At 41.2% G+C, this 60,948-nt stretch overlaps 7 protein-coding genes across 18 annotated transcripts; 5 read left to right on the top strand and 2 right to left on the bottom strand.

The window, feature by feature from the left end:
* Window positions 1–2,264: 2,264 nt before the first annotated feature.
* LOC115672653 (potassium transporter 2-like) lies at window positions 2,265–7,030 on the top strand. Of its 6 annotated transcripts, none has more exons than XM_056313236.1 (10): window positions 2,265–2,475; window positions 3,174–3,279; window positions 3,434–3,668; window positions 3,753–3,998; window positions 4,116–4,169; window positions 4,437–4,697; window positions 4,947–4,999; window positions 5,108–5,225; window positions 5,336–5,590; window positions 5,733–7,030. In XM_056313236.1, exons 2-10 carry the CDS (start codon window positions 3,241–3,243, stop codon window positions 6,875–6,877), a joined length of 2,406 nt encoding a protein of 801 aa, XP_056169211.1. In that variant the 5' UTR covers window positions 2,265–2,475; window positions 3,174–3,240; the 3' UTR covers window positions 6,878–7,030. The 6 variants fall into 6 exon arrangements, with proteins under 6 accessions (XP_056169211.1, XP_030450395.1, XP_056169210.1 ...); XM_030594535.2 differs by lacking the exon at window positions 2,265–2,475 and adding an exon at window positions 2,503–2,722 and having other exon boundaries at window positions 3,178–3,279; XM_056313235.1 differs by lacking the exon at window positions 2,265–2,475 and adding an exon at window positions 2,503–2,722.
* Window positions 7,031–7,539: 509 nt separating this feature from the next.
* On the top strand, window positions 7,540–8,667 carry LOC115672707 (uncharacterized). Its single transcript, XM_030594618.2, has 3 exons — window positions 7,540–7,911; window positions 8,107–8,170; window positions 8,292–8,667. The coding sequence occupies exons 1-3, from the start codon at window positions 7,627–7,629 to the stop codon at window positions 8,462–8,464; spliced, it is 522 nt and encodes a 173-aa protein (XP_030450478.1). The 5' UTR covers window positions 7,540–7,626; the 3' UTR covers window positions 8,465–8,667.
* Window positions 8,668–9,326: 659 nt separating this feature from the next.
* On the top strand, window positions 9,327–14,439 carry LOC115672665 (mini-chromosome maintenance complex-binding protein). 2 transcript variants are annotated; one of them, XM_030594547.2, is made up of 14 exons: window positions 9,327–9,560; window positions 10,104–10,217; window positions 10,311–10,418; window positions 10,668–10,799; window positions 10,882–10,926; window positions 11,244–11,363; window positions 11,490–11,639; window positions 11,965–12,036; window positions 12,184–12,297; window positions 12,453–12,655; window positions 12,752–12,887; window positions 13,093–13,320; window positions 13,810–13,877; window positions 13,964–14,439. In XM_030594547.2, the coding sequence occupies exons 1-14, from the start codon at window positions 9,393–9,395 to the stop codon at window positions 14,076–14,078; spliced, it is 1,773 nt and encodes a 590-aa protein (XP_030450407.1). In that variant the 5' UTR covers window positions 9,327–9,392; the 3' UTR covers window positions 14,079–14,439. The 2 variants fall into 2 exon arrangements, with proteins under 2 accessions (XP_030450407.1, XP_056168922.1); XM_056312947.1 differs by lacking the exon at window positions 11,965–12,036.
* Window positions 14,440–16,441: 2,002 nt separating this feature from the next.
* Window positions 16,442–22,182, top strand: LOC115672674 (uncharacterized). 4 transcript variants are annotated; one of them, XR_008816978.1, is made up of 15 exons: window positions 16,443–16,645; window positions 16,821–16,985; window positions 17,367–17,465; window positions 17,575–17,709; window positions 17,832–17,900; window positions 17,977–18,073; window positions 18,162–18,264; window positions 19,018–19,222; window positions 19,440–19,553; window positions 20,271–20,402; window positions 20,584–20,664; window positions 20,940–21,056; window positions 21,163–21,232; window positions 21,353–21,453; window positions 22,005–22,182. XR_008816978.1 is itself a non-coding variant. In XM_056313279.1 (14 exons), exons 1-14 carry the CDS (start codon window positions 16,544–16,546, stop codon window positions 21,379–21,381), a joined length of 1,518 nt encoding a protein of 505 aa, XP_056169254.1. In that variant the 5' UTR covers window positions 16,443–16,543; the 3' UTR covers window positions 21,382–21,573. The 4 variants fall into 4 exon arrangements, 2 of the variants coding, with proteins under 2 accessions (XP_030450427.1, XP_056169254.1); XR_008816979.1 differs by lacking the exon at window positions 22,005–22,182 and adding an exon at window positions 21,630–21,978; XM_056313279.1 differs by lacking the exon at window positions 22,005–22,182 and having other exon boundaries at window positions 21,353–21,573.
* A 168-nt stretch (window positions 22,183–22,350) lies between these two features.
* Window positions 22,351–25,441, bottom strand: LOC115672690 (phosphoglucan phosphatase LSF2, chloroplastic). 3 transcript variants are annotated; one of them, XM_030594597.2, is made up of 5 exons: window positions 25,072–25,440; window positions 24,401–24,606; window positions 23,940–24,110; window positions 23,247–23,458; window positions 22,351–22,684 (listed from the first exon to the last, which is right to left on the bottom strand). In XM_030594597.2, the coding sequence occupies exons 1-4, from the start codon at window positions 25,367–25,369 to the stop codon at window positions 23,255–23,257; spliced, it is 879 nt and encodes a 292-aa protein (XP_030450457.1). In that variant the 5' UTR covers window positions 25,370–25,440; the 3' UTR covers window positions 22,351–22,684; window positions 23,247–23,254. The 3 variants fall into 3 exon arrangements, with proteins under 3 accessions (XP_030450457.1, XP_056169256.1, XP_056169255.1); XM_056313281.1 differs by lacking the exon at window positions 22,351–22,684 and adding an exon at window positions 22,733–23,028 and having other exon boundaries at window positions 25,072–25,441; XM_056313280.1 differs by lacking the exon at window positions 22,351–22,684 and adding an exon at window positions 22,733–23,013.
* A 6,566-nt stretch (window positions 25,442–32,007) lies between these two features.
* Window positions 32,008–33,994, bottom strand: LOC115671348 (adenine/guanine permease AZG1). Its single transcript, XM_030592898.2, has one exon. It carries the CDS (start codon window positions 33,991–33,993, stop codon window positions 32,236–32,238), a length of 1,758 nt encoding a protein of 585 aa, XP_030448758.1. The 5' UTR covers window position 33,994; the 3' UTR covers window positions 32,008–32,235.
* A 22,794-nt stretch (window positions 33,995–56,788) lies between these two features.
* Window positions 56,789–58,021, top strand: LOC115677808 (uncharacterized). Its single transcript, XM_030601058.2, has one exon. It carries the CDS (start codon window positions 57,011–57,013, stop codon window positions 57,788–57,790), a length of 780 nt encoding a protein of 259 aa, XP_030456918.1. The 5' UTR covers window positions 56,789–57,010; the 3' UTR covers window positions 57,791–58,021.
* Window positions 58,022–60,948: the final 2,927 nt, after the last annotated feature.

Below are 60,948 nucleotides of genomic sequence, written 5' to 3'. Positions count from 1 at the left end.
ATATTTAAAAAATTTAATAAAAATTTTGAAAAAAATATTAAAATTATTATTAAAAATTGTTTAAATTAGCACCGACCATGTCACTAGGATAGCCAGCGTCCACATCGGTAATTGCCGGCCAAAATTGGTTGGATGGTCTCAATTGGCAAAACGTGAAAATGTTTAAGACTCAATTTTGACACAATTAAAATGTTTAGGATTGAATTGGTAAAAGTGCAATGAGATTAAGACTTTTTAGACAAGTTTCCTATCTAACTAAACACGACTTAAATGAACCCCAATATCGTAACTGCAAATATATGATTCTTTTAAATGGCATTAATATAAATATATCGATGAACGGAACGAAATCCTACCCAATGCAATGTGGGAATCATGATGAAATCATATGAATCGACATAACACGTTATACCCTGATAAGTACATACACATCTAATGAAATCCCGTATGCTTATGATTGATTTAACCTAATATACGCCGCGTGGCATGGTATGATAGGCTCGCCCCATGCATGTCAGTGTTCGATTTCAGCAGGGGCAAGATCGCACTCCCGCTTTCACTGCTGAGTGCTACTGCCTTCCTAATCGAAAAAACATTAAGAAAACGCCTTAAATTGTCAGAATCTCTTCATCCCATCTTTCTATTTTATTCTATATCAATTTGAGAAGAACGAGTTCTCTCAGGTTCATTGATTCCGTTTTATGTTTCATTCTCTCCCAGATTCTCTGGTACGTAGGTTTTTATATGATAACGCAATAGTTTTCTCGAAAACCCTCCTCCAACTCCGAGGAATCAGCTTCACCATCTTCTTCCCCCTCAAGATATTTTAATCTCTCTCTGTCTGAACTCAGGACCAGGACGGGGGACAAACATCCGCCATTGTCGGTGGCTGCTAACGCTTTCTTATCAGTACAATGTGGATTAATTTAACCTCGAAAGTTGTTGGGCCAAAATCACCGCCAGGCCATTGTCTTGAGCTCTCTCTCGAACCACTCTCCAAAACTACAGTCCTGGTCTATACTGTCCTTCCCTTGTCTCCTTTTGCTTTCTCGTGCTTTTCTTTGTTTACCCCACCTCCAATGAACCAGATCAGCATCCCAAGAAACGTTTGTCTTCTCGCTGGTACTTGATCTTGGGTGTTTCTCTAAGCTGTCATCACTAGGTTTCACATCCGTTTTAGAGTGTTGGAGAGATTCGCCACTCGGAATAACTCGTGAGTGCTTAAAGGTCTGTAACACATTCACTTGGGCGAGACGCGCGCACTACCGTGGTTCAAGCCCGTGATTTCGCATTTGAAAAATATCCACTCGTACCATTGAATAACCGCCTTCCACGATATTGCGTCCCTCTGTCTTGATATTTCAATGAAATGGCCATCACTAGCTGCGAACGCACCACGTCCAAGAAATGATTTCTGGCAAGATGGACGGAAGTGGAAGGGACCCCTTTGCTTAATGCTCACCCACATTGTAGATATCCCCTCTGGCCTTGAGCTCAACCCAATGTGATGGACCATGATGCAATGGGGGAAAAAGGTGTCTGGCTGAATCTCGAAAAAAGGACAAGAGTGGGCCAAGAGGGTGTTCATTAGGAATTAGGCACTACGGGTCTTGGAAAAATGGGCAAAAAGGGCGATGAAAGCAATAGGGGCTAGGGAAAAGGCTGGTGTGCCTAAGTGCCCCTTTGAAGGGGAATAATATTATCTTAAAAGAATCAGCATGTTCAGGCCTCATTCCCGTATGAAACTGCTGTGTGAGGATCACATGTTTCTGCCCACACATTTCAACACTGTTTTCTTTTGCGTGCAGATCTGCTGTGTCATTTACTATATCCATTCTCGCTTTTAAGGTAGATCACACTTCTTGGCCAGATACAATCTTGGGAGTTCACTTTTCTCATTTCATAATCTGCACAAACCATTCTAAAGGAACGCTTAATGTACTTTCCAATTTGAAAAGGTCCGATGCTACCTACGGAATTAATTTTTAGTAAACATTTGATACTTATCTAGATTGATCGGTCGGTACATTAAAGTTTTCTCGATAGTTTTGATTTGGTATGTTCTCGAACCAATGGACATAAACTATTGATTTCTTTCATTTTTATCATTATTGGTAAGAAAGTTAAATGTTTCTTTGGCGTTTTTCTAACCTACATGAATGCTAATTAGGTGATGAGTAACAACGAAACCATGACCCATAGTGTTAAATTTTTCACTTTTCTTTTTTTTACTCTCCCTCAGATTAGTTAAGTTCCGGCTCTGGTTGCAAACAAGAGGATTCCAAGGAGGGGTTGGTGGGATTTTAGGTGACCGTGGCTTGCTTTGCATGAGAAGATGGACATTTGATTTCGAACATGACAAGAAAACGCAAGCTTTAACAATCGTTTTATCTTTTTTATGAAGTGAGAGAAAGGAAAAAGTGGGTGGGATGTCCCCCAAAACCGGCTTAATTTTCGTGGGCACTCACTAGTTGGGCAGTTACTTTCTTCTTTCTAATGTAACTGCTTCGTCGAATCACATGATTGTGCCCTTTCGATTTTCATTGCCATCACTTCCAACGTTCTGAGGATTGAAGAAACAAGAGAACTTAAGACACTGTCAAAATCCAGTCTTCTGTGCTGTAATTTCCATCTCCTCGTCCGTTGTCCCCTTTGGGTTGTTTTCTTGATGGCTCTGTCATTTTGGGTTGGCGTTCTAGCTCAATGAGACAGCAACCGAACGGTGAGAAACGGGTTCTACTCTTTTGCAAGAAAAGGGTGCCATATAAAAAAAACACAGAAAATGAAAAGCCATGTAGCGAATATTGTCATTATGAAGTCCTTCATAGTAGTTAAAAGAGGGCCCTCTTACATTTATGGAGACTTCAGTCGAGTGATTTTAAGCCGCAGTTTCTCAAGCGCTCCAGCCAAAATCGTCGGGTTGCTCTGCTTTTGATTTCGTTCTTCTTCTGGGCTCCGGAGGTAAGAAACCATGGCTTGCTTGCTGAAATAATTTATAGGGATGTGACTCTGACAGAGCGAATGTGCCCTGCTTTTACTTTGCCTTCATCTGTTTCTTTCTTTTGTGGTGAATGTGAGCATAAGTGTGTCCTCATTTTTGGTCTGATGCTTCATTTATCTCTTGAGTTGCAAAGTTCCAGTCTTGCTTGCTGAGAAATTCTGCTTATTTGAAGGCAGATTTGGCAGCTTCATTTCTTCACCAGCAGAAACTCATAAGGAAGGTGGGGGCATCTGAGAGTTATGGATCTTGATTGTGGCAAGTGCTGGGACTCTTCAAAGGTTAGTGCATTTCTCTCGTCTCAAATTTACACGAATATTTACTTCAAATTCTTGTGCAATTTCAAGCCTATTTCAGCTTGTGGAGTTACACAGATTACTATTCTTCTAGAGAGATGCTGATTTGTTTTCGGGTTGCCTGCTAATGGCTTTTCAGAAAGAGTCTTGGAAGACAATTTGGATTCTAGCTTATCAAAGCCTCGGTGTGGTGTATGGAGACTTGAGCATATCTCCTCTTTATGTCTATAAAAGCACATTTGCTGAAGATATTCAACATTCAGATACCAATGAAGAGATATTTGGAGTCCTCTCTTTCGTTTTCTGGACCCTCACTTTGCTTCCCCTTTTCAAGTATGTCTTTATTGTTCTTCGGGCAGACGATAATGGGGAGGGTAAGCGCCGAAACAGCTAAGTGATGCTTGTTCATATTCGCTTTTTTCCGTCTCCAAATAAACTTTTGGCTCATGATGTTGAAGGTGGAACATTTGCCCTCTATTCATTGATATGCCGGCATGTGAGAGTGAGCCTTCTACCGAACCGGCAGGCTGCCGATGAAGCGGTCTCTACCTATAAATTGGAGCACCATCCCGGGACCAGAAACAGCTTGAAGATGAAATCGTTGCTTGAGAAGCACAAGGCCTTACACACTGCTTTGTTGATACTGGTCCTTTTGGGAACTTGCATGGTAATTGGAGATGGAGTGCTCACTCCTGCAATTTCTGGTATATTTTTTCATTCCCCAATTGAAAATTGTTGAGTATATGGAAGAATGCAGGTTCTTATTGGAAGCTTCAATCTCTCTGGTCTTTGACTAATTGCTTTATTGTGGTTTAATGTAGTTTTCTCTGCCGTTTCTGGCCTTGAGTTTTCCATGTCTAAGGCACATCACGAATGTAAGTTTTCGTCCAAAGTCTTAGCAGTAAGATCATTTATCTCAACCTATGCCTCTTTGATGCACCATGTCGATTGAACTGGAACTTCTAGTGTAATATATGCAGACAAAAATATTTCGAGCTCCATTTTGTTCTACCTCATTTTGAACAGTTACAAGGTAGAAGGAGTAGGAATTTGGCATTCTCATAAGGCTACTTTGAAGTAGCCATAAAGAAAATATTACAATTTTACTCGCATCGCCTATAATGAAATTCTCCTTTTTGCAGATGCAGTGATCCCGATCACTTGCGTCATACTTCTGTGCCTATTTGCCCTGCAACATTATGGCACGCATCGGATCGGATTCTTCTTTGCGCCAATTGTTTTGATTTGGCTACTATGCATCAGTGCCCTCGGCTTGTATAACATTTTTCATTGGAACCCACATGTCTACAAGGCACTTTCACCTTATTACATGTTCAGTTTCTTGAGGAAGACGAGAATGGGTGGATGGATGTCTTTGGGAGGCATCTTATTATGCATAACTGGTAAGATCTAGAGGCTTGTTGCAAGGGTCATTCTCAAGTTTTTCAATAGCACTTTTGGCGGGGAGTTTTTAATCAAGATGCAGTCTGTTTCTATTTAGTCCTTATTTTTCCGATTGTATCTTTTTACTGGTCATGAATAAAGACAAAGACCCGTCATTTGTCAAGAGACTTGGTCGACTAGTGAGGGTTTAGGGAAATTCCATACTTTAATAAAAACTGAATCTAATTAATCATTTATCCTTTCTGCAGGTTCAGAGGCAATGTTCGCTGATCTTGGACACTTCTCCTATACAGCAATTCAGGTCTTACTTTGCCTCAGAACTTTGCGTGAAATAGGGTGCTAGAGTTATTAACCTTTGCATTGAAAAGCACTCTTGGTTAATGGTAAGCATTTTGTATGTCGTTTGCAGATGGCTTTCACATTTCTAGTTTATCCAGCTCTCATATTGGCCTATATGGGTCAAGCTGCTTACCTGTCAAAGAATTACCATAACAGCGACCAAATTAGCTTCTATATTGCAGTTCCAGGTAAAGTTTCCTTGACCCTTGACAAATCTAGATCGGCAATTCGTTCCACATGTAGGACCTATGAATGACTAATTGCAATAGCTATAGCTGACTAAATTATTCGGGTGCAGAAAGTGTCAGATGGCCAGTGCTTATAGTTGCTATTCTTGCTTCTGTTGTTGGAAGCCAAGCCATCATCAGCGGAACATTCTCCATCATAAACCAGAGTCAATCACTCAGTTGCTTCCCGAGAGTTAAGGTGGTTCATACATCAGATAAGATTCACGGGCAGATCTACATTCCAGAGATCAACTGGATGCTCATGATTCTCTGCATCGCTGTGACTATCGGCTTTAGAGATATAAAACACATGGGAAATGCCTCAGGTAAACTCTGCCTTCAGTATGTCTGTAAGACTAAGATCCATATAGTACAACTCATCTGTTACTTCCAATTGTCTCACTGTCTGAATTGATGCTTATCTGTTGATTGAGTTTCTGATATCATACTTGTTTCCACCTTTTGCAGGCCTGGCAGTTATGGCAGTGATGCTAGTGACCACATGCCTCACTTCCTTGGTCATCATCCTATGCTGGCACAAACCTCCGATTGTTGCTTTGTCCTTCTTACTGTTTTTCGGCTCCATCGAATTACTCTACTTCTCAGCATCACTCACCAAGTTCACCGAAGGCGCTTGGCTTCCCATTCTTCTAGCCCTTTTCTTGATGACCATCATGTTAGTCTGGCATTATGCCACTGTCAAGAAATATGAATATGACCTCCACAACAAAGTCTCTTTGGAATGGCTCTTAGCCTTGGGTCCGAGCTTGGGAATCGCTCGAGTCCCGGGCATCGGCATTGTCTTCACTGATCTCACTTCAGGAATCCCGGCTAACTTCTCCCGATTCGTCACCAATCTCCCTGCATTCCACCGCATCCTTGTATTCGTCTGCGTAAAATCAGTCCCTGTCCCACATGTGCCCCCAGCTGAGCGCTATCTAGTTGGCCGTGTGGGCCCCGCAGCTCATCGGTCTTACAGGTGCATCGTCCGGTATGGATATCGCGATGTCCACCAGGACGTGGATTCCTTCGAGTCCGAGCTCGTTGACCGGCTGGCGGATTTCATCCGCTATGATTGGAATCGCGCTTCCGAGGGTACTAATTCGTGTGGTGAGGATGACGTGCTTCACTCGAATGCTTCATCGAGCGAGTGCAGATTGACAGTGATCGGAATGGCAGCAGCGCTCTCCAGCACGCCACTTTACAAGCTCGATGGGATCTTGGAACCAGCAAGCGTGTCTGTTGAGTTTCCGAGCACGGGGAGCGGTGGAGTGGCTGACGAAGTCGAAATGGAGCCCATCAATGTCAGACAAAGAAGAGTGAGGTTCGCAGTCGACAACGACAATGCATCAGAAAACGATGCTCGACCCGATATGGGACATGATTCGCCCATGCGGGGAGAGCTAGGGGACTTGGCAGAGGCTCAACAGGCGGGGACGGCGTTCATACTCGGGCATTCCCACGTCCGGGCAAAGCAAGGATCGTCGATCCTGAAGAGGCTGGCCATCAACATCGGGTACAACTTCCTCAGGAGCAACTCTAGAGGCACGGACGTGGTACTTAGAGTGCCTCCAGCGTCACTTCTGGAGGTTGGCATGGTTTATGTAGTATAGAAACCTCTCAAGTTGGTATGGTATAGTTTTTGTCTCCTCATTTTACTACAGAGGAAGACAGGGTGAGCGTACTGATTAACTCTGCAGAATTGTAATTACTTCCATTGACAGAAGGTTCAGATGGAATATTAAGAGAGAAAAATTGTTCAGTAATTGTAAGTATGAATTGGGAAGCCCCTCCATCTCTCTCTGATATTAGATCTAATCGATTTCATTAGGTTCGAACGTCCGCAGAATCACACGACATTTCTTATGATTTAGGGTCGAACAATTTGGACATTGACCTGTTTTGGGATGTGCATGACATTTTCTATTTAACATTAGCACATGACATTAAATTCCATTATCTGGTCATGCAAGGTCAAATAAATTTATATAAATTTAAACAAATTTCAATAGAAATCCCCGAAAATATGGCTCGTGTGATTTTCTCAAGCAATTATGGGCCATCCGTTTCTGGGCCAAAGATATTATTGCTGACACGCTAGACTTTGAAGCTCCCAAAAAAGGGCAAAATCCTCTGCTTTTTCTAACTTCAATTTTTTGGCTTTTTCAAAGTATGACGGAGAGCCACGTAGTTCGTCAGGAACCATGGAAATCCCCTGTTCTCTTGTCCAGTGATTCTCCCACTCAAACCGACACAGTACATACGCAAACTCATAGCGAGCAACATATAAAAGGCCGAAGCAGAGCAAAAGTAGAGAGACGCAGCTATTCAGGGTACCCGAGAGAAACAGGGGGAAAGAAACATGGGACTGAGAGCTCTTCCATTGCCATCTTCACACGCCGCTGTGAGCTATCTTCCGCATGTTGCAGGAGGTGTGAGGGTTAGCAATTATAAGTTCAGGGTTTTGGCTCAATCGGAGAAGGGGAAGAAGGAAGAGGGCGAGAAGAAGAAGCAGAGCAAGCAGTCTCTGTTCGGGAGTGTGACCGACGCTCTTGACTTTGCTCAAGTGAGGTCTGCGGAAGATGCTGAGCTCCTCGAAGATGCCAGAGGGGCCACTCGGTCCGGTGGCAGGATGTCCAGGGAGCAGGTCCGATTTGACTCTCCAAGTTCAAATCTTTCATTTTTGTCTTCTACGTATACAAACATGTGCATGGATATGTGTATATATTCAATCTTTATTAGTTCAGAAAATACAGTGTTGCTTCCACTGTGCTCTCACTAATGTTCTGCCTTGAGAAGTATATGCTGTTATTGGTAATGGGCAATGGATGAATTTGTGCAGTATGGGGCTCTCAGAAGGAAGATTGGAGGGACATACAAGGACTTCTTCAAATCGTACGTCGAAGGTGAACATTCGACTCTTCTCTCTTCGAGACTCTCATCAGTTTTTGTGTTTTTTTCCGGGCCAGTAGAGCATCGTTTCCTGAATCTCAAAAACCTGTTTTCTTTTGCAATGGTGGGGATTAGTGGATGGGCAATATGTGGAAGAAGGATGGGTGGACAAGACATGCAGGATATGCAAGAAGGACACCAAGGGTGAGGCAAGGCAGGTGGACAAGCTTGGGAGATACGCGCATGTTGCTTGCCTAGAGAACTCCAAGTCATCAGGCAACTTCTTCACCAGGCTCTTCTTCAGATGACAGAACAGAACATGGAAGCTGCTTCTTAATCTCCTTCTCTAGTTGCATGTCACACATAGTTTGGTAGACCAATTGGTACCCAAGTTTATATAAATGTATGTTCTGTTCAGGCATTTCACCAACATGGTTGCTCCTATCAAGTCTTCCAATTGCTGTGAGAGATAGGCTGTTCCCTTTGAATGGATACAGGTTGTTTTGCTCTTTCAATTCAGATGAAATGTCACTTCGTTTAGTTTCTCGAACCGCGTTGTTTTATAAGGATGACTAAACTGTAAGCTCCGATTCGTTGTTCTATGACGGACAAGCTTCTATCATGTCAATACACATTAAAAGCAACTAATCACATTGATAGACACGATCATAGCTCTGACGGTTCGACAGACAATCCATCGTTCGATTCCGTGTGGGAAAAAAGAAGAAGCAATTCATGCCCTTGGGGACCCGACCGTCGAAAATACTTAACTATTTGGGTGGGCTCGGATAAGTAACCTCCGGTGAAGCGCCGGGCCCAAAACGACTAGGCTTGCCTAGGGTCGCCAACACCCCAATGTCACCGATGTGAAGTCTGTATCATAAAATCGGCAAAGCTTGGGGGTATGATCCTTTGGACCGACCGTCGGCCTGTTCATCGATCAGGGCTAACGCGCAAACGCCACCGTCGGGAGCAATGACCACAATCGAAGATCCCGTAAATGGGCCGAAAAATGGAGGCCCAGGTCCTCTGGATTGGGCCCAGGCCCGTCAGGCGATGGGCCTCGAAGGGCAAGGGCCGAGGGAGATGGCGGGAACCGAAGCTCCCGCGATTTGGCGGGAAAATCGCGCCCTTATTTTACCCGCCTGCGCGGCCTCGGAAACCGGCGTCGCGCTCATTCGCTCACTCGCACGCAGTCGCTCAGACAGAGTCTCGGAGAGAGAGAGAGAGAGAGCGATGGTGGGGCTGCCGTACGATTGCTTGGCGAACCCGCTGGGAGCCGTCCGGTTCACGTTCGAGAAGGCGGTGGCCGCCGGCGCCGATCCGGCGGCCCTCAACGGCAAGGACTGGGGAGCCGGCGATCTCTTCCGCGACGTGCTCTTCGACCGAGGCGCTCTCTCTCAGGTAAAGGATGCGGCACCGTCGTCGATTTCCAATCGCCGTGTTGTCGCGCCCCTCTAAGTCTTGCTGTCTAGGCTCTGATCCGCCTTGCCGGCGTTCGGAATCGCGTGCGATTCGTGGATTCGAGTTGTTGTTTCTCTGCTTGGCTTCGTTTTTGGGCTTGATCGATCTCGAGTTTACTCAAATGGAATGAACTTGAGGAGATTCTCGACGCGTCGAAGGAGTTGCTTGCCCTGCCCTGCCCCTGTGATTGCAAAAAATTCTAGCTTCTAGCCCACGACTTTTAAGCTTCTTGGACGTATGCTGAATTGATTGATCAGCAATTTTAGTCGAAAGCGTAAGTTGTAATGGAGTGCCGCAGTTTGTGTTTTTACATGCTTGATAAAGATGGCCTGTTGAACGTAGTGCGTATGTTTATATAGTGGAAGCAGTTCTGGAGCGCACCCAATTGCATAGGGAAGGACACGAAAATCTTATTTAGCTGATAATGAACTTTAAGTTGTTTCGGCGTTAATGTTATGATCCAATCGGTTTGTTCCACTGTAGGTTCCGGTCCTTAATGCAAAAAATATCGGACATGTTCAGCCCAACACACTCGTGCGCTTTCGTGGTATGATACAAGACATGTTGGGGAATGAATTTTATGCTGGTGCTTACAAGGTATCTATGCTGGACCTTGCGAGGATGTGATCGCTTGCATACTTTGCATGCATGGTACAATGCAACTAATATAATGTGTTGCACTTTTCCCAGGATGGCTCATTATGGAGAACAAACAAATACAGGGATGTTTCTCAGTACCCTATGGGTTCTTCACCTGATATGCATATCTGGGAACGCCACTTGCTTTACTGTGTCCAGGTGAGTTTCATTAGAAACATCCCAATACTTCTGTCTCTTCTTCCAAGCCTTGACCTGAAGCATTGTTTACCTGTGGGTTTGGCTGCTTTCACCCAGTTATTTCATTTCCAGCTTCTGAGAAACATCTTATCATTAGAGAATGACAATGAGCAAGCTAGTTTGGTTCTTTTACTTTGGGAAAGATTTAGAGTCAAGTTCTTCTTTTGTCGATAAGCTGATTTTTCTCTTCTTTTTTCTTTGTGCCTTAAGGTTCCAGGATTGAATCCCTGGGCTGACACTTCCTCGGGAACTGTTGTTGCACGACCTGGGGACCAGACATCCCAACACGGGGAAAAGCGCAGGAGAGCAGATAATGAAGATATTGATCAAATGGATATGGAGGTAGAATTGGCCGCTTCCCCTTTTTCTTTTTCTCATCTTGTAGTTTTTATTTTCATACATCTGATGTGTTCTGCATTGACAGACCTCAGAAGATGGCATTCAAAGATCTTCTGGTGTCAAAAAATTGGTAAGCATTCATTATTTGTCTGATTCATGATCAGTTTATTCTAGCCTATAAGTCTGCAAGGAAGCTTAGCATCATTCCTTTTAAATAAAGTAATCAGCAGCAATCTAATTTAGTTTACTCGTTTCATGACTTAAGTTTGAGTCGATATCTGGTTTATGATGAGAAGAATAAGATATTTCTTGTCAAAGCAAAGATGGGTTAACTGTAGGGTACATATGGTTTGTTGGTCTATATCTATTCCAGCTCTGTGAACTTCAGCAGCAAATTAGGCTGTAGAGAAGAGTAGTTTAATTGTTGAATATTTTCTGAATTGATAGAGGGAGGATGGACACCCTTCTCAGAACTTACAGTTGCCAGAACCTGTAGCCGAGAGTACTGGTTTCGGTGCTTGTTCCATGCCCAGAGAAGAGGGAGATTCACTTTCTTGTCTTATTAAGGTGAGTGAATATTACATTTATGGTTCTAAGCTGATCATTAATCTTACCAGTGCAAATCCTTACCTTGGTGAAGTCTTGTATTTTCTCCTCAATCTGATTAAATCCTATAAAATATCGTTCATACAGGTATATGATTCTTCAGACTCTGAATTGAAGCTAAACGACGTCTTCGAGTTTGTTGGAGTGCTAACTTTTGATTCTGATTACCAAGTGGATAATGATGAGTTCTTGGATGGCTTTTCTGAAGATACGTTGGCTTCTTTGCCCCTAAATAAGGTATTGAATACCGATTCACCTTTCATTCTCACTTAATGCATAAAAATCTTACCTCTTCTACATGTCTGCATTCTTGCATAGCAACTAGCAGTTCATTTAGTGGAAATTTTGTGATTGAATTTTCCTAGTTCTGTTAAAACAACGCCATCAACCGAATTTTGAGTGAAATCAGATGCTTCGACTGTATTGCTCCAGAATATCCTGTGGTGTCCATTTGAATTTTGCCTAATGTGCTTGTAAATTGACCAAACAATTTCGTTGTGCTTGTCATGTTGAATGAGTAAAAATAAAAGGTAGCACTGTGACATGCCTTGTCTTGGTTCAGGTACCACGTCTCCATTGTCTTGTTCACACAAAGCTCGCAGCTCATGACTTTCTTCACAGCACCCCTTTGGAGGTAATTTTTTGCCAAGACCAATATTTTATATCCTTGTGTACCTCTTTATGATCACGTGCATACACTAAACTCGAATGAATTAATCTCTATGTTCAAGCATCTTCATTTTGCTTTTGCTCAACTGTTGATTTATGCTGAATGCTGCAGCTGAAGCCCCAATTGGTCAAAGAGGTGAGGGAAACTCTCCTGTCACATCTTACGGCCGTTCTTGGCAATGATGGTTTAGCAGCTCATTTGGTATTGTTGCATCTTCTATCCAGGGTGTGTATTCTTTTCTTTGCCAACTTTGCATATTTTTCTCTTGTTTTGAAGTATTTCTCTCCTTGTTGTAGTCTGATGCTCAAATCTTTAGCTTCTTTGTTTTCCTTTCTCAAGTCCGATATGGAAAAGGCAATAACAAGATTCTCCAAAAGCAGGTACATGCCCGAATCGACAATTTTGCAGTTGGAAAGCTCTCTGTGAATCTCACTTGCTTTAACAAAGAAAGTGTATCTATCTTCGGCAATCACCTTATGCTGGCAATCAAGGACCTCTTACCTTTCTCACACATTGTTCCCCTGACGGTTGATTATCTTAATGCTGCTTCACTTGCACCCAAAAAGGATTATGAAACAAATAGGTATCAGATGCCTACCGTGTTGCTCATGAGTTCTCATGGTTAGTAACCATGGATCTTGGGAATCGGTTTTTACTTTTGACATGGTTGACACTGCAGATTGGTGACCGGGTTGATGCAGCTACCTGAGGGCACGCATTTAACAATTGATGAGACCCAGTTGGAAGTCGGAACTCTCAATTCTGTGGGTGTTGAAAATGCTAGGTTGTTAAAATATTTAAGCGAGTATCAAAAGGTGATTTTTGTCTTCAACTATCTTCATGTTCTAGTCTTTTTAGTCTTACGCATGCCATTTTTCCAGAGCATCAGGATATATGCATTTGGCATTTAGATAGTACTCTATAGCAGAACACACTATCTTTTCATACTTGGTTTGTCAAGAGCGGATAGTGCCATTGTCTGTAAAGACTTACCAATGGTCTGAAGGTGTTGGTTTTTAGGTGGAGTATGACTTCAAGTACTACAAGATGGAGTTGGCAGCTGATTTTCAATTACTCATCCTTTCTGAGGGTAAATCAAATATTTTGCCCGCTGATTTGGTTATTCCTTTTCAACCTTCCTCGGTGGCTTCTGGCGGAGTAGTGGCTGCGGAAACACTAGAAGCTTGGCAATGGTACTTGGCTACTGTCAGATCACTATCGCATTCGATTGACTCAGACATGCAGAAGGTATGAGTTTGATTGGCTTGATCATTGGCAATTTTTTTTTCCGTTGGCATATGGTCGAGGATGTAATTTATTAGATTGATTTGATTTTCATGCATGCTCCGGCACCATAGATAAAGCCGGCATTTTGACTTGATTATAAGTTTGCTTTTCGAGAACCATATGGCAAGTATAGCAATGGAAATTATCATGGCTAGGTTAAATATCGTGATTGGTTTGATGGTTTTAGAACTGAAATCTACTGCATAATTCCTGGATAAGCTCTACGAGCAGTTTCCTTAGGTTCTAAAGTTACACCAGTGGTTTCTAACAACAGTGAGGTCGTTTCGGGGCCCTGATGTTCTGAGCATCTTTCTTGCCAGTAAAATGTCTAATGGACAGAAATTCTTGTGGAAGATTCTTCACACAATACATTGAGATCATTTTCTCTTTCTTCGGAGGGAAGTCACTGGAGTTTAATTGTCATGAGATAATGAGTGTTCATATGCACAGGTGGTGGAGAATGATCTGGTTGCAGCGAGGCAAGCCAATCGAAACCTAAGCAGCCAGGATTTTAGCAGGTGAAAGTTGGCTGAACTGCTATTTTTATTTCAGTTTGACTATTACATTTCCACTGCTACATCCGATTGACATGCCGGCCCTGCAGATTGTTGACGATGGGCCGTCTGATGTCGTTAAGTTTCGGCGAAACCTCCCTGTCGTTGGAACATTGGCAAATGGTCAAGGAACTCGAGAGGCTGCGATGGGAGAGGTTCGCATGAAGCGTGCAAATGACAGCTTTTTGCAAAAAAATGCTGACAAAGTATATACAAAGTGCAGCTTCCATGCTGCTGCAAGCTTTCTGCTGAAATGGCATTGTCTGTACATAACTCCTTCGCCGTCATGAGTCGGCTTTTTGCGGATTCATTCCCACCGAGACAAATTGTTGGATCTATCATCTTCCGAGTGCTTTGCTGTGGCTGAACGCATCGTTGCTATGCTTTTACCAATTTCCTCTACGCATTCAACACATGTATTGCGAAATGCAGTAGTGAAAACTCATTTACCTTAGAACTCGAGTAGGTATTCCATACCCGACCGGTTCTTCTTGGCTCAGCGATTTCCAAACTCTGATTTTTCACATATTCCGGCTCATTGCTCCGAAACTTCGCTGAGGAACTCCATCCGCTACCCAAGTTCCATTTACTTGACTAATCATGCATGTTAGTTTTAGAGACGTGATTGTTAGTTGTTAGGTCGATTAGATTATCCAGATGTGAATTTAAATTATGGGTTAATAAATGGTTGATAAGCCGAATCCGAAAAATTGAAAGTTTCTTTTATAAAAAGTGATACCCACCTGCGCATGGCCGAGTTGGTGGGCGCTTTTCTTTCTTCAGAGAGGTTCTGGGTACGAATCTCCGCTCGGTTCCGTAATTTAAGTGGGGGCTCTGGCGGTGGGTTGCTCGGCTAGTCTCCCCCGAGGTATAGGCGCCCTGATTACCTGTGCGGGCTTGTCCCCGGGGAATGGTGGCGATCCTCGGTTACAAAAAATAAAAAATAAAAATGGTGTTTGAGAAAAAGAGAGTGAAGAATCAGAGTAATTATCTACTTGATAGATGGCACTGATTCATGCATATAGATCTCAAAATCAATATATAAATATATATAAAAGGGTTAATACTACAAAAAACCCCAAACTGGTACGTGTATGACAATTTTACCCCGAACTTTTTTTTTTACCACAAAAAACTCCAAACTGGTACACTTGTGACAATTTTACCCGGAACATATCACAAAAAACCCCAAACTGGTACACTTGTGACAATTTTACCCTGAACATACTGCAAAAAATCCCAAACTAGTACACATGTGACAATTTTATCCTGAACTAAAATTTTAATTTTTTTGAATTTTTTCTTTTCTTTTCTTTTTCTTCATCTTCAACCTCCGGCGGGACCGGCGACCGGCAACGAGATGCAGCCGGCGAGGTCGGCCTGCCGGCCTTGGCGAGGCTCAACCCTCGCTGGCACTAGCGAGGGCCGCCCTCGCCGGCGTGGGGCGAGGGCGACCCTCGCCTGAGTCGGGCGAGGGCGGTCCTAACCCAACGCAGGCGAGGATAATCCTCGCCCGACTCTGGCGAGGGCTGCCCTCGCCGGATCTGGCGAGGGCGACCCTTGCCTGCGTCGGGCGAGGGCAACCCTCGCTTGACTCAAGCAAGGGTCGCCCTCGCCTGGGAGGGTGGCGAGGGCGACCCTCGCCAGACGCCGGCGAGGGCCGCCCTCGCCCGACGCTGGGCGAGGTCGAGCCTCGCTAGCGGCTGGCGGGGCCGACCTCGCCGGCTTCCACCTCTGGCCGGTCGCCGGTCCGGCGACCGGCCAGAGGTTGAAGATGAAGAAAAAGAAAAGAAAAGAAAAAAGAAAAAAGAAATAAAAAAATTCGAAAAAATAATATTAAAAAATTATTAGGTCGAGGTAAATTTGTCACAGGTGTACCAGTTTGGGATTTTTTGTGGTCAAAAAAATAGTTTTGGGTAAATTTGTCACGGGTTTACCAGTTTTGAGTAAAATTACCACAGGTGTACTAGTTTGGGGTTTTTGGTGGTAAAAAAAAAAGTTTGGGGTAAAATTATCATAGGTGTACCGGTTTGGGGTTTTTTGTGGTCAAAAAAAAGTTCGGAGTAAAATTGTCACACGCGTACCAATTTGGAGTTTTTGGTGGTATTAACCCTATATAAAATGATTAATCAAATTTGTTAATAGATAAAATAAATAGTTAATGGCTTCTTCTGTTTTTATGGTAAGTCTATTGTTTTTTTTTTAAAGAATAAAAATTATTTATCATTATCTTTTGTTGTCAAATTCGCACAAAATTATTAAAAAAAGCGAAAATGACGTAAACGGTCTATGAACTTTGGCTTAACATTTCATATAATTCATTAATTAAATTGAATGTGTACCAAAAATCCATGGAACACATTGAACAAATTAAAAATTTATGAATTATATTGAACATTAGGCTAAAGTTGAGAAACGATAGTAAACAAATTAAAAATTCAAATATTAAATTATACATTCAGCTAAAGTTTAGAGACTATTTACGTCATTTTTCCTCAAGAAAATAAAGAATTAATTAAACATGACCAAAAAAACTGAAGAACGAGGAGCTGGTCAAATCTCCAGTTCAGTTGGGCAATGGCGATGATGGCAATGGCTTGAAGCTCCGCGATACTCCTCCATAGCGAAAGATGAACAACCGGTCTCGATCGCACGCGATCGTCTCGAACTTCGTCTCGGTGCACCCTCACGAGACCTCTCCTCTGCTCCATGCCTCCTCCTGCTTCTTCTTCGTAAGTTTCCGGCCTCCTCCCCCCATCCCCCCAATCCCCCCCGGTCAACGGCGGCGGCGGCGGCGGCGACGATCGAGTTTTTCCGTCGTCCCGCGTCCTCCGTTCGACGCGCGTTATTGCTTGCGAGTGCGCTGATTATATACTGATCCCTCTGCCGGATCCCGAGGCGCTGCAGATTCTGAGCGCCTACTTCATGGTGCTCCCGCTGCGCGACGACGGCGCCATCTCCCTCGGGCTGTCGAACCTCCCCAGCCTTTTCGTCGGATCGTTGGCGCTCACTCTGGTCGCCGCCCCTGTCTCGACTCTCATCTTCTCTTCGCCCAACCTCTCTAAAGGCAAGGTGTTGTATATCCTTCTTCTGCCCGAGCCTTCCGTGTTCCTCCGTTCTCTGTGTGTTCGGCATTGGTAATTTGCGTTGGTTCGCACCGTTTGACGATGACGAAATGAACGGCGCGAGAGGGTCGTTAGATGAGATTATGCATGCTGCGTGTGTTGCAATGCTTGTTTTGTAGCTTCGTGGAGATGAGGATTCATGTCGAGGAAATGAGCTTGGACTCTTTTCTTTTTTTCGGTTGTTTCAGATGTCTATTCCTTCTAACTAGATTCGCCATACGTTCTTCTTTAGGTAGTTACGGCTTCGGAATATTTTCTGAAATGAATGTGTCCGAATCTTTTCGCTCTTTGATATGGTCGTATAATCAGGTTCTTTTTGAAATTTCAGGCTCTGGTTTTGATTCACAGGTTCTTCAGCATATCACTTGTCATATTCTTCACTCTATGGCAGTTTTCCTCGCCTGGGTTTTCACTATCCACATGGAAGGTACGAGAGAGAATTCGGAGTGGTAGTATTTTCGTCGACAGTAGATTCTGATGCAGCCTTCTGTTTGTTAAGTCTGATTTGAGGCTTGGTTTTTATTTTTGTTCTCTAGGGGCCTGTTGCTTTGTCCTCCACAACAGATGAGGAGGCAGGAGTTGTCATCAATCATGCCAGTCCTTCAACTCCCACGGGTGGGAAGGAATATGGATGGTTTTTCGTGTCAGTTAGAGTGGGATTGTTCCTCTGGGTATGATATAATCCAATTTATGTACCTACACATCCAGAAACGAACCAGCTATTGCTCATTTTGGACATTTTGGTCATTGACAGTCGAGTGGACTTCCAATTGACCGGTATTTGCCTTTGCAGGTTGCTTTGCTTAATCTTATCACCATTTCGTCAACTTGGGCTAGAGTGATTGATGTGATGGACAGTGAGGTTTGTGCGTTGCCGTGTGTTATGTCGTTAAGTATCTAGTATAAAGTTTATCATTCTCACTTGGTTCTGTATCCAGTCAGGTTCAAGACTCTTTGGTTTCATTGGTGCGGGTGCTACACTGGGCCAGCTGTTTGGCTCTCTGTTTGCCACGCTAATGGCCTGGTTGGGTCCGCGTATGTATCTACCTGCTTCACACTCTAAAATTTTGTCCTATTTCTCTTTCTCCCTTCAGTTGTGAATAGTGGACTGTTTCAACTTCAGTGTTGCTTCTCTTTGCTGCCCTTTTTCTGGAACTTGCTGCACAATCGTCAAAAGGGATCAACCAAGATTTATCTAATTTTCCTGAAGAGTTATCTCCCATCAGGTTAGGTGGATTTTATGTACTTGCATTTTTATATGAACTGCAGAAAACATTAAATGTGGAATGCTCACTGCCATGGGGTCAGTCTTTTTTAGACTAGTGGATCCTTAGAAACGGTGTGCTTGCATGTGGAGGATTGCTAGGCACAACTGCAGGCACAAAATGATTACATGTTTGGAATTGAGCAGCTGTCATTTCCTCAGAGCGATGAAGATAACTTAATGTTCAAGTAACATTTGGAAATCCTTTATAGTTTGTGAAGTGGATCATGGGGTCTCTAATGAATGGTTCATGAATGAGTTTAAGAGGCTGGGTTAACTTTCTCATTGAACTTATTGAGGCCTTGACTCATCATATGGGATTATTACCTTCCTCCTTAAATCTCAATTATCACTCTTCATCTGCCAAATTCAGATGATGAGTCTCTTTCTAAAATAAGTGAGATTAGAAAGGAAGATAGCTTTTGGCAAGACAAGTTTGAGTACATATAGGTGAATTTCCACTCGATAATCAGATTTGTACCTACCATGATTTGTTTGGTTTCAATTCACATACTTCAAGCCCATGTTTCAGTAATAGTGAGCTTATATTATGAGAGTCAAACCTTCTGAAACGTAACCCAACCATGTGGGCTTGATTTTCTGGCAATCACGAGCTTAGTTTTCTTAGGTTGGACTAACATGATTATGTGGCCTTTCTCTTTGCTTGTTAGAAAAACAAACTTTGTGGTAAACTTTGTTAATCCTTTTCTTTTAGACAAATTGATCCTGACCAACAAAAGGACTCTGATGGAAAGACCGAACCTGCTGTTTCTTCTCCTACATCAGCCACTTCAGCGGTGAAGCCTCAGCTTTGGGCTATCTTAGATGGACTCTGGCTTATTTTATCCTCCACATATCTATTATATGTCTCTTTATTTCTCTGGCTGAGTGCAGTTGTCTCGTCATTCTTCTATTTTCAGGTAAGATAAGCTTATGGCTTTAAATTTGAATGCGATGTTTTTAGAATAGTCTTATGACTGACTGCAGAGTTTATTCCTACTGAAGGTTTTCCTTTGAGCATTTTTTTAACCAAGGTTTTGTTTGAATGTCTATCAATTTGGCTTTTCTTCAAGACATTGAGCATTTGCTGGATGCTCTTGGGAATTTAACTGAATTTCCTTGTCTCTACAACTGCAGAAAGTTACTGTGATAGCAATGGCTGTTTCAAGCTCAACTGACCGGAGAAAATTGTTTGCCCAGATTAACAGCTTCATTGCCGTCTTCATACTTGCTGGCCAACTCACGTTGACGGTACTAAATTTTTCTAAAAATTTCTGCAGTTTGGATGGATGAACATTAGGTGGTCCCTTAAAACTCATGGATGTTATTAAATTTTTGGGAGGGATGTGCTTAGTGGATATCGGTTTGCTTCTCTGTTCTTTCACTTGAATGTTGAGCGGATTCATGGGGATATCCATTTACTTTCGCTATTCTTTGCTTGAGTGGGTTGTGATGAGCAATCTCTTTTGAAAAATAGGATGTGAACTTGTGAAACAAGGGAGAACTTATTTTGCCCTTATAAATAGACCAAAGTATTTTAAGCTCCTGAAGCAGTTTTTTCCTTTAATAAGACCTTGCATCCTTGTCTATATGTAATCGCCAAGCAATTAACTTCTTCATTTAATCTGGTCTGAGTTTAAGCTTTTCTCCAACTTAAAAGGAAATTGCTATTTGTACGTCAAAGCTTACACAACTCTGTATTGTAATTTTGATGCACCTTGATTTCATCTCAAAGAGATTTATGATTTGGGGTTCTCCTCATTAATATGTTGGTTTTGTCTAATTCGTGGGACATTGCAAATTGGATCGCCTTTTTTATTATAGTATATATACATTCCCTACCACTCTAATAGTTTGCAGCCTCAGGGGTGTCTGTTAAATGCTAGAGAAGCTCTATTTTGTATCTTTTTTGATAATAATCTATGCTGTCATTCTTGATTTTGAGTATAAAACTTGCTTTTATTGTAGGGTCGCATTCTTGCTGTTGCTGGGGTTACTGTTGCTATATGTTCTACTCCTTTGGTTGCCTTGTCAAATTTGGTCGTGGTTGCAGTTTGGCCTACTTGGGTAGCAGTTGCAATTTCTGAGACCTTGCGAAAGGTGTTAAACTATGCCCTACTTATTTATTCTCTATTTATCATCTAGAGATGTTGAATTTATCCAACTGTAATTTCTACATCTGCAATTCCTCATTTCATCCTCCTGAATTCACACTTATGCGTAGTCTTACATATAAAAGCATGAAACAAAAGAGGGGTGATGTTAGTATTTGCAATTCCAGGTTGTCACGTATGTTGTTACAAGGCCTGGAAGAGAACTTTTGTTTACTGTAGTCTCACAGGATGAGAAATACAAAGCTAAGGTATGAATATTCACTCATTGAGAAAGTTGTTTATCTCTCAAGTTTTTGATTTCAGTAAACATAATTGCAAATTGCTTAGGATGATTTTGTCAAATCATTTAGATCTTCTCTCATGCGCATGCTACAGTTGATTTGTGGCCAGACTGGGTTTGGCTTTCTGGATGATCAACGAGTCTCATATCATTTCATCTAATTACTGCTAGTGCTATGACATGATGATGATGAAGAAATGCAGGGAATTACGGGATTCTTATGCCTGATATGTATAAATGCAGCTATGCATAGATGTTATTGTCCAGAGATTAGGTGATGCCACAGCAGCTGGAATGTTTAAGTTGCTTTTTGGCTCTCTCAACGGGAAAATATCAACGGTCTCCCTATATGCCTTGCCTGTACGTAGAGAACTGATTTTAAGTTGGATGAGTGTTTTATTAGAAGCCAAATAGCTATGCTTATTGCTATTATATGTTCTTGACTCTTCTCTGTGGGCTACCTTAGGTTTGTGTACTATGGATTTTCACGGCATTCCACTTAGGGCGGCGCCAGGCACAGCTTGCACTACACAAGAGTATCGTTACTTCCTAAAGCATATTTACTTCGCAGCCATATCTGTACATTATGAGGAATTTTTTCATATATAAGAAAGTTCATGATTCTTAGCCGAACCCTTTTAACTTCTTTTGAATAGAATTTGATAGTGGTGATCATATCTCATGATGTTCAAGCTCATCTTCTCAACGGAAGCATCAAATATGCTTGGCCTCAATGTGCGCAGTGGAACAGCTGCAGGTGGTTAGTTTTATTTTGTCTGATCTCTTATTGAATGTAATGTGAATACAAAGTGAACTTCTTCGCTGACAATTTAGAATCTTATGGGAATTGAGTGATATTCTCCATGATTTTACCGTAGTTTGGTGTTAGTAGAGATCAAATGTGCTTAATTCTTTTCTATGCCACTGGCTCAGAACCATTGACATCTGTTGGCTTTTTCCAATGGAGAAGCTGTCACTTCTTTCAAACTCCTCAAAGCAATCATATACATTATACACCTGGAAGGAACTTCGTTTGGCTTTTTGAAATCTGATTTTGATGACTGTAATGTGGATCTCATGGATGTGCTGCTTCTGTATTATTCGCACTCCATTCGCTAGGAAAGTACATGCTTCGTTTGCACCTGCAAGTGCTTCTGTCCTTGCCTGAAGCTTTCATTCAGGCACTCGTTGTAGGCTCTTCTTTCATTAAATAACGAGTTGCTATTAAAGCAAAACGAGTATCCTAAATCTGTTGAATGGCTTAAAAGTTAAAACAAGTAAAGGCTAAACTGTGGAATACCATTGCAGGTTGCAACCTCAATGGCTGGAGCTTCAGAGCCGGCAAATGCTCCTCGACGCATGCCATTTGCATTTTCTAATTTTCGATTCAGACCATAGCCAGCTCAGGTTTATAATGTTGTAGACTATGGATTCACTCTAATGGTTTAAAAATCATGCCGGCACTTAGATACAGAACCAAGATTTACTTTCATGAGTTCACATTTCCCTCTAGTTCTGTTCACAGAAGAAAAGCATTTTGCCTCACATGATTCCAAATAATAGCATGGATTAGAAACAAAAACCTCCATCGCATGGGTTATGAAATATGCATTTGCAGGTGATTGATAGTTTCCAATCTTAAACTCTAGCAATATGAGACCTCAAATACACCATTTCTATTCACTGTTGACTGCGGTTGGTTGGACCTCACTTGCTCTACTACAAAAAGGAACTGGCACCCGGTATCATATTGACAGCATGCGTCAATGTCAATGTTCTCGCTGTGTATGTATAAAACCATCCATATTAAACGATGATGGGTTTCAAGTTCTTCTCCAACCAACTTTTGTATAATCATTGAGGACACAAAGGTTTATGTGCCTGTAACAGCAAATAAGCCATTATTCTCTCCCTCGACTACCCCTCCATAATCGTTCCATACTCCCAAAACTCTGATAGGGAAGAAGTTGTCCCAGCAAAGATATCACCTACAACCAGATATCACGGGTATGTTATAGAACAGATATAGCCAGGAGTTCAAACGGAAAAGCAGTTATGAGGAAGGAAGACCAATGAGCGCACCAAACCCAAATAGTCTGTAAATAGTTCACGGAATTCAAGAACATGACCACTTAAGAGCGCGAAGCTTAGCCCAATCAATTCATAAAAATCAAGCCATGTAAGTACCTAAATTGACACTCTTCGGATACAAAACAAGGATTGGACAAATATGTTAATTAGATCTCCTGTTCATACATGGTTTAATAGCAATTTAAACGATTGCTAGAGGATCTCGCCTAATCTGAATGACTATATCCTGCGAACCCAAAACCTGAATTAGAGAATAATAAAATTATGGCTGACATGAATAACTAGCAAGACCGCTGAGAAGATGCCACAAGACCGTCAAAGAGATCGGCAAGTAATTTTCTGCGGAGAATATAAAAAAGAGCAACTGTCTACAATAGGACGGTATGTAATCAAACTCTCATCTCAGCGAGAAGAGAAGACCAAGACAAACCCACAGAAAGAAGGATAGAGAGTCCTTACATGGACATTCAAGTCCCACGGAGTGAACATACACGTTCCTGAATCAAGCTTCTCTCCCAATCAGCTACACCTTCAAAAGAATATTCTGGAAGACTCTCGAAAGGCTCCTTCCCCAGATCATTCTTGGTCAGATCATAGGTAGCTCCTCGTATGGCTCTTTTATTCGGTCCACAAGGACGTTTCGCAGTAAGAAAGGCATAAGCCTTGTTCAGCTGCTCCATTGCCACAAATCATAGATTCAGATGCTACAAAACTTTAAGCAAATAGCTTAAGAGATTTAAACAACTAAAAATAGAAATCCATTATGCGGTTCGTGTTACGTAGAAGTAAGTTCAATCAAGTCACCAACTTTGTGAAATGAAAGTGCCTTAACTCCTACAAGGTCAGCAGTAAAAAAAGAAGCTTATCCACTTTATCTTTTTAATGCATTTCCATTTGACATAATAGCATCGTGAAGGTATTTGCAAATTGCATGCATAAGCATGACATCATTGCTAAAAAGAAGGAAGCTTAAGCACCAAAACCTAAAGAACATCACTGTAATTACTTGATTCTGCAAAAAAGCTAAGTATTAGATAGGCTTAAATGGCAAGATAGCTTTTTTCATGTCCAGAATCCCACAGTTGTCAAAGAATCGATCTCAAAGCAGTAAATAAGTAAATTGAGAAAACAAGTATCAATGTGAGGACTCACATCCATGCCACAGAACCAGTACAAATAAGCAACTGCAATGGCAGGGGCCCTTCCAAGACCAGCTGTACAGTGCACATAAACCCTCCCCTTTCCATCTGAGATTGCCCACTCCAAAGATGACACGGCTTTGGGTAATCCAGTTCTCAACGAATCTGGATCAAAATCTCTTGCCTACCAATATACCGAACAAAAATGAAAAGACACATTAGAATGGTAATTATGTACAGTCTATTCATTCATTAATAGAACAAAACCATTGACAATTATCTATGGCTACAATAACTGCAAAAGAGATCTCATAGCGTGTTCACGTCATCTTGAAGTTAAAGAACAATATGAAATTACCATTCTTGTATCTCAAAAATGGAATAACATTGCTTGAATTTTCCACAGTGAAAACTACAAACATACTTTAGCTGAAGCAACATTTTCTAGAAAGAGGGCGAAATATGCTCGCTCACCGGCCTTCTCATATGCTGGATTCCAAGCTCTTGACATCTTCTCAGGATAGACTGGAAGTCGATTCTCCAGTATTCAATGTCCCTATCTTGCTGCAAGTTTAATATGTAAGCCACATTCTCTTCGTGTTTCAGATGATCAATATCTTCAGGTTTCTGAGGCTGCGAGCCCACGATCAAATTATCAGTTATCAGTGTGTAATTCATGCCTGAACACAGGATCTGACTATTAGATCATCACAGGCATAAATTCAAAATAAAATGAATGTAACTCAGATAGCAAGCAGTCAAGGTATCCAACCAAACAGCTTAAAGCTTTTGGGATTTCCTTTTGCTCTAATTACAATACTAATAGTTCTTTAGGCAAAGCAAGACAATTTTAACGTGACAAGACTATATTCATGAATCTGAACATATTTCCTCATTAAAATATGTGCAATAAAGTAATGCATGCCAAAGTCAACAAAAGATAGCCAAGAATCCCTTCATCCCAGCATTTTCAATCAGCCAAAACTGACCAACCCATCATGCCGAGCCAAGACTAATGAGACATAAAAACGGGAACTTTCCCCGTTGTGAGATTAGCAACACAGCTGTAGAGTCTAAAATCAATAATCATCTTGTGAAAAAACGTATACAGACCAGAAAAGAGAGGGGATCCACGGGATTTTTACCAAGATCGTGGTGATACTCATAAGGATTCCTCATCATCCTCTTCATGGCTGTGTTATAATCCTCAGTCCTGCTTCCGGGAATGGCTGACACTGTGGTGGGTTTCTTCTGTTTAGGCTCCACCCCATCTTCTGATACTCCACACGAGATTTTGCTCAGCTTGAAGGGATTCTTGGGACCTATGACAGCGCACACGCGTTGTTTGTTCTTGTTCTTCATCTTCATCGTAAAAATTGCATCTTTGTCGAGCGGGGACATGAGGACCAAGGAAGAACAGCAGGCTTTGCCAATGGCCTCCATCCTCGCCTCTCCTCTGGCAACTCCTCTGCTGCTCACGCCACCATTGGGATTGGGGGTGCGACTTCAGGATTCATAGCATCGCTCATTTGACCATAATGTCCTCACGTATTTGTTTTTTCTCCTCATATAAAATGACTTTCTAAGGTCAATTTCCTTCTTGAATTTTCTTTCTTCTAGTAGCCCCTCGTGCTAACTCCCAAGGGATTGGTCAAAGTCGGGCTCGTAAAATAACTTAAATTCCTGGAACGTTTGCAAGAAAGAAGCATGAGGTTGGAGGTTGATTTGCTTGTCTTTGATCAAATTAAAGTGGTGAAGCTTATTTATTGCACCAAAATTTATTCGGCATGTAAAATTAACTCGAAATAAAGGAGGAGTTGATTGTGAATATTTGTACATTCTACTCTTGAGCATGGCGACCTACACATATGACTAATTGTGAACCGTTGGTAGAGAAATACTAATGTAAGGCTTCATTTTGTTTCGTGAAAAATTTGGCCTTTTTTTTTAAGGATAGTTTTCAAGAAATCATTTTCCAAGAAATTGTGGCAATAATTTTTCCTGTATTTAGTTAAAATGTTAAAATGAATGTGAAATTATTTCCCATCATTGGAAAAGGAAAACTTGATTTTATATTCCTAAATAGATATGTGCTATTTGCGTGATACGAACACTCGACAGCTGGAGTCCCAGTTGCAAAAGATAGAATTTCTCAGGCCAACCACTAGGAACCCGAGCATGGGCACGGGGGATTACTCGGTATTGATGGACCCAAGCTCAAGCGTTAGTAACTTGGGCACGGGAGCCGAGTATCGGAGTACGGCCAATAGGGACCTGTGGTCTTAGACCGACCTCAAGGTGTAAGATTTTGTAGGACTACTGTCAACTGTTCTAAAAGCTTTAGTTGTTAGATAAAGAATTAGTTTTTTTTAAGCGAATGAAGGCGTGGTTTAATATTTAAAATGTTCTATCACTTCCTCTCATGCTTAAGTCTGGTCATTTTGCCTAATACTAAGTGTGGACATATTTAATTGGGCAGATAAATGGGCCTCGAAAGATTTTGAACCCAGAACTTCTTGCTCTGATACTATGTGAGATTTTATGTGACCACTACAAACTGTTTTAATAGCTTAAGTTATTAAATGAATGCATAGTTTAATATTTAAATCTTTAATCACGAGAGACCTAGGCCTAGCCTTTATGGACTCGGGGCTTGACTTTGTGAGGGAGCCAAGTAATTGAGCACGGCCACCAAGGTCCCAACCTTTGTAGACCTGGGGATAAACGATGATGAATTGGGCCTAGGAGTCAAGTCCCCTGGCGGGACTGTGGGGACTTGGGCACAAACACTAGGGGCTTGGGCCTAGCCTCGAGGCACTTGGACCCGGGCCAGTTCGCGAGGACCCGAGCATGGGCGTGGGAGTTCCCGTCTTAAGCGCCGAGGTCTTTGGGTCAAGTCTCGATATCTAATTGTATTTTGGAAAACAGTTTTTGATCTTTGAAAGAGAAAATCATTTTCTTGAATTCTGGCATAAGTTTTTTATTGACTTATTCTCCTAAGAAATCCAAACGCTGGAAAATAAGAAAAATAATTAGGCTCCGTTCGTTTCACGAAAAATAACTTATGGGAAAACGTTTTTCGGGTTTTCCGGTGTTCGTTTCACGGAAAATAAACTAATCATGGAAAACATTTTCCGTGGTTGGACAAAACACCTTCACTTTTGAGGAAAACATTTTCCCCCCTCCTTCTTTCACCATTAATTTTAATTATTTTAATTTTATTTTTTTAAAAATTCTAATTTTAATTATTTTTTAATTATCTGTTTTTATTTTTATTATTTTTTTCGTTTTCTTTCCTTCTCTTTTCTATCTTCTTCTTCGGCTGGTCGCCGGCCACAAGAGAGCTTGAGCCTCACTAGATCCGGCAAGCTGGGCTAGGCTCGAGCCTTGCTTGAGGTTGCCTGAGCCTCGCCAGATCTGGCGAGGCCCGAGCTCGCCCGATCGGCCTTGGGCAAGCTCAGCTGCATCGGATTAGGTGAGGCGGAGCCTCGCCACAGGCCGGCGAGGCTCGAGCTGGCCGGTCGCCGGCCATCGCCGCGGCTGGCAACCAACTGAGGAAGAAGAAGAAGAAGAAGGAAAAAAAAAGAAAAAAGAAAAAAAATATTTAAAAAAAAGAAAAAGAAAAATATATTAAAAGTAGTGCAAGGAAGAAAATCTTTTCTGTACCGAACAACAGAAAATATTTTCCGAAACTTTTTCAAATTTCAGCCGAACACCAGAAAATTGTGTCATTTTCTAGGAAAATGTCTTCATGGAAAATATTTTCCGCGAAACGAACAGAGCCTTACCGGTAGAAAAATTTTCGCGAAATAAACGGAGCCTAAATCAACAAATGAACTCTTAATGAACATAATACGTGAATATTCATGTGAAGCCATTGGTCAAATTTGATGAGGAATTGAACCAATTTAGGGGGTCAATAGTCCACAAGTTGTGCAAGCCCAGTGTGTGTAGGAACAGTTATATACCAGTGGCTGTATATTGGCGCAATTATCTGTTAATACCGCGAAATAGCAACTGGGTTTCCTTACAAAGCAACCACCTTCGTCATCGAAACAATGAAGATAATTTCAACAGAAGAATACAACTGTCTTGGTTATATCACTTGTTCTTCACGAGAACGTTGCGGGACCGCAGCCTTTTGGAATAATATATTGTTTCACATTATTAACTTGTACTACTTATCCTCGAATGGATTGTCGCCCAATTCGATGTCTTGACTTTCGACTTTGTAAATTGGAATCTGTAACAGATAAAAAGGGAGAAAAGAAAAGACAAGACAAGAAAAGAAAGAAAAGACCGGAGAAATTTGACGATCATCACTTGGGATGCAGCTTAGCTTTTCATTTTAATAGCCCAATTTGGTCGAACCAAACTTATCAGTGGGCTTAAGGCCCGTGCTTCATATTTCAACTCTCTCTTCTTCTTCTTCTTCTTCTTCTTCTTCTTCTTTGTGCAAATATTTCAACTTCTTGCATATCATGTGCTTATTAACTTGGCATGTTCATTTCAATGAGCATTTTCAAAAAAATAAAAAAAAGAAATTAAGGATTTCGATAACGAATGTCCTCGAACATGTTAACATATGAAGAATAGAACAATTTTTTGTGATCACGGGAATATACTACATTTTAGTTGATGGAGCGATTGAACTCTAACGTCGCGAATCCTCTTGAGGGCATGGACTAAACTTGGCATGCTCAAAAGGGATGACTTGAAACATGTAGTACTCGTACCATTGCCGAAAATGACTTTTTTTTTTTCCTTACAAGTTTGTTTTTATATTGTGATGTGCGATTCGTTGAACTTTACTCATTTTCAAAATATGTCTCGAGAGATATGAAGTCAAAAAGTATTGGCAATCAATAAATGTCAAAGTCAACTAGTAAGTGGGTATTTGGTGCCAAGTTTGGTGCTGAAATGGTGGAAAAATTAGGCACATTTTCATTCAAAAAGTTGCAATTCCAAACTCTCCAAGGATATGTCCAAAAAAAAAAAATCTCCAATGAAGTCCAGAGAGTAGTTCAATGGAATTATTGGCAGTGGAGCTATTTTGGTCAATTTATTATCTTAAAAATCAAAACTAATAAATAAATAAATGAAAATTGAAGGAACCAGTTGGGTTGGATGAGAAGTTGGAGGTCACTTTCCCTGTTCTCTTTTTGAAAAGTGTTCACATCACAAGAAAACTCACATCTCTTTTTTTTTTATTTAAATTTTTTCTAATAATTGATGCAGGAAACCACAAGTTTTAATGTGGCCTTTCTTCAAAAAGCTGTACTAATATCTACATATTTATCTTTATTTTTCGGGTAAATTTTGTGGTCCGTGTTCCTTAATGCCTCTCTTTCGAAGGGAGCTTTCGAGATTTCTCAAAAATATAGACAATATCGAAACGTGGTCCATTTGGAAAATTGTCGATGCTTAAAAAGAGGAAATTAATAAATTAATTAAACTTTCTATTTTATGCGAATTGCAAAGTGATTAAGAGTGTGTAGGAACCCTTTTTTTCCCCCCCTCTTTTTCCTAAGACAGATATGAATGAGCTTGCATTGTGGCATTCCTTTGTTGGGTCTTCTTGTGCTGGGTCAAACATGGTGTGCCTTTTGTTTCAGACAAAAGCAACATGATGTGTCTCTATTTTAACATCAGAATCCCCTAACTTTAAATTGTTTGGCAGACAGATCCTCAAATCATCTGGTGCTTACCCAGATATGCCTAAAAAGCTCCAAAAATTATCTTTTCCCCATCTTTTCTTAATATATTATATATATGTATATGTATATATATATTTTATTGAGATGACACATGCACCAATGCTTCACTTCCTGTCTGATTAGCTCTCAACCAAGAATTTATTCCACCAATGCTTCACTTCATGTCTGATTAGCTCTCAACCAAGAATTGATTCCCCCTCACCAGCTTCACTTTAATTATTTTCCTCTTACAGTTCCCTTTTTTAAAGCCTAATCACCAGCTTCCCATCCAATCTTTCTGCACAGAGCTTTTCCACTGTTCAAAGGAATGATTGGTGCCCGTGTGCTTAAGTAAGTACGCGTTGATTAAGCTGTGATTAGTGCGCAGAACTGAAGCTGATCTTGGTTCCTGTTTTCTGAGTGATGGGGGATGTCTGCTTCTGTTACATCTGTCAATCTTTTGATATCAAACCAGACAGTAGGATCCCACTATGGGGAAGAGAAAGTGGGCAAGTGCTTGTTTGTCACGAGCTCTTTATCATTTTCTGTTGAATTTATTCCGGAAGATTGACTAAAATCGCAGAAATACATTTCTATTTTGTTTTTCTCCAAATGACAATTCAATATCCGACCTACCCAATTCCGCATTCCTACAAAAAAAAGTCATATTTTGCATAATTTTGGCAAGAGTATCACGTGTTTTTTTGGAAAAAATCAATCCACTTATCTACATGAAACACAAAGTGTGAGGATGTCTCCATTCACAGCTAATGAATGTGATATTTTTTTTTTTTGCTCGAGTTGCTGAAAAAGTTATGATTCGCAACTCTTCTTTCAGATTCGGGACTTCTGAACGCTCGGATTAGTCCCTATTAATTGTAACAATTTTTCTGTATGATACATGTATGTAGGTAATTATTGTGATATATAGGTTTCGGTGACAATCTCTTGTGCCCTACATACCAAAAGAAAAAAAAATTAAAACCTATAGTGTCGTGTTCTTGGATATGAGTCGATAGAATACACTATAGTGATCCGATTTGTACGTTCAGGGCCCCATTAATCAAGTCATTATATAACATAGTAAATAGTCATTTCTTATATATGGATTGCCGGATGTGATGATAGCTTGCGACAAACATACATGATGCGAATATTCTCTAAATTGATTATTCGACCTTTATAATGATGTGATTCATCGCGGATGATAGTCATAATTTAAATAAGGAAAAGAAATCTCCCATTAGCGATACACCAAGATCCCAACTCCATCCAATTTTTGAGTGGCGTTCGTAATATTTTAGTTAGGTCTGATTTCGGATGCCAATTTAGAGATGACTGAACACGCGTGGCAATTTGTTCTCTTCCAGCTGCAATATCCCTTTAGATAAAACTCATGTCTAGAAACCTTTTTTTTTTTTCATTTTATTCTCTTGAATAAAAAAATTAATAAAGAGAAAAGGCACAAAGTATTTTCACCACCATCTTGGAACTTGCTATGTCTACTTCTTTTTGACAGATAGGACTTCGAGATCATCAGCATGTAAAATTTGAAGAGTGTGCTCTCTCTTCCTAGGAAAAATAAAGATATAGGAAGAATTTGGGGTACGAGGCGTGCGGATATTGACACGTTAAAATAAGGAATGTATCCGTGGAGTCTGCTTCAAGAGATATGGACAATTTGCGAGGACCCTCGTTGGAACTTAGATTCAAAACTTTATGCGGCATTGAATCATATTTTTTAACCTATATCTTACCCTGAGATTCAAGATTCAAGCTAGCCCTATCTCTACCCTTTCAGATTATTCTAACGATGGTAGTTCTCTTGAGGGGAGTAAAGTCGAGTCAAGATCCGAAACTCCTTGCACAGTTGCAGAACTGAAAAGTAGTACATGAGTCATCATGACATAGGGATGAGCTAACAATAATATAATTCACAAAAGCCAAGCTCCAAAAACATACCTTTCGAATTATCTTTGGTAGTTTTTCCCCAAATCAAATAATAATGTACATAATGCTTTCAAAGTTCCTCACAATGTCCCTCCCTGGCACGCAAGGGACTCGTTGCTTGCTTTTAGTTTGTTTTCATTTGCCCAAGACATGTTGGTTTCGCTTGTCATCGACAGCTTTGGCTGATTGGACGAGAAACTTTCGAAGTGGTTCGGGAGGGTCTTTTCATGTGAAGCGCTATGGAATGCAGAAAATGCCAACGATCTAGTGTTATCAAGCTGTACTCTCCCTTATTAAATCTCCCTTTCCCTGTCTCTCGGCCAATATAGTTTTTATATGCATTCAAGTAGGACCATGAAGAGACCTCGTGTTATGCGAGCTTGGAAGCGACTCCTTTTGGATCTGACACATGTAACATGCAACTTCACGACCGTGTTTAATGCTGAATTGGACAGAATTCATAGAAGCTTGGCGTAGAGGCATAGTAGTCTATGTACAACGATTTATTCATGAATCCACTCTCTTTTGCCCCAATTTTGTGAAAAGGAACTATCTAAGATGTTGAATATTCCTAATGGGTATTTGAAAAATAGGAGAGACAGAGAGAACCCAAAAAAAAATGAGAAAAGTAAAGTGACCTAATTCCCTCTTGAGTGATATATTCTAAGGTTCCAACTCCACGGCCTTGAGGGCGTTTCCATCTTCTTTGGGCTGACCATGTGAACCGTTGACCCCACCCCTGCCGCCGCCGCCACCGCCGCCGACCACCCCAAACTTCACCAGCAATTCCTCGCTCCAATCCCACAAGTGCAACACGATGTATGTCCCGATCCCGCCGATCAAGCCATACGCGATCGAGTACGTCAAGGGCATCAGTAACAGCGTCACGAACGCCGGGATGGCATGCCGCATGTCGTTCCAATCGATCTCCACCACCGACTTCATCATCAGCACCCCCACCAGGATCAGCGGCGGCCCCACCGCCCACGCCGGGATCGAGGCCAGCAGCGGCGTTATGAAGAAGGCCAGGAAGAAGTAGCCGGCCACCGTCAGCGCCGTGAGGCCCGTCCTCCCGCCCTCCCTGATCCCCGTCGAGGACTCGATGAAGGCTGTCACCGGCGACGTCCCCAGCAGCGACCCCACCACGATGGAAGTGGCGTCGGACATGAACGCAAAGTACTGGCCCTCGAAGTCCCCGTTCTGGTCCGCGAAGCCCGCGAACCGGGCCATGGAATACAGCGTGCCCGTGGTGTCCAATATGTCCACGTAGAGGAACGTGACCAAGGCCTCCCAAAAGAAGCCCTTGCCGATGTTCTTGAAGCTCAACGCCCCAGCCGTTTTCTTGATCACGTGCACGTCCACCACCTTCTTGAAGTAGGCGTAGGCCGCGTCGCCCGTTTCGGTGTTCGGGAACGCCGTGACCCTCGTGTTCCGGAACCACGAGATGGCCGTTACGAATACAATGCCGTAAATCATGGCGCCTTTGACGTTCTTGACGAGGCAATACGATATGATCACGAAGCCCACGATCCCCAGCCACATCGTCGGGCTCTCCATCCGATCCCGGAGGCAGTAGATGTCGGCCGAGACGGTGCCCCCAGCGAGCAGGCTTACCGTGCCGTTGGCGGCGGTCTCGACCGGGGCGAGCGAGACGCGGGACGAGCTCGGGCAGCCCCCGAGGGTCAGCAGCGTCGACGAGCTGTACCCGACCAGCCCGATCCCCTCGCTGTTCTGTAGCCCGATGAACGCGAGGAAGAGACCAATTCCCGCGGACGAGCTTATTCGGACGGGCTTCGGGATGAGCTTCGCGAGCTTGGCCCGGAGCCCGACCGCCGAGATCAGTAGGAAGATAAGGCCTTCGATGAAGACGGCCGCCAGCGCGCTCTGGTAGGATATGTTGCCCGACCCGTGGTACCCGACCACCGTGTAGGCGAAGTAGGCGTTGGTCCCCATTCCAGGGGCCAAGCCAAGCGGCAAATTGGCGAATGTCCCCATGATGACGCACCCGATGAGCGAGGAAGCCACCGTCGCCACGATCAGATCCTTGCGCACCTTCTCCAGGCAGAGCGTGTACCCCGGGTTCACCGGGTCGAACTTGCACGACGCGTCGGGCTGGAGGACCTGCAGGCCCGGCCCCGTGCAGTTGCTCACCGATACGGCCGCGTCCGAGCACAGCGGCACGCAGTCGGACACCGAGCACGGCCCCCCCGAGTCCGTCAGGATCGAGGCGTTGACCGCGAGGATGTAGGCCATGGTGAGGAAGGTGGCGGTCCCGGCCCGGAGCTCCGTGGTGAAGGTCGTGTTCCGCTCCGACACCTTGAACCGCTTCCCGACCCAGCTCCCCGCCACGCAGTCGTTGAGCCGGGTCAGGGGGCTCCTCCTCGATCTCTGCGGCGGCGGCGGCGTTAACTGAGCCTCCATAACCATGGAAGAGACGGGTCGGCGAGGCACCTCGTTGTTGGCTTAATGGCGATCGGAACCAAGGACCGAGGTGGAGTGTCAGAAGAAAGATTAATATATATTTGGAGCAACAAGGACCGTATATATATATATATCTGTATTGAGTCGGACCAGACCCGGTGGAGGCTTCGATTTGAGTTTTAATGTAATGTAAGCAAGATTCTTGTAAGAATTTGGAATCTTTTCTTGATTCTTGAAGCACAAATCGTAACCCTAAACATGGAAGGCCATTTAGTGATGCCAGATTTTCTTCCTTTCTTTTTTTTCTTTCAAAGAAAAGAAAATTAATAGAATACGTAACAAAGTCTCCTGCTTCTTCCTATATATATATATATAAAAGTTAAATTATAACGACACGAATAACTTTTTTTTTTGAATTTTCACGACCTCACCGACGTGACAATGGCATGAAATTTGCGACCACGGCCTTAGAAAAGAAATCCCGTTTCCGAATAGAATTCCGATCCAACGTGAGGTGTTTCCGTCTGTATGAAACTTGGCAGACATTTTCCTCGGCAACCCTTTTTCCCCTCCTAGTTGTATTCCCACTTTGCACAATCATATTTCCGATTTGAATTCAACGTAAATTTTTTTCTTGGTCAAGAAATTCAACCTAAATCTTCGCTAAAAGTTTGAATTTTCTTTTTGCGGTGGATGAGATGTCCAGTTGCCCGAATGTGAAAGCTATAAGAAAACAAAACGAAGAAGAAGAGATTGAAGTGCTTTTTCGTTGACATATCAACACCCAAAATAATATCTCAATACCATCATGTCATCAACTCTCAACGTAATTTACACGTCATTTTTCCCATCCATTGATCTAAGTCCATGGTCCCTCCTTCGGATAAGGGTTAGTCTCGTGCTTCGCTTTGAATGCTCGCAGTGCGTGCGCAGCATGGCTTTCCCATTTAGGGATAGGCCATGGTCGGCTAGAATTAAAGGCAAAGTACCTTTCTATTGCGACCGCCTAATTTTTCTAATAATGGCCTCATCTAATTAACAATGATCAGGTGGCCTCGGTCCCATCGCCTCCGTTTCATATAGCTACAACCAAAGCAAGGAACAAAAGGCAAAGAAGAACAAGGAATGAGGGAAAAATTAATATCCCCAAATATAGCCAAAGAGTCTAGGAAGATTCGTACCAACAAGTTATGCATCACGTAACATGAGCATTACATTATTTGCCGCGCTATTCATCACACATTCAACGAGAGAGCTAAATATAGTGAAGAGTCTTTCGTTTCGATAGAAGTCAAAAGGTTGCCAGGTGGTACTTACATGCGAGGGAGGGCGTTTAAAGGATCAAGTTATTCCCTGCGTTTTAAGCATCCGGTTTCCCTATTCCTACAATTAGATGGAAAACTTTGTTCTTAGGATCTTTTATATTCAATTTGGGTCGCGGACTATACTTAATTTGAATTGGAGATGCGGTTTCTTGAGGGGTCCGATTTCAACCTACCTCGATGACATGAGCTGACGAACATTGATGGTAGAGCCAGCATTTAATTGATCAACAACTTCACGAGCTGGAAAAGGGTAACATGTTCAAAATTTGTATTACGTTGCATGAGACGTGGTGTCAGCATTTAATCGAATGTCATCTCATCCATACACATGGAAAACTAACGTGATTACGGATGTCACGCGAGTTTGAAAGAGAACATCCTAAGTTAATCCAATTTAGTGACGCCGTATCGGCATGCTATGTGATGTTACCATTACACAATGAGCTCTAGCGAGCGGGCATTGTAATGGGATTAGGCAGACGTACTTGCTCGGAATTGAATGCTCGAGCTACTTCCCATGGACAAGAAAACGATAGATCCGGCCATAAAGATTGCACGATCCTTCAATTCCATTGTTCCTCAGATTTCCCCCCATTCCAAAGTATTCATCAGCTGCTACATTCATGAACTTTGGATCAAATTGATAAGGTGGTAGTTGTCATATCTTTATGAGGGTCTGTTCATGTTAGAGTCAAAATTTCCTTTTCCTTTTTATTTTTTTCTTGCGTTAGGAACCAAGTGCAAAAATGTGAAGTACATAGGTTGCTTGGTTTACTAGGATATCCAGTTAATCAAAGATCTGTCGGTGTCCATTTGAAAAACGACTAAAATTATTAAGTCGTCTAAGACTAATGAAACGCCAATCGAAGACTATTTTGGCTGAATTAGTCCATTTTGAACCAAATCCTCTGATTCCCATCAATCGAAGTATTGCTCAGCCCATGTGAAGATACGTGGAAGAGACTCTTTTTTTTCTTGAAATTGACTTAGTAGCCTTTAAAACTATCTCTTGAGTTTTCGTATTGATATGGCCAATTGTTCTTTCAATGTCATTCCTGGTATTAATTAATCTGCGCTGTTTTAACCGGGAGTCAAATAAAAGAATGACTTTTTATCCTATTCATTTAAAAAAAATTTCACTATTGATTAGCTTATTTCTTCACATGTCAATAGTTCGTGATGCAACTATTAAATGGAATAATTTCTCTATTTGAGCATGGACGCTGTACACGACAACTCGAGGACATTGGGTGATTTTACGTTCTCATTCCTGATACTAATGAATCCGTGCTATTTCTATTGGCTTATCTCTTCACATGTCAATGATTCGCGATATATCTTTTACATAAGATAATGGCACGCGGTATGCGATAATTCAAGGGCATTGGTTGTTAAAGTTTTCCTCTGGATGATAAGGACAAGCACAAGAACTACATTAAATCCCACTCATATTTGGCTCCAAGAAATTCTCTTTTTTAAACCATTGATGTATTAGTTGGCCACCTAATTCCAATACAAGGAACTTTCTAAGGATATAATTAAAAACTCTTAATTACAGATTGCATATGCTTTTCTTTCCCCTCAGTTGTAGCTATCCCTCGTGCCTGAGCTCTCTTTCTGGTTCTGTTCTCCATAGTTGCTCGTTACGAGGAAATGGATATAAGTTAAGGTTTGGCTAAATTATTCACCACTTAAAAAGACAACTAAAGTTGAGCCCCATACCTTCCCAACTTGTACGACCAATGACATCCCCAATGTCTTCGAGGTTCCTTAAACCCTTAAATGATTAATTTGATTGCTTTAATTGACAGCTTCTTTTCCCTTCATCATGAGAGATCTCACTGAATCCGGACCAGATTAGGCAAAAGGGTCACCAAAAAATCACACTCCAAAGCGATGCTCCCATTGGAGAGTGCAGATTATAATATGGTGAGAGGAGAGAAAGGGAAAGAAAAGTTCATGACCCGCATCATTTTCTCTCATCAACTTGTGGGATCTTCACAAATGGTCCTGATCATGAAGTAGAGAGAGCTGGTCTCTTTCTTCTCTTCTCCTTTTGCTGCTTAATTCAATGTTGGGGTTGAGAGCTGGGTGGACAAGGATGTGCGTGTTTACTTTTTGCTAGTGAAAGATGATGCGAGGCAAAAGTACAAGTGCTTCTAGTGGTTTCAGATTTTTCTCATTCTCAATCAGTCTTTTCATTTTTGCTGGGTTCTAAGGCATTGAAAATATCCACTCCTAACTCTGAATAACACTAACAATGATAATTGTCATAGGATCAAATGCTTTTTTACCAAATGCTTGACAGACACCAAGTGGGGTTTGGTTTCGCTTTTTTTTAAGTACCTTTTGTTCTGGCTCTTGCTAAAGGGGCCAGTGTGTCTCTCCCCGGCGAGTGGCACTTTGATTGCACAAGATGTCAACTTCAGATAGGCATCAAAATTTGGTTCCATTCTTTATGCATTGATGCAAACGATTTAAAGCATACGAGAAGGAAAAAGGAGTTTGATCTTTCTCAATCCCTTCTCATTGAACTTAAATTACTTCATTTTGGTACTTGTTTTGCTCAAAAGTGGATCAAGTCCCAGTAAATTACAAAACAAGAGAAAGTACAAGCATTATAAATACGAAAGATGAGGGAAAATTAGCATGAGAAGGACCAACTGAATTTGGAATATGCTATGTGGTTTGATGAAAGAGGGTTAAGATGGGACCCAAAAAGAATCTAGGTGTCATTAACTATGTGGCCATGATTTAGATTGGGCTTATCCACCCCTTACTCACTTTTCAAATTGTTGCTGATATGGCCAAGTGGGTGAACTTGGAACTTGCTCAAGATGTCTACTTTTTTCTGTTCTTTTTTACTTTAGTGAAAAGTCAAGGAATAATGGGTACACGTAAATGATTAGATGCGTAGCATCTGAGCTTCTACAAGTCAATATCAAGATCAAGAAATTGGAGCTTGATCAGGTCCCTTGGCAAGTGGAATCCTTCCTTGGGTTGGAGACACTTCGGGGTGAAATATATCTTTCCTTTTGTCTGCTTTCCCATGAATGGGACAGCGGAAGAACATTCATTTTAATAATTTAAGTTCGATTTTTAAATTGTTCCCCGTGTATTATTTTTTTTGGGCAATTTTTATATGTTGGGGACATGTGGGATCATCATTGCCTATTGGGAATTTAATTCCTAATGGGAAAAAATACCCATCAGATAATAAGTATATAATGGCATTGGGCAGATGCTGCTACTAAATCAAGAAATCGTGACGAGTGATTTAGGCTAAAAAAGCAATTGATGTTTTGTCCATACCGCAAAGGAACACATCGCAGACGACAAACATCCATCCGACAACGGAACGATTCCCACGTAATTCTCGTTCTTGATGTGGGAATAATTATGTTTTGTCTTGGCCATTGAAGGGGGAATAATTCGAACCATCAACTCTTTTTTTCTGGTTTTAAAAAATGATTCTGATGATAAGTGGGTCGGTCGTTCACACATCAAATCGCTGAAAATCATCTTGATTACATATGTATATATATATTCGATTATTTTACGTATAAATTGATTTCTTCTTTATTCGCTATAGGATATACATAGTAGCTGTCCTGCGAATTGAAGTTGAAATTCATCCTTAGGACGTCATGATCTTGAATGGATCAAATCACTGGCAATGTTTACGAGATTATGGATCTTAATGACTTTTATATTCGAATTTAAGAAGATCCCATCTGGGTTGATCTGTTCTTCCGGTGTTGGTTTGACTGCCCAATGATATGGCCTTAATGCTAGTTAGACTTCATGAAAAGATGAAGTAATGAAGGCGTTTCCTTCTCTCAATCACGATCAGATTGCGCAGGAAATAACATCCGAGTCCTCCGCACTTCCGTAAAGCTCGCGCAGGAAAACGTTCTGCTGAAACCACACACTTCCATAAAGCCTGCGCAAGTGGCTCAAATCTCAGATCATGCTTTAGTAATGCAAAATGTACGCATACAATGCCATGACGAAAGTTGAAGTACACCCTTTCATGAATCAAGTTTCCTATTAATGAACTCCATTGAGCAGGAAAGAACATCTGAATTCTCGATTCCTTGTGCTGCCACGTCACGGCTACTTTCTAGTACCTTCAAACACATTGATGGTCCAGCCCGACCGTCCGAGCAAAATCTCATTGAAACCCATCAAGGCTAGCCTCCAGAGCAGGCCAGAGTTGCAAAACTCTTGTTCATGTGAAACTCCCATATTGCTTTGCACAGCACTTAATTATACGAGTTATCATTCACTTTTTATCTGTATTCAATTGGATAGATCAAATGTCTTCTTCTCTCGTGATTGAACAACTTTGTTGTATAAAGTGAGGAGGGGGAAATCCAAACAAGGCATTGCGCAAAACATTTGTTGTGATAAATGTTTTGCAAGAAAAAGAACATGCGAGTCCAGTCGAGACCTCCTTTCTCAATATTGTCAATGGTTAGCCAGCATAGGGGGACTATAACTTCTACTTCAGGGACAAATACTCTCTCGATCTACATTGTCAGCTATATGCAGATAGAGGGGACATAAATGTGAAGAATGAAAAGATATAATGCATTCTTTGCATCGTTCATGCATACAGGTTGTGTGATTTTTCTTTCCCTGGCATTGTCCAGGATCAGTGCCTTGCAAGGATCCTGTCAGTTTTGTAAGCACTCGGCTAGAGAGATATTTTCACAAGAAGATCGATGTGTACAGATCAGTCATGAAATGACGATTACTCTCATGAATGATTCAACAAATCTGAGCTGAGAATTTCAAACTAACATGAGATTGACGTGAATATTGCTGATTAGCATGAATATCAACAAATTATCCGGAAAGACACAGAAGGAGTTCAGGTACTTCGAGCAACAATTTATAGGAGACCTCCAACTTTACAATTACAAACAGGAAAGTTGATTGATCAGGATAAGTTTGATAATTAATCAGGAACCTTCAAAGATCAATGTTTGTGGAAATGGTACTCTTAATTAGGCATTCGAATTATGCATCACACCAGTCGGATAGCGCAGAAACAACTGAGAAACACTATTCAGCCATCAGAGAGATGTTCATAAAATCTGACATGATCGTAACCCACGATATTTCTGCAAGTACTAGAACTCTCCTACAACAGGCATTTGCAGGAAACTGCGACCAGCGGATAGCCAGTAAGATCCTACCACGTGTAAATAACATGACATTGTTCCATTCACAGATAACAGAACTTCTCTGTTCTCTTTATTTTGAAGTCTCAAAAACTGTAGTCCAGCCAACACTTAAGCTTGTGTCTCTGCCAAAGTCTGAACTTGTAGGTGGCGGTTTTCTTATTAGCAAGCAATGAGGTGAAGGACTTGAGGCATGGGACATGAGCGTACATGTAGACAGTAACGCAAAGCATTCTAGAAATCCAAAAGCATGTTATGACATTCAGCTTTGAGTTCAGATTGCTTGTTAATTAGAGTTCATATTTGTGGGAATGCATCGGGAGATTGTTAATTTATGATCTCTAGAAGTCATTGCGCACATGTCTCACTTAGCAAGTAAGTCTTGGTTTAATTATATGGGCCTTAGCCACTGGAAGCTTGCCCCAGTGACCATCATTCTTATATGGAAATGAGGAGGTGGGAAGTTGGAAACTTCCAAAGTTCAGGAATACACCTGACCAACCAAATAAAACAAAAGTATCTGGGCTTTCACTGATCCCATGGACCCATTTCGTGAATCAAAGGGCCTTTGTTTTCGGCACTTTTCGCCGTAACAGGCCTTTTGACCCAAGAAAGTCAACATTCATCAACACTGTTTTGTGATGCAAAGTAGATATGTCATCAATGCAATGTGTTCGTACCAAGTTGAGCATCGACTTCTATGAATGTGTTTGTTTTACTGAAAATTTCATGATGAAAAAAAGATCAAGGAAAATAGTTAGTTTTCATTTATTAGGTGAATTAGGGAAAGTGATTTTCTTCTTATCAGAATGGGAAGCCGTTTTTTTTCCTCAATCTAAGCTTGTTATTTTCAGTCCATTGAAAACATTTTCCGTAGATCACTTATATTTCTATTATCCAAATACTGGAAAGCCGGAAAATAATTTCTCAAAAATAGTTTTCCTTTAAACAAACGGACCTGTTGTGTGTGTAACAATTGCATGTATAAGTTGGTAAAGTAAATTTATTTTACATCATGATATGTACTTTATGAAGGAATGAATAAAAAAATATTTCTACAATATGTTATTTCCAAAATGGATCCAGCAATCAAATGGGTGGATCGGGTCGGGTTTGTATCGCATCAAAATAGTCCAATCCAAATCAACTCATTTAATTCGTTATGACTCATTTATATGCAATAGAAATTCACTAACGCATACCCGATCCAACTTATATTACCAAAACACATAAATATTTATAAACAAGAACTTTTATGCTTTGTATGTATTGTGTAAAAGATAAAATCTATAGTTTTATAAGGTTCCAAATAAGATTTTCGACTTGTTTACAACTTTTTATTTATTGTGAAGTTTTCAAGTTTCACAATGAAGTATCCGACTTCTCTTAAAATCAATAAGACTATAAATATTGACACATAAAATCATATACAAATTTTCATGATTTTCTAAAGCTTAAAAGATCATAAACTTTGCACTATTTTTCAATTTTGAAAAAAGAAAGATTATAAGTAGAAGATAAAATTAGAAAATAAGTTGCCCCACTCGAAAATCCCAACCTAAACCTAAAGACAAGTGAAGAGCGAAGCAACCCCCCTCCCCTTCTCTCTCTCACTCGAAAGCACATATTTTTAGGCAAAAGTACACTATAAGTGCCATAACTTGTGTATGGCGATCACTTTGGTGTCATAACTTTTTTTCGGATCACTTTGGTGCCAAGTCGGAGAAAAATAGATCACTTTAGTGACTCCAGCCAAAATTCCGGCCAAAAACCTGACATGGCATTTATATTAAAAAAAAATGGTCTGACTTGTACACGTGGAAATTATGTGGCTTTTTTCGAATTTTTTAATTTTTTAAAAATAATAATAATTTAAAAAAAAAGGGTGCGGCGGCGGCGAGGAGCCCTCGCCGCTGCTGCTACTCCCACCACCGCGGGAAGGGCCGGCGGTGGTGGGCGCAGTGGTCGGCGAGGGTCGGATCCGGCGAGGCGAGACCTTGCCGTCGCGACCCAGGCGACGACAAGGTCTGGCCTCGCCGTCGCGACCTAGGCGACGGCGAGGTCGGCCTCGCCTTCGCTAGGCGAGGCGAGACCTCGCCGATCACTGCGCCCACCACTGCCGGCCCTTCCCGGCGGTGGTGGGTTGGCAGCAGCAGCGGCGAGGGCTCCCTCGCTGCTGCTGCAACCTTTTTTTTTAAAAATAAATATAATTTAATTTTTTTAAAAAAGCACACGTCAGCGGGCTAAACGGCGTCGTTTTTAGTTTTTAATGCTGACTGGATCTCTTCGGCGAGCCGTGGACCTCTCCGGCGAGCTGTGTCAGCGTCACATCGAATTTCCGGTGAGCCATGTCAGCATTGGCACTAAAATGATCGTTTTTCAAAAAAGTTGGCACCAAAGTGATCCGAAAAAAAGTTATGGCACCAAAGTGATCTCCGTACACAAGTTGTAGCACTTCTGGTGTACTTTTGCCCATATTTTTACATGTTTGGACCATCCCCATTCTTCGCCCTTAGTAAGTGAAGTGATACACTAGCAAATCCCATTTCTTCACTTAGAGAAGAAGTAGTGGCGCCATCGTCCGTGCGAAGGAGGATTAACGATCGAATATCTGCCAACAATCACCCCCGATGTGGTTTCGATCGCCATTGCATCGTGGGTCTCCCCCCTCCCGTATACTCTATATGAGAAGCTCCAGACTCTGCTAGGCTTCACTTCCGGATTCTTCGCCTGGTAGCTCACAAACCTGACCTCTCGCCCGTGCTTCGTCAAATCCATGATTGGCGTGCAGACCTTGCTGATGTGCTTGTTGTCAAACATCAAGCCCTCATGGAATAGATCGACACATGGGAAGGCGTGGTCACAGTCTCGGAGGGAGATCCCCTATGTTGAATATGCTATGATTAGTGATATAACCTAGAGGGAGGGTGAATAGTTTATGAATGAAACTTGATAAAATATGATTAGTTAGAAACAATTTAATAGATGCATAAATGATTTGACGATATTAAGTGCAGTATGCTTCTATCAAACAAATATGTAGATATGTAGAAAGAGATAAAAAAAAATTACATGTAGATTTTTATAGTAGTTCGATTTAGATTAGGTCTACGTCCACTCTTCTAGACTATGAGCCACCAACAGGCTGGATTGCACTAGTAATCCTTTGAGAAGTTAAAATGCAGCTCGTGCTGCTTTTACTCAATGCTAGTAGATCGCATTACTAATTCCTAAGCACTACGACAACGCTTGTACACTTCTCAATAAAGATTACAATTAGTAGATCACTGGTAGTAATTGTGAATTGCTCTCACGGAGTTGTATATAAGTTTCAAAAGAACAAAGTTTAATCGTCTTCATTATTCATATATTCTTTGGCATATATTGATCTTCTTAGGGATAAGTGCACTGAAATTTTTAAGATTTATTACAAAAGTATAATTGAGTCCTAAAATTTACAAAAAGTGCAATCAAGCTCTAAAACTTGTCAAATTGATCCAATTGAGTCATTATAGTAACTCCGTCCAATTTAGCTAACGGAAAACTTTGACTGGGCTTTTTTTTAAAATATTTTCTCTATCCTACGTGACAATGACGTGGCTAAAATATTAAACATAAAGCTAAAACGATGTTGTTTTGGTCCAGATATGATTTTCTATATAAATTTTATTTAAATTAAAATGCAATTAAGTCTTAAAACTTATCAAATTGGAAAGGGTCGCGACCCTCGTTACCGTCGCCCCACCATCGTCGGGAATACTTTATCAGAGCATTTTGAAATTATCTAGTATTATCAAATGTCATAGACACAATAAACACATGCACAACACAATTAGGATAATGTTTTGGAAACCTGCTTCTCCTTCTAGTAAAATCGTCATCTTCTTCCCCTTCATTAGACCCCAAATTCTCATCTTTATCTGTTTTATAGTACTCTCTCTGGTAACCAGCTTCAACATCATTTACATTATCTACATCCAATCGTTAGGATGGTACCAATCCTGTGGATGGTTCCCCTATAATTAGATTCTTTGTAGCCCTCCCGCAAAATTCCGTCATGTTCTTCCTAGCATCTAGAAGCTTATCATGATCACAATCATCAGCATCAGTCAAGAATCTTACGTTGACGAGGAAGTCTATCTCGTCATCATCCACGATATAATCACTTTTATGAACTAGGTCATCATTATTTAAATAATCCTTGTGCTCAACCACTGTCTCATTACCTAAACCAACATTAGCACGAGCACCCTCACTGATCCCCTGACCAATACCTTCACTCTGACGAGCACCCTCACCCATAACCACATCGGCACCTTGACCATCACCTTCACGTGCCTCATTGGCTACAAAATTTTCTTCATATATCTCAATTAACCCATGATGCAAATAATTGAAAACTATATTGACAATACTGCTCTTATTTCATATGCTTGTCAACCCATTTTCTAGATACTTTTCAGGAAACTTAAAATACAGCTTTTTGAATTTCCTATCTACCCCATTCTCAATGTCTCTAATAAAGCTTTCATAGCTTGTTGAATTGATATTAACTTTTATTAAATCAATCTCCCCCCTCCCCCCAAACATATTCAAGCATTGGGTGACGAAAAAAAATTTCACCATGGAAAACGCAAACCCATTCTGACTTGTTGCTCATCTTGACCCTACACAAAAAATGCTATGTATGTTATAAGTAGCTTTATAATGGAGGGAAAACATAATAACACATAAGCATATGTTACTAGTCCTGCACAATCTGATCACCACGACATAGCTATGCATTACTATAGCCTAGAGTGCCACCATTATGTGGAGATTTTGACTTGAGTATAAGTGTTGAATCCTCTCCATCTTATAGTATTATCTAACAGTTAACATTTTATTATACATTCTCATTTAATGAATCTAGATGACAAAGGCTAAGTATTATCATTACAGTGCTAAAACTGCTGCGAGTATTCTACCGCCAAAAAGGCTGATAAAGGCCGAGTATTCTCATTTCAATCGCTCTCATCCACTCTATAATCTAAGGTATGTGACAATGACTATTAAGGTTCAAGAAACATGCAAGAATATTTCTCTTCCAACCAGCAAGAGCACATGCAAAGAAACCAAGGCAAATGGATTATACAAAATAAGACAGAGACGAGAAACTCTAGTTGGGACCACGGCAACATACCTTTTGACCGTCCTTCGCTGATTTCAGGACCACCACGTAGAGTCACTGTGTTCAGTCACTATGTTCGCTCAACACTGGCGACAACACAATCAAGTTGGGACCACAACACTTGCTTGTGGTCGCTGTGAACTGTGACGGATGAATCGGGTCTCAAGTGGGTTATGGGCAAATCAGGTCTTTGCTCACAAGGACGGGCGAGTATGGGATTGCGACGGACAAAGGCGTCAAGTGAAGGAGGGCTTGATTAACGAAGGTGACTGATGGAAAAACGACTTGGCTTGAGGGAAATGGTAAGATATGATCGAATATGGGGAAAATTGGTGAGAGTTTTGGGCGAGATTAGCCAAGATGAGTCGTTTAGGAAGAAGGCTTTTTTTTAAGGGAAATGATGCCGTTTTGGGAGAGGGAAATGGCGTCGTTTTGCTCTTTGGCATCCATGTCAACGTAGGCTGGCACTTACTGGGTATCCACTCAGATTTTTCTGATTTAAAATGGTCAACTGAATTGGCATATATACAAAATATTTGTGACTAAATTAGCTAAATTGAAAAGTTGAGGATCGAATTGGCATAAATGCAAAAGGTTTATGATTCATCTGATACTTTCCCCCAAAGGTGAGTGGAGGATCTCAAGAGAAAATGCGCAATTAGGACTTATGCTCAAGGCTCTATGTGTTCGGATTTTGGGTAGTTTGAGTAGGGTGGCAATGTTTAAATTGTTAAGAAATGAAATCTTTTTGATATCTTTTTTTTGAATTTCAAATTAGCTTATCAACTATAGATGAGTTGGCATTCCTTGATTTTTGCTTTGCCAAAGATTGTATTTTTTCTACTCTTTATAAACGTGTACAATCTGTAAATGTACAATAATGAAAATCATTCACAAACGTTGAGCCTTTATATGGTATCGGAGCTTTCTGCTCCTAAGAGCCTTTTGATCCGGCCATTCTGCATTTTTCAGCAACCTTATGCATCCTCCACCCATGGAAAGCACCTCAGAATCAGCTCACACCACCTCAAATTTTGGTTCCAGTTCCATCGGGACAGCCGCACCTAATGGTATGATTTCAATTTAGGCGGCCGTCCAATTGCCATTCAAGCTCTTCGCTGCCAATTATCCCTCTTGGCGCGCTCAATTTCAGGCATTACTCATTGGTTATGATTTAATGGGATTCGTTGATGGGACTTCCGTCTGTCCGCCTCTCACCGTTTTAGTTGGAAATCAAACAGTGCCAAATCCAGTCGCAACAACCTAGATTTGCTAGGATCAGCTTTTGCTTCATGCAATTTTTGCATCCGTATCCAAAGCCGCGATTCCTCTCATTGCCTCTTGCAATTCGTCACACGCTGCCTGGACAAAACTCATGAATTTATATGCAAATAAATCAAGAGTTATGCATCTCAAGGATCAGCTCTCTACCACTCGCCGAAACTCACGTTCTGTTTCAGGTTTTTTGCACAAACTTAAAGCCCTTGCGGATGAATTAGCAATCATTGACACTCCTCTCTGCGATGATGATTTAGTCATTCATGTACTTCGAGGACTTGGAACCAAATACAAAGAAATCGCGGCAGCGATTAGGGCTCGTGAAAACACAATCAGCTTTGAGGAAATGCATGACAAGTTAGTGGCCTATGAAACCCAACTGAAACTAGAAGAAATCAGACTTGAAGCAGCACCAGTCACGGCCCACTACAGCAACAAAACCCGTGGTATAGGAAGCAACTCCCGCTGGCCCAACAATCGCTGCAATCGTCTTCAAAATTATTCCCGATCTAACCAGCATCGTGGATCTTCTCACATAAGGTATTCTGATCGGGACAATAGAGAACCTCGTTCGACATGTCAGTTTTGTGACCATTATGAACACTCGGCCAAATCTTGTTTTCGAATCCGAAACAGTCTCCGCGAGCCTACTGCTCAAGTTGCAACAGCTCCATGTCAAGAAAACGGCTGGTTACTAGACTTGGGAGCATCACACCACGTCACAAGCAACCTCAACAATCTCATCACTCACTCAGAGTACGAAGGTCATTGGTGATGGCACAAGTTTGCGTATTAGTCACGTTGGTTCTACTAGTTTATCCTACCTGAACCAAACTTTAAAATTGTCCAATGTTTTATGTGCACCTCATAGTGGAAAAGACCTAATTTCCATCTCACAATTCTGTCGTAATAACCATTCATCTATCGAATTTTTTGCCAATTATTTTTTGGTGAAGGACCTTCGCACGGGGGCGACGCTGCTTCGAGGAGGGCTTAGCAATGGTGTGTATCGGATGCCTCTCATAAACACACATCTGTCGCGCTGCACCCCGGGAAAACGGACTTGGAGGTACTTTCGTTCATCATGAATATGGGAAAATATCCTATCACTAGACGAACAATGATCTCTCCCCGACCATACCTCACGAGGCAGCGGGTATTTTTTTTTTTCTAATATAGTCTACTTAGTCTACATTTCATTTTGCAGTCGCCACTAGTCTTTAATGGTAGACTAGAAACCAATCGAAACGGGGGAAGAACCGTCTCAATTTCTACGAACCAGAGATATCATGGGTAGGAGGACTTGGTTATGTTAATGATCTCAATGACGAAGTCTCTAACGCCCTTTCGGTACCTAACTTGATTTGAAGTGTTTAGTGTAGCATGCAATTTCTCGAGGTTTCTCCGCTAATCCTAACCATTTTAAACGAGGAGGAATCAATCAATCATGAAAAACATAATCAATTCAAATCACCAACAACAATCCTAATATTGTCCCTAAAAGGGAAAATCAATCAAAACAATCAAGATCTAGTAAAGCCCTAAAGGCTTGTTCATTTTTAAGGGTTGTGCTTTTTTGGGGGTTTTAGGATTTTTTAGGGGTTAGGCCCCTTTTAGGGTTTTTTAGGGGTTAAGCCCATCTTAATCTCTAAAATAGGAAATTTTCAAAAGAACAACTTGTTTACTCCAAAAATTTCTAATATTATTCAAAAGGGGTGGTCACAAGTGTTTGAGCCATTCTGCAATTTTTGAAATTTTTTTATTTTTTTGAAAAATTATTTATTTGATTTTCCTACTTCCAGAAGTCTAAATTTTCCATTTTTTTGAATTTTCTGAAATTTTCTCTTTTTCTAAATTTTCTAAAATTTTCTAATTTTCTAATGTTTTAATGTATTTTTTTTATGAATTTTCCTAATTTCCACAAACTTTTCGAAATTTCTGAATTTTTTAAGTTTTTCTGAATTTTCTATTATTTTTATTTTTTCTCTGAATTTTCTGCTATTTTCCTATTTTTTTTTTATTTTTTCCCTTTTTTTTTTATTTTTCTACATTTTTTTTATTTTTTATTCTCTTGGGAATGAACCGGACTGGTTTAGCCTGGTCCAACAGTTGGACCAGTCTAGACCGGTTTCCGACCATCCTTGATAAGAATGACACCGAAAAGTGCCGTTTCTTCATTACTTCTTTTGGGCATTTCCTCGAACACCTTGCGTGCGTCTAAGCCTAACACTTGTTTTCCCCATAGTGACTTCGATCCCATCTCAAACGGCCTCCGCCAGTGCTCCGGCCACTACTGGTTATCCTAAGGCACTACACCATCACTCTCCACCTACCAGCCACCATCGAACCACCACTGGTTGCTAGCTGGCCGGCGGTTTCTAGGCTAGAAAACCTAGGCCCGAATCTACTCTAACAAGAATATCCTACTAATTACAACAAGTCATGAACTAACTATTCAATTTAACAATCAAAACATGCATTTACACATCAAAAGGATTGCAGAAGACTAACTTGGATGGCGTTTGTCTGTAGGAAGGTACTCCGGCGAAGTCCAGAGGCTCTGGCAACGGTGGTCATTAGGGCCGACTCGTTGAATATGCAAAAACACGATCCAAAATGCATAGAACAAGCAAACAATTGATTAGAAACATGAATATGGATTCAACAATCATCAAAACAACAAACAAATTCCTAAATCGACTAAGTTTTATTTCTGTTATACACTCAAGTATTTTATCGAACGATTGACGTGCAAGTATGAAGGAAGTTTATCTTCGTCGCCGGCGACCAAAACGAAGTTTTCCAACCATCGGGAGGCTACGGCTTGGTCCTCCTGCACCTGCTCTGTCAGCCTTAAGGTCTGGCTTCGCTAGGAAAGTTCCCGATTTGGAGATTGGGGACAATTTTCAGGTGTTCCCGATCAGCCTCTCCACTTGGTGAATGGAGGAGGGGGTCACCAAATCAGGTGATTCGCCGGCGCCTTTCTCGTCGGGATGGCGCCAGTCACTCATCCTGAGGGACATCAACCCTCTCCTGATCTCGCTCTTTCTCTCTTTCTCTCTCTAGTTCTCTCTCTCTCTTTGGAATTTTTGCGAACGCTTCCTGTGCATTCAACTTTCTCTCCCGCCTCTTTTCTCTTTCTTCCCCAGGCTGTCTCTGGCCTCTGACCGACTCCGTAGGCCGTTAAAACAAATCTCCGGTGCTCCAGCTGTCCACCGTTGTTTTTCACGTGCCTAATTGAGGAATCTATGTCGGTGAACAGGCGGGGTCGATTTGCGTAATCCTTCCCTTTCCCACGCGTGCTTGAGCCGGGTGAGAAAGATGATGACTCAGGTCAGGTCGGGTCGAGTTGGGTGGGATCCGATTGACCCAGGTTGGTCTAAAATTGCAAATTGAACCTAATTTTGACCCATTTTCGCAATTTTGACTCCAAATTTCAATTCCTTAACACATTTTACTTTAAAAAATGGGATCACTTTAAATTTTTATCTCAATTAAGCCCAAAAACCCCAAATTTGAATTCAGGTCAAGTGGGTTTTTATTCAATTGGAGGTCTAAATGACCTAATTTTGCTGGTCTAAGGCCAAAATTGGATTCCTCACGGTCGATTACCCTTAGGGAAGGTATGAGCTTCGATAAAAAAATGTCTAATTGAATGAAAACCCCAATTAGGGTCCTAAAATCCCTAATTTTCAATTAAATTTGGGTCTTTTTGATATTTTCATCAAATTATGAAATTGGACCGACCCATATGAAATTCAAGGTCCCAGAATCAATATTGTGAAGAAACTATAGCCTAAAAATTCCTAGAAATGATTTAATTGGATTTTTGGTTCAATTAGGATATGAAATTACCCAAATTTGGGGAAAATATATCCTTAATAGAGATTTTGTAATATTGAAGCTGCAGTGATGAAATTGGAATTAAAATAAGACTAATGCTATTTTTGGGAATTTTTTGTACTTCATTTGGTATTTTTCTTGATTTTTCTCCCATTTTTAGTCAAAAGAAATTGAGTAAAAATTAAAGAAAAATATAAAAAAATTATTATTTATTATTTATTTGTTTATAAATAGGTTCCCAGGAATGGCCAAGATTCCTAATCCTAATTTTATGATTTTTATGTAAAAATGAAAATTTGACAAAAAATCAGGTGTTAACAACATCCAAAATTCACGTCTTATGTTATTGAGCGGACAAAATCAATGGTTTGGCACAATAGACTAGGTCACCCTTCATTTCTTATTCTAAGTCATGTTCTTAATAATTTTCCAACTCGTTCGTCTTCTGAGTCAATCGTAGGTTCTAAGTTATCATGTGATGCGTGTCAGTGCAACAAGAGTCACAAACTTCCATTTGGAGTATCAACTCTTGTGAGTCATTTTCCGCTTGATATTATTTTTTCTGATGTTTGGGGTCCCGTGTCAACTGCTTCAATTGATGGTTTCCGTTATTATCTTATATTTGTTGACCACTATATAAAATACACTTGGCTTTATACTATAGGAAAAAAAATCAGATGTTTTTGAACAGTTCAAAAGCTTGGTTGAAAAACAATTTTCTATCTCCATTCGAAACTTATACTCGAATGGTGGCGGAGAACTTCAAAACCTCAAATCTTATCTTGCGAAACACGGAATTTCCCATCTAATCACACCGCCACACACACCGGAACATAATGGAACCCCAGAAAGAAAACACCGACATATAGTTGAAACCGAACTCGCCCTATTACACAAAGCAAACCGACCACCCTCTTTTTGGTCATATGCGTTTCAAACTGCTACATACCTAATTAATTGTTTGCGAACGCCCGTTCTAGACATGCACTCACCATTTCAAACACTATTCCAAATGGCTCACAATTATAAAAAACTTTGCACATTTGGTTGTCTATGCTATCCATGATTACGTCCATACAACATAAATAAACTTATGCCCCGTTCTTGACAATGTATATTCTTAGGGTCGTTGTCACAAAGTGCGTACAAATGTTTTGATCCACAAAATAATCGTCTCTATATCTCGCGTCATGTTGTGTTCGGAGAAAACACATTCCCATACCAAATACTTCTCAATTCTAAAAGTGTTTTATCATCCTCTCAAAATTCACCTCTTCCACCTATTGTTTCTCTCCCGGTCTTACTGCCAAACACCGGACCACCTGCACAAGCGCCCCCTCAGAGCAGCATTCCAGCCCTGCTGCATCCTGTCGGCTTCCCAAACTTCAGATCAATCCCAACAAATGCCACCTCTTGGAAACCTACCCCATGCATCCGCATCTATTGCCCCAAATCAACATGCAACAAACACCCAAAATTTTACTTCTTCCAACTCACTCGAAACCCAACTTGTCATTGTCAACAATGACTAAACATCAGAACCCACAAATCCACCTACACAAACTCACAAAATGACCACTAGATCCCAAAATAATATTTTCAAGCTCAAACAAATCGACCACATCACCACCAAACATCCACTTCCATCGACTATAGAACCAACGGGAATTACACAAGCTATGTGCGATCCTCAATGGCGTGAAGCCATGTCAGCTGAGATCAATGCCCTTGTTTGTAACGGGACTTGGGAACTAATATCTTTTGATCCATTTTTAAATGTTGGAGGTTGCAAATGGGTTTATCGGATAAAAAGATGTGCGGGCGGTAGTATTGAGAGGTACAAAGCACGTCTTGTGGCCAAAGGTTTTCACCAACGATCGGGCCTTGATTACACCGATACATTTATCCCGATCATCAAACCAAATACTATTCGGATGGTCTTATCATTGGCTCTAATACGTGGATGGACATCGAGACAAATGGACGTCAACAATGCCTTCCTCCAAGGAACTCTCTAGGATGAGGTCTACATGTCGCAACCGCTCGATTTTAAAGACCCAAAAAAATCAACACATATTTGTGAACTTCGCAAAGCCATATACGGGTTAAAGCAGGCTTCACGGGCTTGGTACAATGAGCTAAGTTCATTCCTTCTCGCAAATTCATTTGTCAATTCAAAGAATGATAGTTCACTGTTCATTTATTATCATGGTGGCATTCAAGCCTATTTTCTAGTGTATGTAGATAATCTCATTATCACAGGAAGCGACCAGAATTTTGTTTTGGACTTCATCACCGCTCTCTCTAATTGGTTCTCAATTAAAGACTTGGGGCCACTAAATTTCTTTTTGGGAATTGAAGTCATTCCTACAAAAACCGGCTTACTTTTTTCTCAACATAAATACATAAGAGAACTACTTGAACGCTTCAAAATGGGAGACGCAAAAGAGGTAGGGACACCATTAGTCACGAATCAGTCTCTTTCGGTCCACGACAAGGAATCACCAGCTGATGCTACAAAATTTCGCAGCCTCATTAGTGCACTTCAGTACCTCAACATTACTCGCTCGGACCTTGGTTTTGTGGTAAACAAGCTATCTCAATTCATGCATAAGTCGACCACAACCCACTGGACAGTCGCAAAACGGCTCTTAAGCTATCTTAAGGGAACATTATTCCATGGGTTGCACTTGAGATGCGACACAAAACCTGTGCTTCATGCCTACACCGACGTAAATTGGGCAGGAAACATTGATGATTGCACATCTACCTCGGGTTTTGTCATTTATATTGGGGCCAATCCTATCTCCTGGAGTTCTCGGAAGCAACGATCGGTTGCACGGTTATCTACTAAAGCAGAATACCGAGCCATTGCCATGGTCTTGGCAGAACTCATTTGGGTAAAATCTTTGCTTCAAGAACTTGGCATTCACATAGACACGACACCAAGCTTGTATTGCGACAACATAGGCGCCACTTATGTTTGTGCAAATCCCGTCTTCCATTCACAAATGAAACACATTGAGATAGATTACTATTTCGTTTAGGAACTTGTTAAAGCCAGCAAGATGCGAGTCTCCCATATTTCCACCCATGATCAACTTGCCGACATTCTCACAAAACCGTTATCAAGGCCGCGGACAATACAATTACGAGACAAGATGAGCGTTTCCGATGGAACGTCCATCTTGTGGGAGCGTGTTAAGATATGAAATCTTTTTGATATCTTTGTTTTTTTGAATATCAAATTAGCTTACCAATTATAAATGAGTTGGCATTCCTTGATTTTTGCTCCGCCAAAGATTGTATTTTTTCTTCTCTTTATAAACGTGTACAATCTGTAAATGTACAGTAATGAAAATCATTCACAAACGTTGAACCTTTATATAAATAAAGTCACAATAATAGCTAAGGCAAAATTTGGAGTCCGACATTAACAAAGTACCCAAGCATAGAGATAAACTCATATTGAACATGGGGAAATTTCAAGCGGATCCTCAAGTGGACTCGATTTTGCGAATTACCCTCTAAACTTGAGTCTGTCTCGAACTGGCTCGTGTGCTCGACAAATGTGCATGAAAAAGCCAGACTGATGGAAAAAAGTCGTCGGTCATGGCACACGTGCACCGTTTCGTGCCAGTTGTGAAAGGCATTTTCTATTATAAAATAATGATTAATCTCATTTAAAGTGGTGGGGGTTGGTGCCCCTCCTGCCCTACTCTTACGAGAGCAGATGTTATTTGCTAGACATCTTAATGAGCCACAAAAGTTAGCACGACTTACACATATAAATACATATTCATACACGCACATACAATCTAATCACCTAAGCACACTAAATGTACAACATATTTATGCTTTTGTGATAAGTCAAGTTCCTTTCATGGTCGGACCAACCTGTGGTCCTAGAGAATAAAAGCTGCCTTCATTGGCCCATGATCCTAAATGCAACTTCCTGCCCCGTCCTACCCCATATCCATTTGATCTCTAATCATCTTATTAGATCTTCAAATCACGCACATTTTGGATCGGCTAATTTTACGGGTCGAATGCTGTCCTTTCGCTTAATTTCTTAAACTTTGGACTAAGATTGCTCTCTAATGCGGGACTATCCATGTTGAAAGCTTCATGCCACCGGTCCCATCCATGTTCTTCGATTCAACATATGAAAGCATCTAATCGAATCGGCCATACTGCTCATGTCTGCTCTCTAATCCCAAGGGATGGTTTTCGATGAAAAATAGGGATCTCTATCTTATTTGAACCCGAAACAAGATATGGACAAGCAATCTATATCAATGTGAGGTCGTCAGATTCGAGTCCTCTTATTCAATATGGTAATCATGAAGCTTGGTCCTATAAAGGCGGGATCAAGCGTGGCCAATATTTTGCCAAAGGGACAAGTGCATTTGAAAAATCGAAATCTTGACATTAAAGTATAATTGAGTCCTAAAACTTTTAAAAAGTGCAATCAAGTCCTAAAACTTATCAAGTTGATCCAATCAAGTTATTCTTTTGATTGCACTTTTGAAAAGTTTATGTCTCGATTGTACTTTCGTGTTAAATTTTAGGATTGGATTGCACATTTTGAAAATTCTAGGATTCGATTGCACTTTCGTGATAAGTTTTAAGACTTGATTGTACTTTTTGAAAATTTTAATACTCAATTGCGTTAGGACATTCGGTACATTTATTCCTTTTCCTAAAGCATGCTGAATATTTCTGGAGTTCTTGGCAATTTGAAGGGAAATGATAGAAAACTCTCGACAATTCCAGGTTCCAGTAAGGAGAGCAGAGGGCCTCACGGAGACATAAATTACTTGAACCTGCAAAATCTGCCCACCATTAAAGTTTTTAGGGCCTTTTCAAGTCTTCATGGACCACGGGCAAGCATTTAAATTTTGTGTACGGTCATCATCAGTAACCCTAACCGGAACGCCACTCTCCTCAACTGTCCTCATCAGTTAGATTCAACCCCCACCTTTTTTTTTCCCACAATATTTATAGAATTTATAATCAATACTGTTATGTGAAAACTTTGATAGACGTTTCGACACTCGACGTTTCTTTCGATGCGCCCAACGGCTATGATTTGTGTCATTTTGTAAATCGATTTGGTCAACCTTTGTTTTTTGTAGCCCAAGACGTCTCTTCAATAGATTATGTCATGGGCATAGTCCGTCCTAGGAAAAAAAACGTGTAACATTGAGCTAAGCGTGCAGTCTCGGACTGCATAATTAATATAATCGAACTTTCCATCCTGAGCTAATATCATGTTATAAGCAATGTTGGGTGATTCGAGATTAGAATTTTTCTCATGATTTGGTGGTTTGATAGAAGGATATGCCAAATTTTGTAACTGTGGTGGGCTTCTAGCATAGTCCGATGGTCGCATGTCCATATACTTTTGCCTACCTAGGTCGATGTCTTTCTTGCTTTATAGTAGTACGTTAGCGTGCATAGCTTTGACTAATTTTCGATTTGGGATTACTTTAGTACCATAAAATACAGTTAATTTGGCCATGTTGTGCCGCTATGCTCTCATCCATGACCTAATGCCTCCCCAACTAAAAAAAGAACAATCTTGAAACATGGACTCGCTACATATTTAACATTTTCAACGATCTTGAAACAAGCACCCAGCAAATAATATAACATTAGCTGCGGCTGAAATTAAGTACGTGGTTTGCCGCAAACCAAATCCTTTCGATCACCATATTTTATATGGTCTTATCAAGGGTTGCCTCCAAAAACACTTCTTAATTATATTTATCAAGAAAATCAAAGAAAGATCGTATCTTAAAAATTACCGATTTTCTTTAAATGGGTATTTAGTCGGTGCTCTTGAAAGCTCGTCAATAAAAACCCATTTTATAAAAAGAAAGGATCGCTCCATTTATGAGTTCTCTCTTACAAAGCTCATGGCGTCTTAGTCAACTTTTATTTTTATTTTTATTTTTATTTTTTGCATATAAATGAGGGTGCAAGTCAAGTGAACAACAAACTCCACCAACACTTGCAAACGAATAACCTCAAAATAATCCGCAAATTGCTATGAGCCAAGAAAGTACTGAGAAAGACTAGGGCCTCTCCTCATTCAAACTCCAAACCCTATCGTCTTGCGCTCGCCATTTCTTTATACCATCACCAGCTTCGTTTTCGGATCTTGAATTTCAACAATTTCCTAGTCCTGCCCCGGGAAGTAGAGAGGAATGAAGCAAAGCCAAGAGGCCCGTCAGCGCAAAACAATGCCGAGCAACATCCACCACCATGAACAGCCTCCTCAGAAGTCACTCCAGATCAAGCAAGAAGACAAGTTCTTCTCCAAGCTCCTGTCAAAAGAGAGCTCGAGGGTGAACTCGTCTTCAAGAGTGCTCTACTATGGAGGAGCCCCGCGTGCGGTGCCGTTCCAGTGGGAGTCGCAGCCTGGGACCCCGATTCGCGACTTCGCGTCGTCGGACGCCGGCTCGTCCTTCCCTCCTCTCACGCCGCCTCCCTCGTATTACTCGAAGTTGAAGTCGAGGAGGTTCATGCAGAGCAAGAACAAAGACGGTCATTCCAAGCCCAAGAATGTTTCATCGAAGAGCAACATATTTCCGAAAATCAATCCCAACACGAAGAAGCCGCACCACGTGTCGCAGTCGTCGTCGGGATCATCCACGTCTTCCTCATCCGCGTGGTCAACGACATCATTTTCTTCGCCATCAGTGGCCTCAGCTTCTTCGACGGAGTCCAAGCTTAACAGGCGAGACTCGTCTTGCGCTAGGTCCTCTCCAGTGCATTTCAGGTTGGAGGACGCGAACAACAACGACAATGAAGAAGAAGAAGAAGAAGAAGATGAAGAAGATATGTTCGAATTGCCTGTTTCGAAGTTGAGATTAGGTGCGAGAAGAACGTTTCTACTGAAGCTCCGAAGTTGCTATCCAGTGACTAACATAAAGAGTACCTTCCTCTCCATTATTGGACATGGTTCAGGTCAAGGCGGTGTATAGAGCCAAAGATTTTCGTTTTTTTTTAGTCATTTATCAAGGTTCTGGTTCATCTTGCAGCCATGTATTGGATGATTGAAACCGCTTGTTTCGCGCTGTATTCCCTTTTCTTGTTTGATCTTCGACATAATGGGCTTCTTCGATGTCGAGTTTCATGTGCTGCACAGTCCATTGGAATTGGAGTTAGATTTCCGTTTCTTTTTGTTTTAAATAAAGAATCGATCATTATTATAATGGTCATTATTTTTGCGTTCTTTATGACATAATTTGATGGGCGAGCTTGGTCAAGTCACTCTCTCCTTTAACCCTCCAGTTACCTCAATTCACGTGCACATGACCCCACTAATGACTTAAAAGGCCCAATACGGATTAGGTAGATTTTGGACAAGATTGTTAATAGCATTGTTGGTCTAGGTCCAACCCTATCATGACCCCACGACATAAAGGCCCAATTTATACACATTTATATGATCTGTCAATCATGTTTAAAATCAAGTAAAGAGGGAATGCAATCCGTTTTTGGCCCAATGAAGAAGCTTTCACGCCATCAAAAGCCAGCAGCACATCAAAGACCCATCAAGGGGGAAACATATTAACATCGTTTACATAGTATAGTGCTCAAAGAAGATGGTGGGTTGAGGGCACATCTCCTTGTAGGTGTGACAAGCCACGCGATAAGCATATTCGTTGGCTTCTCGACGGACATGAACCACCTTAAAGAAGTCAAAAGAGGACGCTTCCAAGGTTAATCTTCTCGAAAATCGGCAGACACAGGCAGTCCCATCGACCATTATCATGTTCCACACCACTTGTGACAAGTTTAGCATCAGTTTCCCCAGCTACTTCCTTTCAATGCATCTGCTGAGCAAGTCTAACCCTCTCTAAAGCAGCAAAACTCTCACCCACCTCCGCCACCAGTGAGTCTCCCCTAGTGATGAGCCACAACTCCCATACCAGCATGTAGTGCTGCACCATTACCGTTAAGCATCGCAGGTGATCTTGATTTCTCCGCGGTCTGGTGGTTCCCAATCAAAGAATTCCATCTCATTTCCAGATTCCTCCTCATCAACTGCTGACACACCAAATTTACAATTCTTTAGCCCTTATACACGCCTAAAGCTGCAAAAGTCCTTCGAACTGCTTCCTGAAGAACAGGACTTTCCAAGTTAAATACAGCTAGACATCTCATTTTCTATACAGAAGCTACTCAGGTCTGCCGCCATTCTTGAGATCATTTATCACCCCTTCAGGAGGTCTAAAGTTCTCTGATCGATTTGAAGGTAGATATTTGCCTCCACAAACCTCGTACCCAAACAGCAAACCAAACACACTTGGTTCACTCACAAAGTAGCAAGAACTGTTCAGTGGGGTCTTCCTGATTACGGAAAGAGCATTCAGCACTAAACTTTACTCTTGTCCTGAACAAGTTGACATTAGTGAACACAACGGTAACACACATCTTCTAGAGGAGGTGCCTCTATTTGGGTGGGCAACCAATGTTCCAGGTAAACTGATTTATAGATGATGTGCGAGCTCAAAGTCCTCTAAAGAATGATGTTCCTCAACTGACTTGATCACCTGATAAGCAGACTTAACAGTTGTTTTCCCACTCTTCTCAGCAGGCCAAACCAGTCTGTCTCCTTCTCCAAACAAAGGCAATGGGATGTCAAGGATGGTTCTCTTCTCAGCAACGCTTATCATGTCTTCGGTAGGAGTCAAATTCCAATTCCTAGTATCTTGGTCAATGAAAGACGTTGACCCTCAACTCTTCATCAACCTCTGCATAGTCTCGTCATCAATTTATTACCGACCACCCCTGGGTTCCATTTGTCTTTCCACACCTCGATGTCTTCGCCAATGACGACCTGCCATAAAGCATGTTACTTCAGTTTTTGTTTCCTTTCCACTATGCTAGACCACCTCCATGAGGCTCTAGCACCCTTTCTAACATTGAAAAAGTGTGAGAATACAGGGCAGGGTCTCTTAAGCCTGATGTTTGATACTCCTACTGTCCACAGCTTGGTAAGAAAACACGACAAATAATTGAAGGCCATGAAAATGGCACGCCCAGGATCACCATAATTAGAAACCGAAATACGATAATGGAGAAATTGTAGATTCGCGTACCTGGTTTGGAATCCATCGAACTTGACGCGGAATTTGCGACGGTTTCCGAACACGAACTCAAATGCTTCTCCCCTATCCCTTCGTTAGAACACTGGCTTAATGAGATTGCCACTCACGAGAAGAAAGTTCTCTCTAAATCCGTATGTGAGTCAAATTGTGCATCATCAGGTTAGGGGAGGGACTTGAGCGCTATTTATAGAGTCTTCGACCACGGGCCCTCTCATTATGGGCCGGGCCGGGCCGTACTCGGCCCACACCAGCCAGCCCCATATTAGACTTATTAAGAACCCATATATCTTACCTTTATTAGACCAAACTAATTCAGTTAATTTCAATTAATGAAGCCCACATTAGGAAATTCTTACATTCTCCCACTTGGGCGATATTAATTGAAACACAACTGTGTGCGCACCCTTATATTGGTCTAGAGATTATTCTTAATAGTCAATCCGATCCCATAAAGTCTCGAACACCGAATCATGGCGGTAACTGCATGTACTCACGCAGAGCCTTCCATGGTCACGAGTGCTTTTAACTTTACTGATATGGATTCAATATGGTAGTGTGTCAAATGGACAATACCTCATAATGAGTGATACTTTATGTATTATCCACTTTGTTAGTCCAAATTCTCTCTCCTTAAGTGTCACAAAACCTAATGTGTCACCAGAGAATATCCTTCATGGTTCCAACGAACCTTCATATGTCTTATCTTGATAGTTAACTGTACTTTATGTGTAACAAGACATATCGTTAAGGCTAATACTAAGAATGCCCCATAGCCTGTACTCAAGGTTTACACAATGCCTAGAGATTTTCATCAAATATGTATACTCAACTTGATAAATCTAAATTCACAAATACCTCATTGAATGCAAAAGAGTTGATACATATTCAAATATTACAAAATGTAACAAAATCAGATACAAACTTCATAAGAGCAACATAAAACTAAACAGCTCCCACTAATTAACAGTATCCCATGATACTCCTAAGCCCATGTTAATGACATGTCGATCAAATACACAAGGGCG

Source organism: Syzygium oleosum, unplaced genomic scaffold (assembly GCF_021117445.2).
Source record: "Syzygium oleosum isolate NSW1041296 unplaced genomic scaffold, Sole_v2.1 Sole_v2.07, whole genome shotgun sequence".
Lineage (NCBI taxonomy): Eukaryota > Viridiplantae > Streptophyta > Magnoliopsida > Myrtales > Myrtaceae > Syzygium > Syzygium oleosum.
The sequence above is the reverse complement of the archived record's forward strand: the minus strand, read 5'-3'. Positions and strand labels throughout refer to the sequence as shown.

What these genes read in the sequence shown, in the direction of transcription:
- LOC115672665 (XM_030594547.2), top strand. Translation starts at nt 9,393, where the DNA reads ATGGTGGGGCTGCCGTACGATTGCTTGGCGAACCCGCTGGGAGCCGTC. An exon ending in ACCGAGGCGCTCTCTCTCAG is followed by an intron (nt 9,561 to 10,103) that starts GTAAAGGATGCG and finishes GTTCCACTGTAG; the next exon opens with GTTCCGGTCCTTAATGCAAA. An exon ending in CTTCTTTGCCCCTAAATAAG is followed by an intron (nt 11,640 to 11,964) that starts GTATTGAATACC and finishes GTCTTGGTTCAG; the next exon opens with GTACCACGTCTCCATTGTCT.
- LOC115672674 (XM_056313279.1), top strand. Translation starts at nt 16,544, where the DNA reads ATGAACAACCGGTCTCGATCGCACGCGATCGTCTCGAACTTCGTCTCG. An exon ending in CCTCCTCCTGCTTCTTCTTC is followed by an intron (nt 16,646 to 16,820) that starts GTAAGTTTCCGG and finishes GAGGCGCTGCAG; the next exon opens with ATTCTGAGCGCCTACTTCAT. An exon ending in TCTCCCTATATGCCTTGCCT is followed by an intron (nt 21,057 to 21,162) that starts GTACGTAGAGAA and finishes GGGCTACCTTAG; the next exon opens with GTTTGTGTACTATGGATTTT.
- LOC115672707 (XM_030594618.2), top strand. Translation starts at nt 7,627, where the DNA reads ATGGGACTGAGAGCTCTTCCATTGCCATCTTCACACGCCGCTGTGAGC. An exon ending in GCAGGATGTCCAGGGAGCAG is followed by an intron (nt 7,912 to 8,106) that starts GTCCGATTTGAC and finishes GAATTTGTGCAG; the next exon opens with TATGGGGCTCTCAGAAGGAA. An exon ending in CTTCAAATCGTACGTCGAAG is followed by an intron (nt 8,171 to 8,291) that starts GTGAACATTCGA and finishes GGTGGGGATTAG; the next exon opens with TGGATGGGCAATATGTGGAA.
- LOC115672653 (XM_056313236.1), top strand. Translation starts at nt 3,241, where the DNA reads ATGGATCTTGATTGTGGCAAGTGCTGGGACTCTTCAAAG. An exon ending in CATCTTATTATGCATAACTG is followed by an intron (nt 4,698 to 4,946) that starts GTAAGATCTAGA and finishes TCCTTTCTGCAG; the next exon opens with GTTCAGAGGCAATGTTCGCT. An exon ending in CTTCTATATTGCAGTTCCAG is followed by an intron (nt 5,226 to 5,335) that starts GTAAAGTTTCCT and finishes ATTCGGGTGCAG; the next exon opens with AAAGTGTCAGATGGCCAGTG.
- LOC115672690 (XM_056313281.1), bottom strand. Translation starts at nt 25,369, where the DNA reads ATGGAGGCCATTGGCAAAGCCTGCTGTTCTTCCTTGGTCCTCATGTCC. An exon ending in TCCAGCATATGAGAAGGCCG is followed by an intron (nt 24,111 to 24,400) that starts GTGAGCGAGCAT and finishes GTATATTGGTAG; the next exon opens with GCAAGAGATTTTGATCCAGA. An exon ending in ACTGGTTCTGTGGCATGGAT is followed by an intron (nt 23,459 to 23,939) that starts GTGAGTCCTCAC and finishes GCAATGGAGCAG; the next exon opens with CTGAACAAGGCTTATGCCTT.
- LOC115677808 (XM_030601058.2), top strand. Translation starts at nt 57,011, where the DNA reads ATGAAGCAAAGCCAAGAGGCCCGTCAGCGCAAAACAATGCCGAGCAAC.
- LOC115671348 (XM_030592898.2), bottom strand. Translation starts at nt 33,993, where the DNA reads ATGGAGGCTCAGTTAACGCCGCCGCCGCCGCAGAGATCGAGGAGGAGC.